Below are 72,089 nucleotides of genomic sequence, written 5' to 3'. Positions count from 1 at the left end.
AGTTGTGGGGGCTTCATACCAGTAAGAACAAATTCAGCCAATGCATCTACTCCATATTCGGATTGATCATACTGTTGTATCACATCGATTAGAAACTCAATCGGGTTCTCCCCTTTAGGAAGCTTCCGACCCATACGGGTCAGATGCAGCCCGACATCTTTCGGGGATCCTTGGTACATGAGCTGACCACGGGCCAATATAATGAGGTGGTCAAGTAGAAGTTGGATTCGGTGGGATGGTTGGTGGATGGTGAGAACCACAGTGCTTCCTGTTCGGGCAATATCGTGAACCTTTTCGATCACGCTCTGAGCACTAGTGGAGTCCAAACCTGAAGTGGGTTCATCTAGAAAAAGCAGTGATGGTCCATGGATGATATCTACACCTATTGATACTCTACGACGTTCCCCTCCTGAAACACCTCGAGTCCCTTCATCACCAATAAACGTATTCCTCGCTGTCTACAGTCAAAACAACTGAGCCTTAAGTCTCCATTTGTCTCTAATAAAAGTAGTGGTGTCAAAATGGGTGGTTAGGCGAGTCGTAACAAGCTAAATGGGCAACTTTTTGGTTGGTACGGGTGGTATCGCTTGTATTAACCAATAACTCTTTTTGTGCAGAAGTTTTTGTCGTATAAATAAAAAATTATCATGTCAGATATGGTTTCAGAATTAAATTACTTCAATAATAATCTTATTTTCTTTAAAAGGTGATTTAGAAGGAATCATGCATTGAAAACATATTTTGACACCACTGAAGTTGAAAATATGGACAGGATATAGTAAGTATAAATGTATAATCTTGAAAGGAAGTTTTGAAAAGTATATGCTTAGAATCTTACAGATAACCCGAGTTGCTCAATCATTGTCTCTACTCGTTGCCTCTTATCAGCCCTTGGGATAGACCCTAATCGAAAATCAGCAGCAAACATCAAAGTTTCATAAACTGTTAACATCGGGAAGAGTCTATCATCCTGCATAATGTAAGCTGAAGTTCTCTTGATCAAACTTGGGCTCATCTCAGTCCCATCCAAGGACACCTTCCCTTTGAGGCTGCCACTAGCGATCCGTCCTGCTAGCCCATCCAAGAGAGTAGATTTTCCAGCACCACTAGGACCCATAACTGCAGTGATACTCCCTTTTGGTGCATAACCTGTAATCCTGCTCAACAAATCCGCTTCGTGTTTAACCCATTTTCCTTCATCATTTTTCTTCTTTTTCATCACTGTATACGTTAGATCCGTAAACTCTAACCCACCCATAAAATTCATGGGCTTTCCTATGTCAATCACCATGTCAGGGCGGGTGGCCTTATTACTATGACCCATTATGACAGATTCAGCTTTAACCGCAATACAATTTCTTCAAAATTTTGATACAAATCTCTTTTAGACAGTTTTGTGAGGATGAAGTTGAAGAAGGAATTAAAAAGACCTTTTTCACAGTTGGTTTTTTGAATAGAATACATAGGAGACTACCAAGGTTGCTTTGTTCTCTCCGTTTCTATCTAAAATATTGGATCCATTGATTGTGATGAAAATGATTCTCTTGTTTCCTTCATCGTCTATTTTTGTTACTTTCTTAAAAATTACTATAGCCAATTACCCGTAGTATCCTAAACTGCTGTGACAGTGCATTATTGGTATTAAAACTAACATTATTTGACAAAATCTGTAGGCTGAAAGAATATTCTAGACAGCGTCATTTTAACCGATTCTATGTCTTTCTCGGTTAATTGGGATATCGTTTCTAGAAATACAAACAAAAGAAGGTGAACATGTCAATTTTTGATGTAGTTGTCAAGGAATATCATATATCTGCTCTATGATTACATTGAGGTATTTTTGTACTTAGTGAAATGGAAGCTAATAGGATGTTGTCTTCTAACTTGTTCTGTAACAGGTTTTTGGATAAATTTCTTGCATTTTGGAGGATGGATAAAACTAACTATAGGTAATAAGCGAAACTTTATTCAGATTTGCATGTTTAGTTCCTCAAACTCTAATAGAAATTAATTTATTACAGCATAATTAAGATACTTTTGTGTCTTTGATTTATATCTTTATATTTTAGACATGAATAGTTTGTCAATGCAGACTTATAGTCCACTATTTCAACAAGTAATGAAAGTTAATTACTTTGAATATTATCATAGTCTATAATCTATCATCTATATTCATTAAAAACAACTACGTCCAAAGTGGCCTAGTGGTTAACATACTGGACTTCTTACAAGTGGTCTCATGTTCGAATTCTGGTTGGCATACTAGTATCGACACAATCAAAAGCTAATCTCTATGTTCAATCTAATAGTTAAGTAGATGTTTTTTTACATCTGGTTTGTTAATTTTACATGTGCTTGTCTTAAAATGCAATAACTTATATCTATATCTATTATTGGTACATGATAAGATAACTTACAATAAAAAAAGTAAAAAAATATTTTAAAAAATGAAGAAGAAGGTAGAGGCAGGCTGAGGCAGTTGTGTATATGGTTGCAGTAAAAAATGGTTTGCTGTGGTAGACTGGTAGGTAACATGGTAAAACTAATACTCAGTTGGTTCATAATTTGTTTGCTCATCTGGTTTGGATATTAGCATCTGGCCCAAGTTTAAGTGGAGAGAAAAAAAGATTATCTTGTTCTAACTTTATGGACCATACATAAAGCATCTTTCCTCTTCCAGTATGTTTTCCTGTTCCCACTCTCCTCTTTCTTTTGTCCAATATTCAATTATATTTATGTAACATAATTTCTCTCTTTTTCACACAAACATATGATATGATGTAGGGGTTGGCTAACAATGAGATCCAGTGAAGAAGATATAAAAACAATGATCTCTTGTTTAAAAAGAGGTGGATTCATCAACATGGTAAAAATTCATATTTCAGCAGAGCCTCATTACAGAAAAGTATGGTAAGATTACATTCTTTTGCGGCAAATCTAATTTATTGATATTCCCTTTTGCTTGAGTTTATCTACTGCATATTGATTCATCTGTGTTAACTTTACCAAATTACCATGGATCTCTGTGATCTTGTATTCCTGTATGATTGTTTCTTCCTTTGTTGGGATTGGGTAACGGTTGGGGAGTGGTGGTTGTATGGTTTTGAACAGGTCAAAACTCAAAAGTAAAATTATCAATTGGAGGCATATGTTAGACCAGATCAATTCTGTGTATCAGATCATTTGATTCTGTATCAGATCATTTGGAGGCATACTGAAGGTTATCCGTTCAATTCTATTCTGTATCAGATCATTTGATTTGATTTCTGTTTGTACAACGTATAGGTTGAACAAAAATATATCCATATGAGATTCATGTATTAGGAACTTGATAATTTATGCTGAGATCAAACAAATTATAGTTTTCATTTGCATAGGATGGCCGTTTTATTGATTTTGACGACTGGATCTCTCTATGAATGGAAAAGGGGTGCTTCGGAATATTAAGTGATCAACATGTTATCTCTTTGTCGACCAATAATTTGCCCGTCGTGCTTGCCAATAGGGTTCTGTAACTGCATATAATCCTGATATCAAGTATAGATTCTAGAAAAAGGATACACCTAGACTTGGGAGGCTTGATAACACAATTGCTCTTACATTCATGCTCTTCGTATTACTAGAACGGACGTTGCCATTCTTGTATATTGGACACTTGATGTTACTATATGATTGTATGCTCTTGCTAGTTTAAGTTAACCAGGTAGAATTCAATTTACAGCCTTATGTATGATACTCATGATCGCTTAACACAAATCTTTCATAAGCAAAACCAGCAGGCTTTCACTTTCACTATATACATCACTGCTAAACTGCATTTGATTACATTCTTCTAACTCTGTCCGAATCGCCTACCTTTTTTAACCTTAACTTCCTTGTTGTCAAACTACCAAACTACCTTACCTTACTGATCAGAATGTCGTAAGTTCTAACATTAAACCTAAAATCTTGTTTCATCAACAGTCATTGTTGTTAATTCCTTTACAAATGTGCTTGCTACAACTGCAAAAACCCCCAAAAAAGTCTCTTCTTCCTTCACACCCTTAATTGTTCTGTGTCGAATTCGCCTCCTGTTCCTCGCCACCACTCCCTGAAGAACAATCCGAACTAGACCCTGCAAGCAACAATCAATTCATGAATAACAAAAAGACTAGTAGCATAATATATATGCATATATATGTACATATATATACCACTTGATGAAGAATCACTCTCAGAAGAACTTGAACTGCTACTATCTTTCTCTATCTCCACACTTTTATAATTGGTCAATTGTATTTCCTCCCCTATATCAACATCCTCTTCCATCACCTCATTTGGTTCACTAACTACACACTAATAACAATAATACATCAATCAAACAATCAAAACACATATATCACACATATATATATATACACACAACAAAATGCAAATACTTACATCATCAGCCTGCAGAATCTTCTTCTTAGCATCAACAAAACTACGCAATTTCCACAACGTATCGTCATCAATGACCCCGATATCGAGCTCAATCTCGTTCCCAAACCGTTTCAAACCCAAAGCCTTACCTTTCAAAATCTTCACCAACTCATCCATCCCATCATTCTCCAAATCCATACTCAACAAACTCTCCGCCAATTTCTCCTTCTCCTCACACGTCATCTCCCTCTTCTTCTTATTCATTTTCTCACCCACATTTCTAACGACCTCAACCGCCTTTTCGACTTTCACATTGACTTTCTCATTTGACTTTTTCTTCACATTTTCACCACTAAATAATCCTTCAAATAACAACAATAACCTCTCTGCCATTACATAAACTTCAGACCCTTTTCCATTATACAACATTGCATTGTTGAAAGTCAATCTGACGTCATTCGCAAACTCGAAAGAATCGTTGTTGTATTCGTTCTTTTCGATCTTTTTCTTGATCGTACCAAGATCCATTGGGTTTTTTATAATCTGATTATAATCAAATAATTTCATTCCAACTGTATCTACTGGTTTATTAAAAACCCACCCATTTTTTGACTTCATTAATTTCCCCAATATCTGCTTACAGTTTTTCATCGCCACGTCATCATTATATTTTTTACCCTTTTTACCGCTCTTTTTCCCCACATTCTTCTTCACAGTAACTTTCTGTTTCTTTGTTGTTTCTTTCGGTAACGGTAACGGTAACGGTAACGGACGTTTAGGAACCGTCAAGTCCTGCTCGACCCGCTGACGGAGGATCCGGACCCGGTGAAGATCGGAGACTAACCGTTTTTTTAAATCTTTGAGTTCTCTTTTAGAGAAAGAGGCAAGACGGAAAGTAATGTAACAACGGCCGTCAGACTTGGTGCCTCGTCGGAAAATGGGTTTTTCCGGCGGCGGCGGGTGGTGGGGTTGTTGGAAAATGTGGGTTGTTGGTTTTTCCGGCGGCGGGAAATGGTGGGGTGGGCGAGAAATGTGGTTGAAATGGGTGAAATTAGGGTTTTGAAAAGTGGTGAAATTAAAGTTACTGTGGGTAAAATTGGGTGTGAAATTAGGGTTTTGGTAACTTTTACTACTATTGTATAATATTGCTGATGCCATTAAAATTATTTTTAGGGTTTTTGCTGAAATTTGGGTTTTTGAAATTAGGGGTTTAAGAGTTCCGGCAACTAGTCTCCGGCAAAGAAATGGAGGGAAGACATGAAATGGGTGTTTTTGTTGCCGGAAAAAAGTGATCGGAAAATTGGGGGTTTTGATTTTTGGTGTGAGAAAATGGAAATGCTATCGTGTCAATTTTATAGAGTAGGAAAGGCTGACCGAGGTGTAGGACGGGCAGGCTGAAGCTGACCGCAACTGATTGTGGCAGGGGAATGTGTAATGGAGGAGTGAGATTGGTTAAGAGTGGACACGTGGACGGTAAGGATTGAGTTATACGAGAAGAGTTCGTGTGATGATTTTGATTTTTGAATTTCAATTTGACGGACTTACCAACCAGTAAATTTTATTTATATTTGTGACATGGAATTGATAACTTACGATATATAGGGGTATAAAAGTATTCATTCATTACTCTTTTAATCCGTGACAAACTTACAATCACTTATTTTTCAAAAAATTTGAATCAATTTATAATACGAGTAATCTTTAATTTTAAGCATTTATCTTTCAAACATTAACATTATGTGATCCTGTTGCATAATTCTCATATATTTTCGAGATTCATTTGAGTTGATTGCGCAAAAATCCGTTGCTTAGTCGGACGAGATGTAGGACTTTCATATTCATCATAGTTCCTGTTGCATAATTCTCATGTATTTTTAAGATTCATTTGAGTTGATTACTCAGTCGGACGAGATGAAGGACTTTCATATTCATCAAAGTTCTCGATATTAAGACATGCAATTTCTTAATTATGTTATACAATATGATGCATGTTATTTTCTTATTTTTTGAAGGTCCAAGCTCTGTGTGGAACTTTTAAAATCCCCCAACTATTGGAGGCATCCGAAATCTAAAATGCGTTTTGCATCAATAGGTTATTTTTAATAATGATTTAACTAATGCAGACTAGATATACCCTCATTTTTAGTTTTGTTAACCTCAAATGGAAAGACGAAGTGTCATTTATGACATCGTTAAACAGATGAGGTTGATCAAGAACATTGTGATCTTTATTAGCATCCGTGATACCATAAACAAGCATGCCAATGTAATACGACTTCAATATAACTATAGGAGCATTGCGATTAGGGATGGCAATCGGGTGGGTATGTTGGAACCACGTTAATGTGACCGTCACTGATCGTTTATCATTCGTGATATGATAATTGACGATAACTGAAATCCCTATGTCTAGACGATGGACATATTTACTCTTAAAGACATATTAGAGGGCTTTCCATTAGATGATTGGAACTACAGAGACTTATATTGCACATACTAAACACCACGGGCTAAAGTTGTAAATGTTCTCTCTATAAATAGAAAGCCATGTACAACATTTATAACCCTAATCTTCCACCCTTCTTGTGTGTGTTTTTTCTATCCTGAATTACATCTCATCTTTAATAAATCATCTTGTTTTAGGAACCCAACACAACTAGCAAGTATGCTTAATTATTTTACAGGTTCCTCTGAATCAACAGGTATACTTTTATCATATCTCATTATATTATTTAATACGAATCATAATTATTCCAACAGGGTTTTGTCAGGTATCTCAATCACCATCCCCGTACCTGGTTTTCACTTGTAATCTCATCCCCGCCCCCATCCCCGTCGGGGAATTAAATTATATCCCCATACTCGTCCTCATCGGATATCGGGGATATTTTTTTTTTTAAATAAACGTAAATATATCGTAAAAGAAAATAAAGAGGAGAATTTTGGTGTTTCGACATGTTTTTTTTATGTATAAACTAATATATATATATATATATATATATATATATATATATATATTATATATATGTTAAATAAATGATTAATAAAATATAACACATAAAAAGTATTAAACAAAAGCTCTAAACTTAAAAATGATTCTAATATATAGAAAAGAACTTAAAGTGATTTTTATAAATATATATAGTGTTTTTGGATATAGGGATCGGGGATTTACAGTTTTCCTCGTCTGCATCGGGGAATAGGTTTACATCCCCATATATATACTCGTCGGTCAACTCGGGGATTCCCTGGTCAAATCGGGTGCGGGTACCAGATTCTACATCTGGTACAGGTATTTTCCATCTCTAATTGCGATATGCTGTTGACCATGCCATGTAACGTGACAATTTTTCCACTCCCAATGTATACACTTAATGCAACCGATCATTATCGGGAGACTGTGAACTTCTTCATGTTTAGCATATATAGAGAGTGTATGTCTTGGAGGGTAGGTTTTTTTCAATATCTTGTTCTAATAAACTCTAGAGTATTTGGGCTAATAGTATTCTCGACCATCAATAAAGTAGTCACGCATTATTTGATCATTGGCTTTGCAACTATTTATACTATCTTATAAAGTATTTTGTCATTTTTTAAAATCTTAAAAGATGATTTGAACTACTTAAATTACTTCTTTCTTTATTTACTAATTTAAACTTCTTTGCCTGATATACCTATAATAACCTTAAATCTCAATCACTCATTTTTTTTCTCTCTCCTCAAATCTCTACCACTCATTTTTACTCTCTCCTCTGTAAATTATTTTATTCCTCTAATTCATTCAAAATCTTTTATATCAAAAACCGTATATCGATAAATTATAAAAATGGTATGGGTGTTCTTAAAATTTTATGCTCTTTCATTAGAGATGTCATTCGATATACTTTCGATGAATTTTTAAATCCGAGTACGGAGTCTGTACGCTAAAACATTTGGTTATCACATTTTATGAATTATCACCTCCTTAACTTATCACCCTCATTATCTCACCGTCGCATTGTGCGTGCACTATGCTGGTCTCTAATAATATGTCTTCTTCATTTTGGTGGCTTTGAGCTTTCCGCTACATTGCTGATTGATTGATGGACTAAATTAATAATTAATAAAGATTATAAAGATATTTGCGTCAATTTTGAATGAACTAAACGATAACATTTTTAGATAATGATTGATATACAGGTGAAAGCGTCTTTGAAAGCATGTAAAATGATACTGCAGAAGATTAAGGTAGGCGAAATGGTATTTAAAATTGTATAGGATACAATAATAGAAAATTAATAGAACTTGTATGGCTTAAAGATCGAAGAAAAATAAAAAAATATGCTAGAAAAAACATTTAATGCTACTGAATGTCTGAATGGCCATAAATTTTTGTTTTTTACCCTTCTAGTTACACATCATTCGTTTTTACTTCCCACCTATCACCATCCCCATTACCTCCGAGTCCAAAATGATCTAAGAAAATGAAAATAAGATATAAATACAAATGTCACTGTCAAGATCTTAGTGGAATTTGTATTTTCTAGCGTATTTAAGTTACTCATTAAAATATTCTCATTAAAAAAATCTTTGGATTCAACTCCCAAATGCTAAAAAGTGAAAACTAAGTAAATACAATTTATATACGAGTCTTTTAACATGTATAAATGCAACCACGTACGCAAGACGTGTGTTATATGTTTTTAAACGAAGCTAATATGTTTCAAAATGAGTAATGATATTAGTATCGTTATTTCTGATATATTTATCATATTATACTACGTTGAGTACATCTACTATATATAGAATGTCATTAATACGAATAAGAAAAACATAATTAAATTACGAGTACAAGCCTTTCAATTTCTTTCGTTCCTTGATGCGATGACCAGTTCCTTTGGTTCCTAAAGTTACATGGAATTGGCAATACCCTATACAAATTTTGTCAACAGTACTCAATTTGTTGCATCTCGATCATTATTCAAGAAATTGCAACCAAAGTTGATTATGTTACACCAAAAACACATTATAGCATCTCAAAACATGACATAGGTTATGCATGTACCGAATCTAGTTTTAAATTTAATTATAAAAAATATAATGTACTTATATAGATAAACTATACATCTTAGACAATAGACAAATGTAAGTCAAAGTATACCTATTAATGTTCGTAAATATACTACGTACTAATACAACTGGGCTGTTCTCTTGAGGAACGGAATGCATATACAAATTTTTTTTGGAACAATAAAAATATATTAATATGAATGAAGAACCACTAGCAAGACGCTAGAGGTCACAATACAAAATCTAGAATTACAACAAAGTACACATTCTAAATCCTACCCAGAACTTTAACTGCTAAGGTCGCAGAAAGGTTGAAAAAACTTATGCCAATACGGAAACTAAGACATAAGAAAAACCCCACCAACAAAATTTATTGAATTTTGTTGTTAACGATATTTGATCATTAAGAAACGAGTATATTGCAACGTTTGCATTGAGTATGTTTTTTTTAGGCTGTATTCTGGAGTTTTTATTCAAAGAAAAGAAAGGATTAGATTTGATAGAGAAAAAAAAGATGTGGAAAAATTTTTTTCCATTCAAATCAGGTTTTCTAATGCAAAAACCATCAATTTTTCTTTCTTACACTTTCTTGAAAAAACTCAAGAATGCAAGAAGATGAGCTTTCTTCCCTTTTCTTTTATTTTATTTTAAGAAAATAACTCAAGAATATAGTGTAAATGATAATCATAAAGCTTGGAATTACATTTACAATAAAACCAATAGAATTTTATATTCCTGTCTCCAATGTTAATTTACATGAATGCAAGGTACTATGTAGTACTGCATGGGGGCTTAGCCATAGGATGAAGTGAACGACCGACCGAGGTCTGATTTCTTAAAGGGCCCGACTTTTTTTTTATGTATTTATATAAAAATATATGTTATTAATTAAGCCTGTTACAAATTTTAATAATTATCTAAAAATTAAACAATAGTACTTAACAAGAAAAAAAAAACTCACGTACAAATTTGTTATAATATTTATCATCATTTTTATATCTTAGTTTACATAATTATAATTGTTGCACCTATCTTCCGGACCCCTTTTTCTTTTCTTGACCGAGTTCTATAATTTCTCAGAGACGACACTGTAGTACTGTATATAGTTAAGTTTTTATTTGAACCCAACATTTGGTCAAGCATCATAATTTTCCATAGTATAAACGTAAGTATATGAACCACACGATTTTGTTTATTGATAGACAAAGTTTGTAATAAAATATGTCTACAAAAATTAAAAGGATTAACCAAACAATAATTGAACCAAACTACACGATTTTCTTTATGAATAGACAAAGTTGAATATAGAAAGAATTTGTTAGGATAAGGAGTTAAATGTAAAGTTGATTATGTTACATGGAATTGGCAATACCCTATAATTAACAAAGGATAAGGAGTTAAATGTAAAGTTGATTTCGTCCCTTGATGCGATGACCAGTTCCTTTGGTTCCTAAAGTTACATGGAATTGGCAATACCCTATACAAATTTTGTCAACAGTACTTAATTTGTTGCATCTCGATCATTATTCAAGAAATTGCAACCAAAGTTGATTATGTTACACCAAAAACAGATTATAGCATATATCTCAAAACATGACATAGGTTATGCATGTACCGATTCTAGTTTTAAATTTAATTATAAAAAAAAAGAATGTACTTATATTGATAAACTACATCTTAGACAATAGACAAATGTAAGTCAAGTATACCTATTAAGTATTAATGTTCGTAAATATACTACTAGTACAACTGGGTTGTTCTCTAGAGGGACGGAATGCATCTACACATTATTTGATCATTAAGAAACGAGTATATTGCAACGTTTGCATTGAGTATGTTTTCTTTAAATGATAATCATATAAAGCTTGGAATTACATATACAATAAAACCAATAGAATTTTATAGTCGTGTCTCCAATGTTAATTTACATGAATGCAAGGTACCATATAGTACTGCATGGGGGCTTAGGCATAGGACAAAGTGGACGACCGGATGAGGTCTGATTTTTTAAGGGACTCGACTTTTTTTTTTTATGTATTTATATAAAAATATATGTTATTAGTTAAGCCCATTATAAATTTTAATAATTATCCAAAAATTAAATAATAGTACTTAACAAGAAAACAAAACTCACGTACCAATTTGTTATAATATTTATCATCGTTTTTATATCTTAGTTTATATAACTATAATTATTGCACCTATCTTCCGGACCTCTTTTTTTTTTCTTGGCCGACGTCTATAATTTCTCATAGACGGCACTGTAGTACTATATATAGTTTAAGTTTTTCTTTGAACCTAAACATTTGGTCAAGCATCATAATTTTCCATAGTATAAACGTAAGTATATGAACCACACGATTTTGTTTATTGATAGACAAAGTTTGGATTAAAATATGTCTACAAAAGTTAAAAGGATTAACCAAACAATAATTGAACCAAACTACACGATTTTCTTTATGAATAGACAAAGTTGAATATAGAAAGAATTACCAAAGGATAAGGAGTTAAATGTAAAGTTGGGCGATTTTTAACTTTTGAATTAAAATCAAAAGTTAAGATTGAACCTTGATCACTGAATCTTGATGCTTGATTTGAATCCAAAGATTAAAGGTGTTTCAACCGTAATAGCAAAATTGAACAACTTTAGAGAATAACTGAACCAAAGCATAAGGTCACGTTTTATACTTGTTTACTGCTTTCAATATAACCCATCAACAACTTAAAATCGGACCGGTTAGTTTTTGCTCTCCCTTTTATTGAACGGCAAAAGTAAGTCATTAGTTTTTGCTATCTAAGTTGGTGATAAAATGTCAATGACCAGATTCGAACCGAAAACCTACTACTTCTAGAGAGGCAAAACCTCTCATCCCTCTTTTTGACCACTAAACCGGCCAAGAGCTCAATGGCTAACCAGACCAGTTTGTTAGTCAGAATTATGATTTTGATTTAACCGGAAGAAAATGACGCATGATGTATAAAGACTAACCCAAATCCTATTTGGGATGTAGGAAAATCAATAATAAGAAAACAGAAACAGATAGTAGTGGAGTTGTTGGTTTCGAGTACATTAAGTGACATCAGAAATAAGATAATTAATAGTACATTGTTTTTATGAAATTCTAAGAACAATACAAATTCTACATATAGTAACTTGTAAGTAGTGACCGAAAAGCTGATATAGATCAGATGATATATATTTTAGTAAAAGATAATGGTTGGGTCACAGCAACACTCGTCCAGAAGACAGCAGCAACACAGAGCAGCCAGACTGCACCAAAATCAATTCATATATCATCATTTTATGCTAAAGTTTATATATATTTCTGCTTACCTATAAAAAGTTAATAGCTCTATAGTTTATATACGTTTAATGGTTATGATATCTATATCTTTAATATGTACATAAAAACCCATTTAATTAATTCTATAGCAGGTACTCTTTATATCAATTTATTTCATTTTTACAAATTAAGACATCCATAAATCTTATAATTTTAATATTGAGATAAACATATAATTAAATAAATTTTATCTTTATTATTGTAATATTTACCATCAAAAATAATAGAAGAGGAAAATAGTTGTCGTACCAGCCTTCTAGGAAACCGGGTTCTCTTCTGGGGGGTGGCGCGGCATATTGTGGAGGTGCCATCACTGGTGGCCCTTGATAATATCCGCCTGTTTATCAAATAATTAAAATCGTTATACTTTTGGAAAATTGGAAGTTAAGTGAATAACTCTACTAGAAAGATGTAACATGAAATATTAAGTTAGTTAATACCTTGAGCAGGGTAAGGGTAAGCATATTTAGGGTCACTCATGATGTTTAGAGAGTAGATGTGAGTGAAGCTAGAATGATTAAAATGAAGTGGTTGTGATGTTGAATAATAGCTTTGAATATATAGACGAAAAGGTAGATTCGAAGAAAATATGGGTCGCACCGATTTTATGATTGGTAAAGTTGTAAAGTAAAGTAGACACCTTAAAAGGTATTTCCCGATTATTCTTTCTCAATCTCTCTATTGGTTTATAATATGTTATCTATTGCTTTTATTAATTAAATTATTATATGGTGATGAGGTTATTCTTTCAACACACTTGCATGTCAAGCTACGTCTTTTTTAACACTTCGTTGTTAGATTTATGTCCAATAGTAAAGTCTAAGGATAATAAATGGTATTCGGACCACTAACAGAGAATGGAAAGCTCTAGACAGAACTTGATTAGAGAAAGAAGAAAAAAAACATGGAGTTAAGAAAAGAATACTGTGCTTCTAATTTTAGAATATATTCTAAACCAATGTGCATAACGAAGTACCAAAAAAACTAATATTCCCCGGCTAGATAAAAAGTTAGAGAACTACTTAAATAAAGAATTTTGATTCAAATTGTATTGTATTTTTTTTTGTAGTTTTCATAGTTGGCTTAATGAAATTTAGAATTCAGTTTTTTACTTTTTTTATAAGGGAAAAATTACTCCGGCTGACAAAATTTATATCAAACAATAATAAACAATACAATTATAAAATATAAAATACTCTAATAGTATGTTCTTGAGTCACATTTTAAATAAAAAAATTAATAATGAACTAGATGAGAATAGAAGAGATGTGATCTGTTCAAATTATCTCATTATTAATTATTTCATTTCTTTTTTATTATTAAAAAAAAAAAATTCAAAAAAACAACTTGTTTTAAAATTATTTGAATTCTTTTCTTTCTTATCTTAAAAAAATTCAAGAACACTGAGTAATCAAAACTAACTGTATACACATTACATAACATTGTTACGGTAATAATGTCTCAAGGACATATACCACATTTATTACCCTAAACTAATATATATTTAACTGTCATAGATAGATGTTTTGACATGTAAAATTCTTTTCCACATGGAAGGTTCTTCTTGAAGTGAGGTTTTCCCAAAACCCCAAATTATATAAGTAAAAAGAATAATAAAAGTACCAATAAGGGAGCTCCAAAATGTGTAGGGTCAAAGGATAGAGGGAGTGAAGGGGGCGTCCAAAATCGAACGGGGAGAAGTGTTTTTTTGTAAGGAACGCCCATGAGGGCGATATAACAAGGGTTTCTTAGAACGTTTGATGCAGTTTTTGGGCCTTTTTTAGTAAGAAGACATCTCACTCCGCATGGTCTTAAAAGATTAGGGAGGGTTTGTGCCCCTCCCAAAATTAAAAGTTCATAATGTAATATTTGTATTTTGATATTTTTATACTTGTGGTTCTCCTAAGATTATTTTTGACGCCTCTTTGTATAAGGGCGCGTTTGGTTCACAAAATGTCTTTGGAAGGAATGGAATCTTTCGAAGGAATTGGAATCTGAAGGAATGGAATTTGACGGAATGCTTTTGATTTTTTGAGAATTCAAGTAACGGAAGGAATGAAATTCCTTCCTCCATCCCCATGGAGATTCCATCAAATGATGAAATGTTTACAATTCTACAGAATGAGATTCCTCCTTCTTTGAACAACCAAATACACTAAGGAATGAAATTCAATTCCAATTCCATCAGATTCCATCAAATTCTGTGAAACAAACGCGACCTAAGAGTGTACGTTTCTACCTCTTACGCTAACACATCATAAATTTCAGTTTACCAAAACACCCACCTCACTAGAAATCTTTTACCTCTCCATGACTCGAAGTCGAACCATTGTTTAAGCTGAATGAACACAACTTCAAACAAAAAATCATTAGCTGCATATAATAGATATTCTTATATAGTTTAATACACTTTAAATGCCATAACCCTATATATAACGCATTAACGCCATTGGCCTCTGCACATATATCCCCCTATATATTTTTACTTACACGCTTTAATGAGAAAAAAAGAAAGTGCAATGAAAAACTCTGCACCTTACCGTTCCAGCTTAGCTTCTTTTAAAGACTCTCTAGATAATAAATTTACTTACTGTTGTGAAATTCTTTCAAACTCCAATTGTATATATAGTTATTTTGTTTATATATAGGAAAAAAAATAACAACACTACTTACGACTAGCTAATCAAACTTTGTTTTTTTCTTATTTGAAGCTACTATATGTATAGTTATAGAAAGTTAAAACTTAAAAGGTGATAAGTAAATCTGACTTGCCTTCCTTATATAACATGAATAGTAGATAAAACCTTATTTATATATGGAACTTGATAACTAGTTATGTTGCATGTAATGAAGTCAAATTTTTCCTAAATTATTAAAGATTACATTTAATGCTCATTAATTCAACTTGATAATTACCATTTTTATATGAATCATAAATATCTAATTAAATATTTAAAGAAAAATTTGGCTTCATTAAATGCACCATAACTAGTGCCCCAGGGGCATTAGTTAGCAAATCTCTTTATATATTAAGCAGCCCGTTTATAACCATATAACAAAAGTTTTATCTAAAAAGTTAGATCTCATTGAGGAAATATTTTCATATTATTTATTTCATTCATCATAAAATATTATTACGGTAGATATTATGACGTATATATAAAATTATAGTTTCGGAGGACTGGTAACTAGAGGAGTAGTTGGGCTTAAGGGTGTGTTTGGTAGAGGCTTTTTGAGGGATTTTTAGAGGCTGGAGCTTAAGGCTTTTAAAAAAAGTTTCTGTATATAAAATAAAACCCTGTTTGGACAAAAAAAAGTTGGAGATTTTATTTTGAAAAAAAAGCCCCTAATGGGCTTCTAAATGAAAGCTCCTTGAAGCAACGTTAGAAAAAAAAGCCTCATCCCCTATTTAGTAAATTACACCATTGCCCAACAAATCACGTTCACCTCTCCAACGGTTTTTTTGTATTTTTTTTTTTTATTTTCTATAATCAATAGCCTTATCCCTCTTCTTTTAAACATGTCTTTGTTGGCTTCTCCATTTACTCGGTATGTATTATTCGAATTGTTTTTATTCTCCTCCTAATTGATTGTTAACCTTAGTATATTACAGTATATGACATTAATTATCAATGACCTTTACCGTCATTGTTTGGTTCTGATTTCTGAACAATAGTATTAACATTATGCATAACAATTGGCTGATTAACAAAACACTGAATTGCACTAAAATAATTTTTTATACAATAAGAAAAGCATATTGAATCTAAGCAAAGATAAAAAGATATGCATTAGAACTGAAGTAACAATTCAGCCAAATTAACCAGCTTCAGTAGTTAAATTCCAAGTCGAGACAAAGTAATTTTACATGCTAAAGCTTTGTTGAATAATTAGTTTAATCTATGCATATACATATTCTTTACTCATTCTAATTAATATTGTCCTAGATAATCTAATCAATAGCAGTGTTTACCTTTTTTTATTATAAAGAAAAAAAAATTCTATGTCAATTATGTAATTATACAATTTTAGCTATAGCTTGCAGCTTGTTTGCCAAACAGTTTTATACAATTCAAAGCTACAGTTTTACAGCCCCAACTTCTAGCCCCAACTTTATGTTCCAGCCCCAACCCCAGCCCATAATTCCAACCCCAGCCTCTAGCTTCAGCTACTTTTGTCAAACATACCCTAAATGTGTCATCCCAGCAAAGTTATAACTTTTAATTTAATTGCAGAATTGTATATTATTATACGCAACCAAACCCAATTATGACACATGTTTATTGTTAAACATGTCAAATGTAAGTTGTCTAAAAATGGACCAAACCAATAAAGAAAATTGTCCAAAAACTATTTCTAATGCATAAAGATAATTTTATTTAATGAACTTTTGTTGTAACAATAAGCTTAGTGTTTTTAAGTCAAATCTTCATGTTTCAATATGTGTACCTAACTGTCCCCTCTTAAGCTAAGAACTGTGACTCTTTTGGTGACAACACCGAGCTATTGAAACAATGAGGGTATAACTGTATCCAAGCCTAAGTCAATAAATTAAAGGGTTGCACGTTCGGCTAACAAGACTAATACGACATTAATTTGATCTTGATGATTACACACAAAAGATGAAATTTGGAGCGTAGAGTCCATGCTATCACTAATTTAAGACCAAGGTTAAAGAGTTAAATCACGTTAATTGAATCATTTGGTTGAGATTCCTAATTTAATTTTTAGGGGCATTTGAATTTTTCTTTCTCTGTCATGTTAGATTTACATGGAAAATTTCATTCCAAAATAGTTTTTTAAAATTTTTGAATCAAACATGCCTTTAATTTTCAAGATTTCTCTAACAAATTAAGTAGATATTGTTGAAGGTCCCTTGCATTTTACAGGGGTTATGCTACTCTTGGCAAAGATACCCGTACCTAATGGGGAATCCAATACCCGCACTCGATTTAACCGGGTAATCCCTGAGTTGACCGGGATGGGGACAGGTTTGGGGATGTAAATCTAATCCCCGATGCGGATGGGGACAGGGATGGCAAACCGTAAATCCCCGATCCCCATACCCGAACCCGAAAACAATATATATATTTATTAGAATCACTTTAAGTTGTTATCTATATTTTAGAATCAATTTTAAGTTTAAAACTTTTATTTAATACTTTTTATGTGTTATACTTTATTAATCATTTACTTAACATATATATTAGTTTGTACATAGAAAGAAAATGTCGAAATACACATTCTTCTACATATCTTCTATCAAGATAAATTCATGTTTATTCAAAAAAGGTATCCCTGATACCTGACGGGGATCCCCGATATCCTATAGGGACGGGTATGGAGATGTAATTTAATTGCCCGACAGGGATGGAAATGGGGATGGAGATTACAAGTGAAAATCAGATACGGGGATGAGGATTAAGATCCCCGACAATCCCCACCCATTACCATCCCTAAGTCCACAAGGCATGATGGAGTCTATACAATAAGTCATAACTGGATCTGTTGATGGGCCAAATATGATTGAGTTGGGTTGACCTGTAATCTTTTTTGTTATACCATTTTTAACCATTTTTTCGTTTACATTTTTTCTTGCCATTTTATATTCACTTTCTCACTACATTCACCTTTTTTTTTTCCCTTCACCAAGCACTTTTAAATTTAATACTCACTATACCTCACAATACTCATACTATACCAATCAAAATAAAAATCACAAGACAAAACAAACAAAAAAAACTTACCCTTACCCTTTCACTTTAGGTGAATGGTTTCGTCTATCTCCCTTTCATCTATCTTGCACCTTGGTGTTTCACCTGCCTCTAATCTATTCATTTTTTCATCGACTCTTTTTACCAACTCATTTCATTATCCCTTAAGAATGGTTTTATAGTGTAAACATTTTATAATTAAATGAAAACTATGATTAAAAGAATAATAATAGTAATAATAGTCTGAAATTAAAAGTCATTTTAGGGGTTATACACCTAAAATACAGCCTGGACAAAGTTTTAACCAACGCAAACTATGTTGAGCCCTTTCGTAATTAAGTTACTTTTATTCTACCAGCACATTTGACCGGTTACAAGTAAAACATAAACCGCATTCACATATACACCTTTTTACCATTGAAGCTTGGAAACATTACAGGAAGGACATGTCTTCGACGAAAGGTCATGGTCGACGCCCCATGGCTAAAATGTTAGAATAAACATGATTCGATTCGAGTCATAAAACATCCCAGATCGTTCTGTGGAACCTGTAAGAACATAAAGCATAATTGCTATTGATTTCGGGTTCCCATAACAAGATGATTGACTAATAATGGGAAGATAAATTAACATGATACACGAATTAGAGAGGATAGACACACGAAAATTAGGGTATTATGCGTGTTATTAGATTAACCTTAACTTAGGGTTAATGACTCTCTGTATATAAAGAGAGTATTTACACTTTCAACCCCTTTGGTGTTTAATGTGTGCACCATTAATCCTCTTAGTTACAATCATATAATGGGAAACCATACTACGTCTTTAAGAGTAAATAAGCCTATTATATATTTATTAGACATAGAGATTTCAGTTAGTGTCAATTATCATATCAGGAATAATAAATGATCAGTGATGGTCATAGTAACGTGGTTCCAACATAAAAGTTTCCAACGAGAACAGACAAGGGCTTCAACGAAAACAGTTATGACTTTGGAAAGATAATAAGCTTTTCAATTAATTTTTTGGTGTATAATTATAAAGTTATAAATCATATATATAATTATGTATAGATATATGTATGTAGTCAAAAGATAAAATAAGAACCACTATTTTGTCGAGAACCGCGAGAACTAATAACTAATTAATTGATGTAAGGATAACAACGTAATTTTGTAAATACAATTAGATTACTTATTAAATGAAAGATAGAAAAACCTTTTGAATCACTCCTCTTAAATCGCAAAGCAAGTTCAAAAATTTAATCCCTTTTTTATTTCATGGAGTCGAACATTTAAATAATTATATATCAATATTTTAACAAACTTCCATAAATTCTTTAATTAATCACAGCCATAACCGTATTCTAATCATCATCATCATGAATCATAATTAATAATATGCCTTATTTTGTATCAATTTCACCTCACTCATCAATAGCTTAAGGATGTCATATATTTATATATAAACACGATTAAACTAAATGAATCACATAACTAATCTTTATAAATTATGTTTGACCTATCTTTTTATTCATTTTATGGTTAAATCAATTGTGTTTTTAAAAGTGTTTTCTTCATTATTTTAAAAATAAAAATTAACAGTGTTTTTTTCAGTATTTTTTTTAACATAGTAAATATATTTCTAAAGATTTAATTTTATTAGTAAAAACTATAAACACATGTGTACACCGAAATACATAAAACGATCATATCTCAATACAACATACAAAACAATAAACGCATTCACATCGTAATATATGTGTACACTGAAACACATATGTTTTTTATCTTAAAATATATATATTCATACTGTAACACATGTGCACACGAAAACACACACATACACCGAATAACATATGAGCTTTGTTAAAGATAATATATGTGTTCAGTTAATTTATAAAAAATTATATCTTTTTAATTTAATGTTATATTTTTAAAACAAGTTTTAAACATAAATAAAGTGTGTGCCACTCAAATTAAAATATGATTTTCATATTAAAATTTTAATTTAATGTTAATAAATTCTTAATATAAAGTATTAAACATAAATCATATTTTTTTACAATTTGTAAAAACAAAAAATATGACTCTCTTAAAATTTTAAATTGTCATAATATATCAATTATTAATTAATAATAATATCAAAAAGTCGACTACTACTCGTATAACAAAAATCCATGAATTTCGTGCACTATGCTCGTATCTTCTAGGTGGTCGTTTCACCTTTAATGCATGTTCGTATTATGCCTTTTTCCAGTGTTTATTAATTTGTAGATTAATTTTAAATCTCATTAATTACATTAATGTCATCAGAGATATTGACCATTGGTGTATCTAATCTAATGAATTCGATTGGTTCTTGCAGTTTTTGACAAATTTTTATTCCCAAAATAACTCAACTCTATGTATGTATAAATAAGTGTGCTATAAACATATAAAGCTACAATACAAGTAATTTACGGCAAGGACAAAATCTTCGCTATACATTAAATATATCTTTTTTTATTGTTTGAAAACGAGGTACGAAAATGCACGTTCATAAACATTTTCTACCACCATTTCTTTTACATTTTAGATAATTGTTGTCTTTTCTTTTTTTCTTTTCCGTATATAGTGGCCTAATATCACAGTTGTTAAGGTTATAACTTATATGATAGATGATAAATTATTTAAGGTTACCATCACTACAAAAAATATTTTATTTGTTCACACTTTTTAGTTAGTGTAAACAAATTAAAATATTGTCACGCTTTTATGTGTGTAAAAATATATAAAACTAAAAGTGTGTAGTAATTTCTTCACAGTAAAAAGTGTGTAAAATTAAAAGTTCACACTTTTTACTGTGAACTTTCATAATTATTTTATCACACCTCAATTGTCCACACTAACTAAAAAAGTTAGTGTGAACAAATGGGGTGTGACAAAATAATTATGAAAGTTCACACTAAAAAGTATGAACTTTTAATTCTACACACTTTTTAGTGTGAAAAAATTACTACACATTTTTAGTTCCATATATTTTTACACACATAAAAGCGTGACAAAATTTAATTTATTCACATTAATTAAAAAGTGTGAACAAATACAATATGCATGCATATATAATGCATCAAACATATCAAAAGATGATTCTTAGACATATGGTCATTGTCCGATTAACATGGCCTGGCCACTTTCTAAAGTTTATGCACATTAGCAAACATCTAGGCTATTACATGCTTTCTAGCCTAAATGTTGGCTAATCTTCTACTTATTAACTCTGCTTTCTAGGCTATTGGGGACACATTTAGGTATGGTGCTCGCACTTTGTTTAAAGATGTTTTAGCTGGTACGGATAATGCTCATTGCACTAAAAGGAATTCATAAATCACTATAAATAATGTTTCATTTATCCACACTTTTAGTTAGTGTGAATAAATTAAAAATTTTGTCACGCTTTTATGTTCGTAAAATTATATAGAATTAAAAGTGCGTAGAAATTTATTTACACTAAAAAGTGTGTAGAACTGAAACTTCACACTTTTTAGTGTGGATTTTCATAATTATTTTGTAACACCTCATTTGCCCACGCAAACTTTTTAGTTACCGTGGACAAATGAGGTGTTACAAAATAATTGTAAAAATCCACACTAAAAAGTGTGAACTTTTAATTCTACACACTTTTTAGTGTTAGAGAAATTTCTACACACTTTTATTTCTATATAATTTTACACACATAAAAACGTGATAAATTTTTTTAATTTGTTCATACTTTGGAGTGAATATTGTATATTTATTATTGTGATGGAAACCATTCTAACCTATGTTGGTTATTTTTTCTATTAAAGACAAAAGGCTCTATGGTATTACCTTTTCATATATATGTGTATGTATATACAATTTTAACTCAAAAGAAAACCAAATCATAAATAAGAAAACTTGTATCTTCAGGTTAGAGAGCATTTGGTTACACCATCCGAATATACACTCAAGAGTCGAGAACTCAAAGCCTCACCTCCTTCCAAATATTAATCCATCAATTATACTTTGTAAAGTATACTCCGTATAGCCTTTTTTGTATGCGCTACATAGAGTGATGTGTATTGAGTCACGAGGTAGTAGGGTACGACCAACCTGACAAAGTCTATGGACCCAGGTCCATCGTTTTCGGTGCATAAATACATAAACACCTGTGGGTCAAACAACCCAGGCCCCATCTCACAATAATATTTAGATTTCCTTTCAACACATATATTTCCAAGAAACCCGGCCCAATCTCATTATTAACCTTATAATTACATTCCTCACATTCAATTCCACTATAAAAACCAACAAAAAAAAATCTATGCATTTAAATCTATAAAACTAGCTAGATGGAGAATCACAATAGTCAAGGACAAGGTCTTCTTGAAGATCTTTTGACTCCAATCACAAATACTTGGACGACATTTTGTAATAATCAAGATTCTACTTTATTCCCTAGTGTTTTTGACAACAATTTTAATGAAGAAGAAGATTCATTTCTAGCTTCTAATTCTTCATTCTTACAACTCATTTCATCTTCTTTGCAACCCACTTTTCCAAATTATGACATTTCGAGTTATTCGTCATATGAACAACAAGTCTTTGATTATGAATATGATGATAAACCAATACCAATGGTTGGATTTCCAACAATGTTGGAACAAGAGGATGACAAGAATCATGAAAAACATGATCAAGTGGTTGTTTCTGATAATTATCAAGTCCAAGATGTTTTTAGTATTGGACAAAAGGAAAGTAAATCTAAGAAGGTTGATGGGCAGCCCTCGAAGAATTTAATGGCAGAAAGAAGGCGAAGGAAGCGGTTAAATGATCGCCTTTCGATGCTTAGATCAATTGTTCCAAGAATAAGCAAGGTATTATGATTTAATTTTGTTGTTATGATCGTAAGTTATACTGGTTTCGTCCCAAAATTATTGTCTACTAAACAAAGCATAATTTTATAAATTACTTGCTATGATTTTTATTAACTTTTTGCTATTTAAAATAAAAATAAAAAAGATGGATAGGACATCAATACTTGGGGATACAATAGAGTATATGAAAGAGCTACAAGAAAAGATCCGCAATCTAAAAGCACAAGATTTGGAGTTGGTTTCAAATAGCTTGAATTGGATGGTAAACAATAATAAAGACTTAAAAATGAATGAAGCACAAGCAAGAAATATAGCAAAGGTGTTATTTCTCGTCTAACTCTTTGAATCTATAAAAACACACTAATCTACATTATATAAATGGACACATTTAAATTTTATGAATCTCTTTGATCTAGTTTGAAGTGGAGAGGAGAAACGTCGATACTCGGATTCAGATAAGCTGCTCTACGAAACCCGGGTTGCTATTATCAACAATGAACACAATTGAAACACTAGGACTAGACATTCAACAATGTGTCATTAGTTCTTTTGGTGATTTTAACCTTCAAGCTTCTTGTTCTGAGGTACATATATTCTATTTTATATTTTTGTTCAAGTTTGTTCATTATTTGTATTGATGCGCATTATATAATTTTTCAATTTTAGGCATTGGAAAATCGAGTGATGATGAGTTCCGACGAGATTAAACAAATCTTATTCAGAAATGCAGGTTATGGAGGAAAAGGCCTCTAAATAATATCTAAATTATTAGGTAAGTTGTTTAGGAGAATTTGCTAATTAATTTTCAATCTTTCTTTGAACGCTCAATGTTAGTCATTTATGGTTAGTTTTTTTGCGTTAGTAATTAAACGTTAATATTCTGATTTAAACTTGAGGGAATTTGATAATTAGTTTGAATTGTTTTGCATAATCCAAGTGGTTTATTATGTTACGGAATATTTGATTATGCGAACTACCTAGCTAGTCTAGATTCTTAAATTTCTTAATAGAATAAGACAATTGTTCCACTTTTTAATGAAAAAAAGGGAAGGTACAAAAGATGCAAATTTCAACACAAAGAATTGAACTTGTAATTTACAAGGCACTCAAGAATGTTTTGTGGGCCCTACCCATGAAAAAAAGAATGTTGTCAGATTGTTTATTAATTTTTTATATTTTGATGTGCTGGATATATGGCAGAAATTACTCAACATATGTATCAACTCGTACATATATGACAAGAAATTGTATAGGCTATATCAAAATGACTCCTCTGTCCAAGATATAGTGTCATAATAATATATTAGTCGACAGGCAACAGATTTTTATAAGGCTACATCAAATTCAATACAATGAACATGTTAATTAGAACTTCAAGTCATATTGATCATTTTATGTTGCTTTAAATAAACATATGGAGTAATACACACACAAAGTTTGTATAAATTCACGTATATAAGTCTTAGACTATTTTGTGTGGTTTTTTCTCACATATATTAATGACTTATTATTGAGTTACTGTTCTAAATAAATTTTCACCCCGCACTTTTGTTCTGGTTATTTTGCATTGAACTGCTTAGAAATATATGCAAAAAAGCTTTATTCAGCCATTATAAAAAAAAAGGACTCTAGACCGTTAGATGACACCTTCCAACGACGGAACACATTTTCTTCTCATAAGAGAAAAGATTAGATGACTTAACATCAACAAACTAAAGCCCATAAGATATGGGCTAATGAAAACAATCGTGTAAAGCTAAGGCCCATTGCTATATTGTTATGATTTATGGGTCAATTATTTTTAGTCAACGTGTCACAAGTCATAACTCCTTTCACATACGAAGAATGAGTTTCTCGCTTATATAATGCAGCGTCGAACAAACACATCAAATTATCCACTTTGGCTATACCCTTATTATGCCTCATCTTCTTGCTTAGAAACTTAAATACATTAGTTTAGCGTGATTCATTAAATCTATGTGAAATGTTCATTTGAAAACTAAGGGGCGTTTGGTACGATGGAATCATAGAGAATAGAAATGTAATAGAGAATAAAAATAATGGGAAAGAGAATGAGTATATGGAAAGAGAATATATTCAGTTGTTTGGTAGTAACAGAGAATGAACATAAAGGAAATACAAAAAAAATAAACAAAATTAATTAAAAAAATATCAAAAAAATTTAAAAAACTTAATAATTTTATACTTTAAGAAATATATATAAATAAGACATAAACTCCATCAACAATAAAAATAAAAAAATAAAACCATTTTCATTCTCACCATTCTCTCAAATTTATAGAAAATTGAGAGAATATAAACCATTCTCACTTCTCTCTTTCCCTTTCCATTCTCTAGTGCAACCAAACTAGAGAAGTGATTTTCATTCCCTTTCTCCCCCTTCCATTCTACTCTACTAAACACCCCCTAAATTTCTGTGTAAACTTGAAAACTGATTAAAACACATTGTGATCCGAATCTAACACAATGTGGTTTAATTGTGTTTTCTAAAAACACTATTGTATTTTTATTGTGTAATCTAAAAACACATTGTGTTAATTAAGTTTTAAATCACAGTGTATTTTTGATAGCGTGTGAAAATCATAAAATTGTTCAAATACACTATGATATAAACTTAACACAATGTTTTTTCTAAAAAAAATTATAATTTAAAAACACATTTTGTTAAATTCAGATCACAGTATGTTTTGACCAATTTTTTAGTTTTCATACAAATTTGATTTTTTAAATGATCATAACCTATCATCTATTCTATAATTTCGTGCACCAAGTGTTTGTTTTATAGCATGTAGAAAAAAAAAACACACATATATATATATAGGTTTTAGGTAAAATAAAACAAGTATTAATGTAAAACAAATAAAACAATAGGTTTTTCTATAGTGATAATCACCGTGCATCAAATAAATCATAGTACATCAATTGTTTCGTGAAACTTCGTGCATCAATTTAACCATGATCTAAGGGTTAAGATCTTATCCTATTTGTTTTACTTTAATACTTGTTTTACAATACCCAACCCCTATATATATATATATCTTAAAATAAAACGCTAAGAGTATAAAATAACAAATTAAATACATTCACCTTTTTACGTGGGCAACAAAGTGACCAAGTAAGCTTTGGAATATATACAATAAAATGAAATATGAGGTCGTTAGTTTAGTGGGTTTAGTAGACTAATTAAATATAACCACATATATATCCTAACTAACTTTCAAACATCGACCATACATTTTTAATGTGGGTGCTCAAAGATATAAAGTGTACCATTTTTTCTTCCTAAAAACACAAATAACGTAATACATAAGAAGGAATTAAGAATACAATCAATTCCATTGACGTTGATAATATAGTGTAAAATCAACCTTAAAATGTTTTGATTAGTTTATTTACACAATCCTTTTTCGTGGATTTGTTTCGATTCATTACCATGATTGACCATTTGATTCCAAAAGTCGTTGATCCCGGTCTTAAGCATTTGTGATTCAAGTTGTCGAGTATATGCATGTTATGGTATATATATTAGCTATGCGCAGTGTTTGAAAAGATGAGGATGAAGATGAAGTCTAAGGAAAAAAAAAGGCAACAAAACAAACTAAAGTAAACATGCAAAGACTTCCATTATATGATTATATCATTATATCCGTAAAGACGGATCCACCATGGGGGCAGCGGGGTCAGCTGCCCCAATTTTTTAAAATTTAAATGGTATATGTGTAATTTTTTTTCTATAAAACATAAAAAATAATAGGAAATACATACAAATATCTTCATTGCCGTAAGTTTGTTCTTGGAAGTCATTGGTCATCAAAACATTAATTTTGATATAGATTTTTCCATCGATAGAATAAAAAACTTGAGTTGTTTTAATTTTTAATAATCATAATAGTAGGTAGAAAATATATATGTGTATATATATATACAAGCTAATTACTTCATAAAAAATTATATTTTTCGGTTTCTCGCATTATGATTGAAGAAGTTTTAATTTAATAACACCTTGTCTGGCACGCATAATCTTTATTTATTAAATATAACTTGTAGTTTTTAAATATGAGTATTACACCCGGTGTGAGGAAAGAAATTCTTTTAAGGGTCCATTTTCTATTCCGAGCTAGGGTCTAATTCTTTTACATTTTTAGATAAATCCTATTAAGTATGACAAACAACTTTTAAAATTGTCCCCTCGCGAAAAAAGTTCTGGTTCTGTCTCTGATTTATATGCGTGATTGAAAACTACAATCAAGTTACATGCCAAGACTCCAGAATTATACCCATGGAATGAATACGTACAAGTTACATAATATATACACCCCTTATGTTCTAATCTATTTACACTACAAAATGTGACTCTTAACATATTTTATACCATTAGCTTGAAGTACGTAGTTGCAACTAATGCTTACCATTTCGGGTATGAAAAGAATACTTCTGGTTTCTTCTAATTGTAACTTTGTCATTAAAGGATAAAAAAACAGTTAGTAACTAACACCATTTGAGCTTTGTTTTCCTGTTAAATGAATTTTTCCCGTCTTGACATACAAATAGATAAAAATAAACAATTTTCTGTGAGTAACTGGACTTGTTAATGGTTCGTTAATGACTTAAATCAATGACCAAATCTTTATCAGCAAATCCATTTCTCAACATAGATTACTAACCCATACATCGTAATTATATCGTATATTAGGTTGTATATTAAACTAATTAATATACAACCTGATATAAGATATGATTAATTAAAGAAAGTAAACTTCTTTCGTAGCAAGACTCCACTTAGCAAAGTCATGGCTCATAAACCACATAATTCATTAAAAAATTGAAAACATACATTTCCAATCATTCATACCTAATTTTCTTTTAATCCTTCAAGGATTCCAACTAACTGTATGACGACATTTTTTAATAAGTAGAGTAGAATTAGGATTCAGGTTTTAACAAGAAATTACTCTTGAATTCAGGTTGTAACAAGAAAATACTTCTTTGGAATATTGGCTTTTAACAAGGAAAACTTTTTTTCTTTTCAAATATCAACTTCCATGTGACATTATATAAAAGAATTAAGATAAAATATTTTGGCATATTCTTTTCTTTCTCTTACTTTAAAATTAACTTGAATCACTAATGGACTGCTAGAATACCATCATACCGCTAGTGATATCATCGATCATATTCTAACACCAAGTCACGAATTGATCAATAGGAGATTCTATTTAGAAAAGATAAGGTTTCATGTGACATTATCGAACGTAAGATAAGAATTCTTACAAAAACTGTACTCGAAAAATAATATCACATGATAGATTATTATTATTATTCCTTATAAAAGGATAAAGATCTTGTGCTTTGAAAATATAACGTCTATTATCCACAAATATTATGAAAGTACAAAAAAAAAATTGAAAACTGGCCGATCAAGATTGACCTTACATGGTACACAAAATCAACTAACAAGCAATTATTTAAGGGAATGGAATTTCGTCAAGTTGTTTTCAACTTGATTGATAAAGTAGAAAATATCTTCATCATTGGCTTGAATCAAGATTCAATATTAAAAAATCATCTTTCTTCAATCTTAATCTTGATTTCAATCTAAGGGTCAAGATTTCATGTTAGTCAATTGAGGGAATCCCTCCCATTATCTCCTATGTTCTTTTATGATATGACATACATTTTGTTATCAAACAATTGATCGAGATTATATTTTCTGAGAGATAATTTTTTTTTAATCTAATCAATTTATATAAACTGTTTGGCAGATAATGACATATAAAATTTCATTACACAGAGTCCAGAACTTAAAAATATTTTATCGAACACACATTGGTTATTTAACGACAGACGAGTGGGACAATTGGACAATAATTAAGATCAGGTTTGCGGTTTACCCATTTTAATTTTGCAATCATAAAGTTGTGAATTAGTATGTTACCTATTTTGTTACAAACAGACCAAAAATTGCGAGCTAAAGTTGAGGTTTAGTTGGTTAACTAGCATGTTACAATTTTAGTATATTTTTTTAAAAAAAAGTTATCTGATTTCCACTTAGACTAGACGGAATGGACCAAAAAGGGCCCGACTCTCGCCCTCTCTCGCCCGACCTCGCCCCCCACACCACCCCCGTCCATCGACCTCTCTCTCGCCCGTCTTCTCCCTCTCGCCCTCTCTTCGTTTGACCGGCGCGTTGACCGAGGTGCATTAATGCCTACCGGCTAGTTTTTGACCAACATTAAAAAAAAAAAAAAATTTCCCCCTTTTTTTTTAAAACAAATCCTTTCCTTCCATTTCCCTTTTACATTTCACACACACAAATACCTTTTTTCTTCCTTTTTTTACTTTCATCTTCTTCATCTTAAACCAAAAATGTTTCCAAACAACAACTTCAACAACAACCCTTTTACCCCGAGTAATCGTAGTCAACGTCCGAATAACCCAAATCAACAACCCGATATGTTAAACGACTTTAATTTACTCAATAACCCACAACTTTTCCAATTGATTCAACATATGTCTACTAATCAACAAATGGGTATGGGTACGGGTATGGGTTCGCTTATGGGTAGTGGTCCGGGTATGGGTATGGGTATGGGTCCGGATATGGGTATGGGTGGTTCGAGCCAACATGAAACTTTTGGTGGGTTTTCTAGCCAACAAAACACTCCCGGTTCATTTTTTGATCGTCAAAGGCTAGTTGAGACTCCACCACTAGATTCTCAAGATGATGATGTTGTTCAAAAGACACAACCACCCCCTCAACCATCAAAACCAAGGCGGCATAGGAAAAAAGTGGCCGGCGAAGACGAACCACGACCAAGAAATGTCATACAAACGTGGTTACCGTCGGAAGAAATGAATCTAGCTACGGCTTGGCTATCGGTGACCGAAGACCCGGAATGTAGTATTTTTCTTTTTACGCATACTATTTTTTTTATATATATAAATATGCCCATTTTTTAAAAAAAAAAAAATTGTTTCGGTTTTTTTTTTTTAAATTTGTTTCGTTTTTTTTTTTAATCTGTTTCATTTTTTTTTATAAAATAAAAAACTGTTTTAGTTTTATTTTTAAATGTATTTCGGAATTTTTTAAAAAGAAAAACAGTTTTTATTTTTTATTTTTTTAAAAAACAGCCGACTTTTTTTTAAAAAAACAAACAGATTTTTATTATTTTTTTTTTTAAAAAAAGCCGAGTTTTTTTATTATATAAAACAGTTTTTTATTTTTAAAAAAACAGTTTTTAAAAAAAAAAACATACGAGTATTTTAATTAAAAAAACAGTTTTTTATTTTTAAAAAAACAGTTTTTTTTATTTGAAATATTATTTGTGTTTTGTTTTTTGTTGTAGCAAATTATAAAAAAAAGGGGTATTTTGGTCACGAATAACCGAAGCTTTGGCGACATTAGAAGAAAAGCCGATAGATTACCGTGACCCCGAAGTTGTGAGTACAAAATGGAGGAAGATACGTCCAATTATTCAAAACTTCAACCAAATCTATACTTGAATCGGTCATGCAAGTGGGGAAAACGATTTAGATCGTGTTAGAAAGGCCAACGAAGAGTATGAAGGAACTTATCGCAAGGCTTTTCCGTATTCATCAATTTGGGGCAAAATTCGGTAAATATATGTATATATATATGTACATTTCATTTTATTATGTTTTATTATGTCTAATATATATATGTACATTTCATTTTATTATGTTTAATTATGTCTAATCTATATATATACATATATTACTTTTTATTATGTGTAATTATGTCTAATCTATATATGTACATATATTACTTTTTATTATGTGTAATTATGTCTAATCTATATATGTACATATATTACTTTTTATTATGTTTAATTATGTGTTATATATATTTATATAGGTACAGTTCGAAGTTTTATCTCGTGGACAAAAACGCTGTGAGGACCAATCTCGGTGAACCCACGGCCAAAAGGTCGAAGAATTCATCATCCACCGACCCAGTGGCTAGTCAAGGGTCGGATGCTAGGGTCAACTTTGACCTTAACTCGTTTGAAGAGTTGGGTGATAATGATAATGAGCCGGGGCTTCAAGAACGGCCCATTGGTAGGGACGCATCAAAGAAAGCGTCGAGAGGGGAAGCCGGGTCGAGCTCGGGAGGCAAGGGGAAAGGAAAGGGTAAGTATATGAAGACGTTTGAAGGAATTGCGAAAAAGTTGGATAAGTTGTTTGATATGAGCTCGAAGAAAATTGAGTTGAAGGAAAAGAAAGTTAAGATCATGGAAGAAGACCGCGATTGAAAGTTGTTGGGTACCGACTATTCCCACCTTGAAGAGCCAGACCGAAGCATCATGGAACGCAAAAAACAAGCGCTTCGTGAAAAATATTTGTCTTGATTAGTTTTTATATTTAATAACTTTGTTATTTTTATGAACTTTTTTATTTTTCGAACTTTGTTATTTTTCGAACTTTGTTATTTTAAGAACTTTGTTATTTTTATAATTAACTAGTAGTAATTTTAATTATGTTTAATAAATTTGTTTATGTTTAAAATATATATGTATTTCCTTTTTATTATAACAAAGTTTACAAAAAAATCAAAAATAAAATTAAATCAATCATTACCACATGTCACATGGCACAAGTCGCCCACCTCTTAAAAACCTACCAATTTTCACCTTTTTTGAGGGGCAACTCTTTTTATCCCACATGCCACATGGCACAAGTCGTCCCCTCCTTCCCCCGACACCACTCCTCTTAGTCTTAATAGATACCAACATTATTTATAGATTCAGTTATTTAATATACTCAACTTAATGACTTAAGAAAAAGGCCCTCAAACTTCATTTTCTTAACAAACAGACGCGCCTAAGCTACAAGGGTTGCACAAAACATCAAAAGACGAATAAGTTTTCACTTTTGTGTATTTCGGAACAATTTATGTACAATTGAGAACGGAGATGAGAAGAACTTTAATGTATCAATTTATATACATGGGAACAACTATATATGGCGGTTTCAATGATGGCTTCTCAACTTGTTCTATGGTGATCTTGTGTTCTCGTGGCGGTTCACAAGGACACGGCATTGCTATGAATTTTGCAACACGATCTCCCGGCATTATAACTGTCAAGCTTTGTTTCTCTATTTGCTTCTTTTCCTGTTCATTAAAAAATGTCGTCCGTATCAAAAACATGTTACATCTTATTCGGAATAAAAGTTTTATCTATTTGAGCCAAATTTGAAATCATATAATAAGTAAGTTAAATTAAATACCGGGGATTTTGGATTTGGTTTGGAAAGTAAGTCATCTGAATTAGGATGAGACGAGGATCCGCGAAGATGTCTAAGCTTGTCCCAATGATAACAACAAGAGAAAAAACCGCTGAGGCTGAATATGATGATCAAGAGTAAGGCGGTACCGAGAGGAAATCCTAAAGTGGGCCGAGACGAATCAGAATGATGTTGCGATGGTGGTTCGTAGTAGGGAGGACTCTCTACAAACCTCAATACAACTTCCATAATGTTATACTAAAATGAGAAAAATGGTAACAAGAAAAGTGGTAATAATTAAATAATTTTGTAACTAGCTAGCGTATAGCTTAGTACCATATATATATGTGTATGTATGTTGTTAACTTGTTACATATGTTTGTTGTGATTGAAAACAAAATAAGATTGATCGATGTGGATATAGTGGGAATTGAAGGGAATTGGGGGCGAATTTATAAAAGAATGGAAAGGAATGGATGGTGTTAGTGGGGGCATGCGTGTAAAGGGGGGCCGCAGTTTGTCTTGTTGAGGGGAATGGTACGTACGGAGTGAGGAAGGGTTAATGGTAGTGGAGGTAGGTTTATCTTATTTTATTTTATATTGATGGACTATCATATTTTTTAATGGAAAATGATTTATCTATCTTTAACAAATTAGCATAATAATCCTTTTAATAGTTTTACATAGTGACATATAAATATTATTAATTTTCTTTCCTAAACTCACTCCCTAATTTTTCCACATGTGTTCATCTAAAAATTATGAGGATTTTTAAACTATTATATTATGAAGATTAATCACTTCTCTTCTTTAATAGAGATTTTCTAAAATTTGTATACTTTACTACTAATGTTAAATACTTTTTACTAAATTTTGACATTTGATTTTAATTAAAAAGTCGAAATATTCAACTTTTACTAATAAAATTGTCTTGAACTTTAAATGATCTCAATATTAAAAATCATATTCTTACACTTAAGCAAAATTAAGAAAATTACACAAATTAAAGCATCGTGTAACAAACATATCTAATATTCATACTCCTATATGTAACTTTTATATTCATAATGTCGTATATGTATCAAAAATGTTATTTATATGTGATATTAGACCTCTCTTAATACTTTCATGACTTTCATTAGTTTATGTTTGTATAGCCAATCCGGTAACCTAAAACGGGGAAATGGGGTGAATGTGGTTGTTATTTGGCGGTTCCCTTCCGGTAAGACAAAGCCTCTTGTACGCCGAATATATGTGTGTGTGATTGTTTTTTGATTTGGCCATCCTTCTCCCTATTTATAGGGGGTTCGTGACTTTCCCTCCAAGTAGGGTTTTTGGTGTAGATCATATAACTTCCGAAAATAAGGGATTTGATATTATCTTCTTTCCTAAAATATAGGATTCTTGATAAGCATATATCGTTTCCTCGTTTACCGAAAATGAAGCTTATCTTTTGGACGTACCCTACGTGCCAACGTCTGGGTGGGTACGTCATCAAGCCCCCAGTTTAATGGGTGACTCTGCGAAGATCATTGTATTAGACTCCTAGCCTGCTTTCTTCTTCGTGCCTTTTTAGTTAACCGGCGCAAAGTGTAGGGGCTGTTTTGAAAATTGCCTTGGTAGGTTTGAAGTATTAATTCCTTTAAGTTAGTGGGCGCGTATCTCTATGCTTTAAATTTGATCGACGGGTTTCCCTTCGAGTTTCCATATAAATATCTTCTATCTAGTTGGTATTGATCATAATTGGTATTCCATTTTTTCTTTTGATCAAAATTTCCACCGCTTTAGAGGGAGAGTCTTTTTCTTCTTCTTAAAGGTACGATCTCTACTTCTCTTTCCTTTGTTTTAGATAAACCCTAGGTTTAATGGCGAAACGTGGCATTGGTAATACTAGATCTATCGTTGATGCCGATACTCGTAAGGTTTTTGTTGATCAATTTTTTCCTGGCCGTCATTCGTCTTTTCGTCTTCCCACTCGTAAACAGAGTGCTTTTAACCCTCTTAATGGATTTGTCAGTATTTACATTAAAACCTTCACCATGGGAATCTGAGGTACCCGTTCCCTAAGTTTTTTATCAAAGTTTTGAAATACTATAAATGCCATATCTCTATGATGCATCCATTAGGCTGTGCTAGAATAGTGGCTTTTGAAATTGTTTGTCGTGCTTACGGAGTTGAGCCAACTGTTACGTTGTTTAGGAAGTTGTTGAATGTTTCCGCCGCTGGTGATTGGGTCACCATTGCCAATAGACCTAAGATTGAATGTGTCCTTAAGGGTGGGATGGATCTTCGTGATTGGAAAGATGAATTTGTGTTTATGCATCATAGTTTGTTTCCTCAACACTGTGAGTGTTTGTATGAGAGAAGTAGGCTAAAAGTTCAGAAAAAAGGTTTCTTTGGTGATCCAATACCTGAGGACGATTGCGGTGATATATATGATATTTTGGAGGAGGTGGGTTTTGTTGTTTATCAATATCTGGATGGGATTTTGTTTAAGGTTGGTTTTATTCATGCTCTTGCTAAGGGGGGGGGGGGGGGAGTTTGATGGTATGCTCCTGTTGTATAGATTCTACTGTTTTTTGCATTCCTTTTTGTCATTGTTTTGTGCTTGAATTGCAGATATGTCATACTGGAAATATGTCAATAAGGGTACCAAGGAGGTATCTCAAATGCCCAACCCAAATGCTTCTGCTGGTGGTTTCAGTGTTGGTGAGCTTACTGGTGAGACTGCTAAAGTTGTTACTCGTCCCCATCCACAGGTTGATGCAATCGATGTTGATGCTATCCCCGATGCTGGGAAGAAGAGAGTCAATATGCTTCCACCTGGTGGTTCCATTGCTGCTCGTTTAAAGAGGGCTAAGACTGCTGCTAGTACTGTCAGTGAGGATGTGGAAGAAGGTAATAAGAAGTCCAAGGCTACAAGTAGAAAAGCTCGCAGGTCAGTGTCTGCCAAGGATTCTCCCAAGAAAGGTAGGTTCTTGTTTATATGTTCTTTGATTTTCATGCTTTTTCATTTCCTTATTGCTCCTTACTTTTTCCCCATTTTTTCTTTGCAGAGTTTTATGAATCAGAATGGTTGTTCAGATCCCAAGTTTCCAAGCATACTGCTGATGAGATAAGGTCAATGGACCCCTCCAAGTTTTTATCCTTCTTTGATGAGGATTATGATGCTCATAGCACCACTCTTACTGAAATGCATTTTCGGTATAATGCTCTTGTGAAGGCAGTGGGTGAGGGTAGGCAAAGGGAGTTGCTTTTGAACGACACCGTTTCTGATTTAGAAAAGAAATTATATGAATATGGTGATCAAAGTGTACCTGCATCATTGAGGGAGAAACTAAAAGACATGGAGGACTTATTCAAATCTCAAGAGTCGACCCTGTTTGCCAGAAATGATGAATTTTCCAAACTAAAGACAGAGCTGCAGTCAAGATCGAATGAAAGTGCTAAGATATTGTCACAGTCTCAAGCTGACAAGTTGATGATCGAAGATCTTTCTAAGCAACTCCAGTTGATGAAGATTGACCGTGGCAGGTTGGTTTCTGAGTATGTCCTTTTTGTTTGCAGGTCTTTGTTGGCAAACCCTGATGTGTTGAAATCTGTTGGTAATGGTATTTCTGCAAATCGCTTGGAGAAAAGGTCTAGGGTGTTGGAGGAGTTTAGCCAGGAGGGTCATGTTGACCTTTCTTCCTGCCTTGATTATGATGCCAATGCTTCTTTGAAAGTGGAGGTTGTTGCAAAGGAGTGGGAAGAGGCTGAATTCCCAGTGATTGCGAAGTTTGCTGCATACCCTGACATGTCTGTTGATCAATTGCTTTCCCTCTCATTCTGAACAATATTTAGTATTTGGGCTGTTAAGCCATGGTTTGTAAGACAATATATCCTACCCCAGTGTGACTGGGTTATTTTTTGGGCCGGTGGGTCGTGTGGATGTTTAAGAACAATTTCTATCGTACTTATGTTTATATCACTTTCCTTTTAGGATGGCTTTATGTTTTCACCTTTTATAGGCCTTTTTTTCTAAAAATCAAAGATATATGATCTACGATGCACATTCCTTCTTTAGGATATTGGTGTATCTCTTTTTTTTTTGTAGAAATCATAGGAGTATGATTTGCGATGCACTTGCCTTTTTTAGGCATATATTTTGTTTCATAGAAATCATAGGAGTATGATTTGCGATGCACTTGCCTTTTTTAGGCATATATTTTGTTTCATAGAAATCATAGGAGTATGATTTGCGATGCACTTGCCTTTTTAGGCATATTTTGTTTCATAGAAATCATAGGAGTATGATTTGCGATGCACTTGCCTTTTTTAGGCATATATTTTGTTTCATAGAAATCATAGAAGTATGATTTGCGATGCACTTGCCTTTTTTAGGCATTAGGCATATATTTGGAAATTATGTGCGTGAGGTTGCGACCCTTCTTCACCATGAATCATAATTTTATTGAATAATAAATTTATTTAAACAAAAAAAGTTTCGAATACATATGATAAGTAAACTTATTATGTTTTAGGGATGTCGTCTTTGAGTTCCAGGTTTTCTTGCTTTTGTATTTCCATTGTGGTAAAGATGTCTGCAAGTTCCCCCTCTTCTCTTCCTAGCTTCCTCTTCCTCATTGGCATAACCATGCGTGTTCGTCCATGGACGCTCGGTGGCTCGTAGCTTCCTCGAATGCTTGCTATTCCATCCTCCGTGTGGAACTTGACCATATTGTGTATTACAGAGGGTATCATTCCGAATTTTTGTATCACTGGCCTTCCCAGAATAGCTTTGTAAGGTGGGGATCCTTTGATTATCATGAAGGTCAGCTCATCCGTTCTCCTGCGTGGCCCGGCTACGATTGTGACTGCAAGTACTATCTTACCTGTAGGCTGGGTTTTGTTCCCAGAGAAACTTATTAGCCATGTGCCTGGAGGTGATGATAGGATACGCACGGGTGAGTTGTCGCCTGGGAATGCGTGCTCATAGAGTATATTGTAATCGCTTCCATCGTTGATATGAATCTTATCCACCCATTTTTCTTGCAATTTTGCTTTGATTGTTATCGGATCCTCGGAGACGTGTGTTCCAAGTATTGGGGGAAATGAAATAGGCCCTACACTCTGGATGAGTGTGTCGATTTCCTTTCTTTTCTCAGCTTGTCTTTCCTTTCTTATTGTATAGATTGTTGCCTGGGTATTGCCACTTTTTTGCTCCCCAGACTCTTCTACTTTTTGTTTCGGCTGTTGCCAGATTCCTTTCACCAGATCTGCCAATTTGCTAGTTTTAATGGCTTCATCAATTGGTTTCCTTAGCTGTATACATGAATTTGTATCATGCCATGTATCATTGTGAAAGTCACAATATTTATATTTGTCCCTTCTTCCCCTTTCACTTAATTTGGCTGGGATAGGGAATGTTTTCCATACTGCCTCCGTTAGCAATATTTCTTTTAGGCTCTTGGTCAATTCTGGAAGTGGAACTATGTTGTAATCTTTTCTTTTTTCCTCTCTCTTGTATGGGCTGTATCTTGCCTGTTGGTCTTTGCTTGGTTGCCATTTTTCCTTTTTGTACCTCGAATCATCCACATTACTTGCTCCGATTTCTTTTGTGTCCAGAAATTTGTGGGCTTTTTTCTTTGCTTCATCGAATGTTTCGGCTAGGTCTGTGTTCAAGCATTCAACCAATTCTCTATTTTGACAGCCGTGTATGAGCCCTGAAACCCTTTGTGATTCTGGTAATCCTGTGATTTCTTGTGATTCTAGAGTAAATATTTCTATGAAATCCCTTGAGATTCATGTTCTTTCTGCTTTATGTTGTGGGCTAACACGTGTGTCTTCTTATGCTTCTTCTGTTGGCAGAAGTGTGATAGAAACTTTGTTCTGAGCTCATCGAAGTTGTTTATTAATCCTTCTGTGAGACTACCTAACCATTCTCTTGCATCATTCATTAATCCCATTTTAAATGCCTTGCATGCCACTGGCTCAACCCAGTTTTGCATTTCTGTTGTTCCTTCAAATCTTTGCAGGAAGTCGTTTGGGTCATCTTTGCCATTGTAAGTTCCTAGGTGGGTTGGGTATTTCATGTTTGCTGGCAATGTGTGGTTCCTTATCCATTCTGCGAATGGTGACTTTGGTGGTATTCTGCTAAGGCTAAATGGTCTAGGTGTGTTTGGTTGGTACACCGGTGGGGTTTGGTAGATATTTGGTCCCCAAGCATTTGTCCATAGCTGTTTAAGTTTGGTCCCCCAGCGTGATAGTATTACTCATACCCTTCATTATAAATGCCTTAATTATTTAAATAATGTTGGTTATAACCCTGACCTGCTTGAGACCCTGTGTTTTAGTAGTGTGGTCCTGGAACTTGGCCCGACATTTGGAATCCTTGCTGAAATTGACCCTGGGGGAAACCTGCCTGCACTTGTGGCGTGGCCTGGTTTGTTTGTGGTCCGTAGGTTTGATTATTGCTTTGCGTGTTTGGACCCTGGGTATGACTTTGCACTCCTGGCATGTTAGATGCCTGGTTGTTGACTGGGAAACCTTGCCCCTGGGAGTTTTGTTGGTATCTTGCCGTACTTGGCCTTTGACCCTCGTTCTGGAAAGTTTTGAGTAAATGCTCTGTGGTTGTAATATCCCGGGGTATTCATCATCTGTGTTGCCTTGTGGCACTGAATTTGTTGTATACTGGGGAATATTGGTATGCTGCGTGTAGTGAACATACGCAGGTATATTAGATTGCTGTCCTGGAGTACTGTAACTAGGTGGTGGGCGAATGTTATTTGCCAACCCAGGATTTTGCATTCCTTGAGGAATGTTTTGTACATTCTGGCCACCATGGTTCTGTGAGTTTGACCCTGGGTTGCTATGTTACTGGGTGTTCGACCCTGGGTTGCTTTGTTCCTAGGTGTTTGACCCTGGGTTAATTTGTTCCTAGGTGTCACCTTGTGACCCTGCAACATTGTTTTGTTGATTGTTGGTTCTTTGCACTCTTGATCGGGGATCTATTGGTTGCCTACGCCTTCCATTTGGTGGTGGTCGCCATCATATTCGTCGTATGCTTCATCGAAATTGATTGTTCTTCCTCTTAATACCCCTGCATCCTGGAGACGTCGTAGAGTGTTCAGGATGCTTTCATGGTTCTGTTGTATATATGCTTCATCGATCTGAGGCTGAGCCGATGTAGAGGTGTGTGTTGCCCCTGCTGAGGAAGGTGTTATTGGCGTACCCCCCGATTCCGGTTCAGATCTATGCTTTCTTCGGCGAAACCAGGTGGCGGCCTATTTTCGTCATTCATCTTCTAGGTTTAGGATTTGGGAAAACAAAAATTTTGTGGGTTTTGCTGTTTGGAGAGTGTCCCGCGGGTGGCGCCAATTGTTTGTACAGCCAATCCGGTAACCTAGAACGGGGAAATGGGGGTGAATGTGGTTGTTATTTGGCGGTTCCCTTCCAGTAAAGCAAAGCCTCTTGTACGCCGAATATATGTGTGTGTGATTGTTTTTTGATTTGACCATCCTTCCCCCTATTTATAGGGGGTTCGTGACTTTCCCTCCAAGTAGGATTTTTGGTGTAGATCATATCACTTCCGAAAATAAGGGATTTGATATTATCTTCTTTCCTAAAATATAGGATTCTTGATAAGCATATATCGTTTCCTCGTTACCGAAGGTGAGGCTCATCTTTTGGACGTATCCTGCGTGCCAACATCTGGGTGGGTACGTCATCAGTTTACTTCATTACTTCCCTAATCTTTTAATTAATCTTTCAGGTAGTATGATAACCTATATTAGAAAAGTGAATATGTTACTGTTAAATACTTAAGTTTGGATATAAAACTTCTCACATGTTAAATTTTTAATATTTACTGTATAATGGATAAACGATTGAGCCCTCGTATATTTTATGAATCAAAATATCAAGATGTGGGGAAATCTATGCCCAAACTTAAGTATCTAACAGTCAAGTAAATAATCGCAACTCTCATCCTATATTATTGTACTCGAGTGTTGATAAAAATATCTGAAATTGGAAAGGCTGCTGCCCGGTGGAATTGGTGGTTCTGGCAAGTGGGAGAAAGCCACTACAGCCAAGGAGAGAATTGGAGAGAAAAGAGTAGTGGAGAAAAGCTGTTGGTATGTAGGATGATGGATTTGCATAGCTAGTCTGCCAAGTGGGTTAAAAAGCTACTCGTCAATATTGCTTCTATTGTATGTTACGCAATTGTTGTGTCCTTATATGTGCACATATATTATTGTATTTGTATATCTATGTGTGTCATTGGTTTGAGATTTCGATAGTTCATTCTCCACATCTCTAAATTGGCTGTCACCATAGATGTAGCCTCAGGATGAAACTACAATTATTACGGGTTAGAAAGAAAAGAATGGTTAAAAGAAAAGAATGGCGAATCTTGGTGTATATGTCCAACTTCTAAAATTTGTATATAGTTGCACATACCTTCATCTTTCTTTAATTAATATATATGCCCTACAACTTCTAAAATTTGTACATAGTTGCAAACTAATTGTTTTTATTGGTGTACTGTACTTGGTCATACATGGTCAACCATTATTTTATGGAGAATGATATATTTATAATAATTATTAGCTATCCATCATAATATATGTTTTACGCAGTTGTACACTGTGCAGTAAAATATGTATATTTGTTATAAATGGCTAGCAATTGTTGTACATTTATCACTTCCTTTAATTTATTAGTTAACTATGTATGAACTATGTACAAATATTGGTCAACCAGCTATGAACAAAAACATCAACATTAGAAGTTGTATACCACATATGTACACATGTAGTTGTTGTATGAACTATGTACGAATATTAGAAGTTTATGGGATATATATATATATATATATGAGAAAAATGAGTATAAAGCTTAGATAGGAAACCTCTCACATAAAAATATTTTATTATTTGTTTGAATTTAAAAAAATACATGGCCCCTCATGATTTTCATGATTATAAAAATCAAATGTGAGGAGTTCCCCATCTAAGCTTAGATGGGGGACAACCCCATACTCACTCCCCCTATATATATATACGGGGATGGGAATATAAGGCTGTCGGGTATCTAAGCTTAAGTGTGGAACACTCACATATTGTTTTTTTAATCCACAAAAATCATGGGGCCCCATGCATTTATTCATTAAACAAGAAATAATAAAATATTAGTATGTGAGGGGTTCCACACCTAAGCTTAGGTGTCGGACAGCCTTATATTCCCTTTTCCCATATATATATATAGGGTGACAATCAAATAAGAACAGTATTAAAATAAGAACAATGAGAACACTTAAAAAACATCATTTTGATGCATTAAAAGTCCATAAAACTAACATAGTGCATAACTAATTATCATTATTTAAGTGTATATCAACACATTGGCTTGTCAAAATCAAGAAAATCGTGTTTTTTTTTGTGCTATCCATCTTGGATGCATATTTTTCAAAATGATGCATCCACCAAAAAACGTGATTTTTTCGATTTTGACGGATCAATGTGTTGTTAAACACTTAAATGATGATAATTAGTTCTGCACTATGTTAGTTTTATGGACTTGTAATGCATTAAAATGATGTTTTTTAAGTGTTCTCACCGTTCTTATTTTAAGATTGTTCTCACCGGAGTGTTACCCTATATATATATATGAATAAAAAAAGTTTAATGTGCAATCATATGCTAATGAAAAAAGTTTGTTGAGTATATACAACGATAAAAAAGTTTAACATGCAACCATATAATAAAAAAATTATTTTGGTAATCCACTGATTAAACCTTTATGTTAAATAAAATAATGCATATGAAAATTAACTTATATAATTAGTGGCCAAAATGACATGGCCATATGGATAAGGTTGGACGTGTAGCAAATCCCTTAAGTTCTGAATTGACTAAACAAGAAGCTAATACTTGTTAAGGCTTTTGATAAAGCGTTTAGTAGTTAATAGCAAAATGTTCTACTTTCAAAACAATGTGTCATCTTGCAAGTTGTAGCCTTGATGTTATCTTAACTTTGAAATCAACCATTATCACTTTATCAGTGATTCTTTTCTAAGAAAATGAAACTTACCTAATCAGTAGCAAATTATACACACCTTAATTTTTGAACTTGTCAAGTACAACGAACATGCTCGAAAGGTATGAAGGAAAAGGAGCGGCAAAAGATTCTACCGTCTTGATCATAAGATCATGACCATAATGTGATGTATTTCATCTGGGTTATAATCTGTACATCACCACTTTTTAACTGTATACTACCGAACATGCATTATATGATTATACCATACAACACTTTAAAACATATTTGGTGGTGTATGGTAAAAAATTGGTGGTATATTACAAAATACAAATCATCATCCATTTCATTTGTATTTGTTACGGAATATTATCTTTTTATACACTATGAAATTCATTTATTTTATAAATTGGGTGAACAGATATTAAAGATATATTCATGATTATTTTTTAACTTCTTCTTTCATATTATTATATAATAAAAAGTTAAAATATTTGACATTTATATTCATACGATAACTCACGAAGATAGAAGTCGTACATAATACCAAGCACTTTATACGACCGAATCTTGCTTTATCACTAACCTTTTTAAAAAATAATAATACTGCTTCGATATTGACTAAAGATTTGTTTGAATGGAAAAATAAAAGCGCATGGCCATTTTGGATCAAAAAGCCCAATGTTTGTCGTGGGTTGTGTAAAGCAAGATAAAGGCCCAAACCGATGCTAATTGGATTTAACGCATTAATTGATATACATTACAAACTTGTGGAGTTAAGATAAGTTCCATTAAAAAAAAATCCGTAGAATGGAAAAATGTTAATTGAAATAATAATATGGAAAATGATTAATCAATCTAACTCCTAAAGATCAATCTTAGACCTTAAGAATTTGACATGTGATTTCACTAATTTTCTTTCCAAATTTTATTACTTAAGTCTTACACATGACAACGTTTTATAATTAGGTTGATTTTTAGACATACCAATTAGGTTGATCTATCATTATCTTAATAATATTAGGATCTACAAAATATTATTTTAAAATTGGATAAAATTTTTTATTTTTTTTTTCTAACTTTGATTTAGCTTTGTTCATCAAGAAATAAAGAAGAATATGCAAATGCCAAATGGTTTATAAAGTCTGGAACTCTCACCTCAAGTTTGCACTATGTAACATTTTTTCCACCTTTCATGCTGAACCACAATATGAAATGGCTAAAGGACCCAGATGAAAGCCAACACGAACGCGCAAAGTGATTGTTTTAGCCATAAGGATGGCGCGTTACGAAGCAATTTTTTGAAAAAATAAAAATAAAAATTGAATTACTATAAATTCTTAGTAATCAATTAACCTTTTAGAACAACTCATTGCTTTATTTTTCTTAACGGTCAAAAAAAAGTTATATTATTATTAACAAGAAGCTATGATATTATTAGAGATTAAGAAAACAGTTTATTCATGAATATACAACAAGCACCATGATGTAGAATAATGCAACCCAATACTTTATTGTTTTACCAAACGACCAAAACTGCCAAAAGGATAATCACATGTATATCGTTCTCCATTTTGTTGATCCAGCGAGGAAGATTGGTAATTGTATCAGATCTTAAAATCCAAACAAAATGGGTTCGAAAATCTGCACCAACTCATTGAATTATTAGTATCAAGATTAAGAAGATTATAAGAAAGTCAAAGGTGGGAAACAAACAAAACAAACACACCATGTGTGTTGTGTAGGGAGGAAAATACGTACACACGTGAGTCATGTCGACCTTGCTTTACGACACTTTCCTTTCCCCACACCACGTACGGCAACCTTTCCTTTATCAGTTAACGTGTCAATTTCTTATTGGATCGTTATAAAATTTTGCTTTTAACTTTCACCAAAACAATGCCTATTTTATTTCTCTTTCGTTTCTCGAATTATAACAAGTTTTTATTTCTCTCTCCAAATAAAATCAAATCAACTAGCCGATATAGATACACTTTGAGTTTTACTCACAAGTTATACATTCGAACTTTAAGGTTAACATGTTTTTGCGATTTTTCCTAAATGGAGCAACTCTGCTTTAATGGAGATTCGGTCAGGACAATATGGTCTATTCTGAATGACAATCACCCCTATAAGGTGAATTTGAGATAATTCGAAACACGTACATCATTCTAAAAAAAAAAAAATTCACTCAATTATGAATGAAATCCGGAGAACAAATAGTTTGTGGCAATGTCACGTTTGTTAAGTGAAACATGTTTTTCACATAAAAAGTTGCCATTTCAAATCTTTTGTTCGTATTAAAATTATCCCGTTTATAAACAGTAAACAAATATGTTTTTTGATATGACAATCAATATAAAAATAGTTATTATTCGTACCTAAAACCTTATTTACTTTAATCATCTTCCTGTAATGTAGCATACTAGCATGTTGTCTTTTAACTATAGGACTAATAAAAAAAAGTGATACATTAACTGTTTAAGACCATATCATTTCTTCCTCTCGAAATCTACATAGAACATAGTCACATACCCTTATCATTCACTATTCTCCTCAAATTCTCACAATCCATACATACTACACGCATACAAAGTTACAAACAAACTCGCCTGGACCCACTCCCTCACGTCTCGATCATCTAGGGGGCGAGTTGTTCTTAAATACGCAGCGAGAATATGTGCGGCGCCATTGAAGACTACGAGTACGTGTTGAGAACAGCCGAAAACAGCCCCCATTAGCGCTCGCCTAAGATATCTTTTATAAAAATCATACGAGTAATTAATAAGTCAATTTATTGTTGCTAAACATATCTATTGTTTCATCAAGGACTCAAGGTAGTTTAATTAAAGGTTCATAAGAATTGGAATGATTAGTTATTATTTAGTTTCACAACAGACATACTTGCCCGTTAAATAAAATTGTTCGTTAGACTCTCATTGCTATTCTTTATTGGATTATAGTATAACATTTTAGCTATTGAAAAGTTTTTGTTTCTCATTGTTGTTTTATCTATACCAGATCATCCAAAATGTTATCATAAATGTTTTCAACTCATATTCAATCTAGATAACTAGATATTATTTAAACATCGTTCAAACAAGTCCCTCTTTAAGTACGTCCGTCAAAATACACACAAAGATTTCCAAGTTTGAAGTCTTCGATAAGAATGATTTAACTTCTGTTAGCCTTATTGTTACCTACTATTTCTTTCTTCCCATGCATATTAAATATGGGGAAAACTTAAGTAAATTACCTATCGTAGGTAAAACATGTGTATTTTAAAGGGAGATTATATAAAATTCAAAAGTAGTTATATATGTTTATCAAATTCAAATATTTAATTTATAATTTTTTTAACATCGCAGTACCTAAGATAAGGAAAGGCTTATCATTTTCCCATTAGTTATTCACCTTATTATTATATTTGTTCAAAAATCATTTTTCTATATTTACCAAAAAACATGTCTTTAGCTAAGTAATATTATATTTTTAATTAATTACTATCATTACAACGTTCTTAATCAATTTCACTTATGAATAGAAGTTAGAACCTACACCATGAATGAGTAAATCAATTAAACAATTTACACCACTTGACATTGTCACCACCACCAATAGTCGTCGTCATCAACATCCTTCGCTCTCACCATCAAATCGTCATTACCATCATTGTTACCGCGTTGCGCGAGTTCTGTGCTAGTAGTAGATCATATATTTGGCACATATATCATCACTATTAATTGATAAATGTTTCACATAATAACTACGTATGAATGAGTAGTCTCTCTAGTTGGAGTCATATAACTACACTAATTTACAAGTTGAGTCAGCGTATTTTTGGTGTGCCTGTATTTTCCCTTCCCTTAATTGGCACTGATCCTGTTTGGCTTTGGATAATTATATGCATTTCCCAACAAATAAAATTAAACAATTAAAATTCAATGAGTATGGCGAGGTGAGGTTAGGCTGAGGTAAGCAATGACATTGGTGTAGGAGACATGATTAGAAACTGAAAACGGTTAAAGGAAAATATGCAGATTGGTTGGGGGCAAGGCGTGCAAGGGCAAATGACAGTTAATGATGCTCAAAGTTTAAACAAACAACTTCTTACAAGTTCAGGCAGGGGGGGAAAGAGACAACTTATCGATCACTACCCGGCAACCACATTCATTTTTAAAATGCTTCATTTTTGTAACTTTTCCATCCATTAGATTAAATTTTGTCACATCTTATTCATAGGTTTTAGATTTTTTGCTTGGTGTGAATTACTTGTGAATGACGATAAGGTATAGTGTATGTTGTATTAATTAAGTAATCGTGGTTAGAGATGTCTCTCGCAGAATAGATCACCAACTCAAACCTCCTAATGAGAAACTTTTAGAGAAAACTCACCTGGTACCATTTATTGGTGGAAATTAAATACCCGATGTCAACAAATCGAGTCAAGTATAACAAGTTTTAAGCTTGAGTGGTTTACTTGGTTCGACTCGAATAATTTTTTAAAAGTGTATTCGAGCTAGAACATGAAAATTTAGTTTTTAGAATGTATATTGAAGTAATTTAACTATATTCAAAATGCCTTTAAACTCATCTATTTGAACTCGAGCTCAAATAACATCATTCATATATTATTATGAATAAACTAATCTTATAGTTCAAAAATAATCATAAAGGTCATTTTAACTATGCCCTGTTGGCCTCATGCGACTCATGAAGCTCAAATAACTTCTTATATGTAGTTAAAAAAATTCATAAATGTCATTTTAACTATGCCCTGTTGTCCTCATGCGATTCATGAAGCTCAAATAACTGCTCCAGGCGACCCGGTTGTAACACACTCACAGGAACAACATCCAGGACTAAAGGAAGAAATGGATGCAGCTAAGAGTGTCGGTACAATTCTTTGCATGAATCTTGAGGGCTTTGAGTCGCAGATTGAAGAACTTATTCTCTCCGGAGGGTGAAGCATATTAATATAACTACTTGGGATTACCTTAGAGATGTTTATTGAATCTTTTAAGAAGTGTCATATTAGGAGATTAATTATCGTGCCATGGATGGTTATTTCTTTTAAGAATTGCTATATATGTTGTACTTTGATAATTCTAGCTATTTGTTAGTTAAGTAATAAAATAATTTGTCGGCCGTTAAAAAAAATAACCCCAATTTAATCAAGATTAAAAAGTTACATTTGAATAGCATATGTCATCCCTCAATTATTTGGAAAACAAAACTTCGTCCATTTCTCTATTTTAAGAATCAAAGTCTTTTGAGTCTTTCCTTATATTGAAATTTTATTGTAATTGTTCAAATCTATAGGTGAACAGAATTTTTGATTAAAAATCTATTCTGTAAAACGAACTAATGTAGACCTGGTTAAAATAATATATGTTATATTTTTTGTCATTTAAAATAATCACCTATTAAGTTTTATTTTGATCATTTAAAAACAAAATATCTATCATTTCCAATTCCATTAGCTATAAACTATTTTATTAAAAATTAATATAAATATAGAAATCCATATATCCATCATAAATTGAAGGAACATGTGAAACATTTTTGTTTCACAATTGAGAGACTCAAAAGTTTAGAGGGCACACGCATCAACCCTCTCTTTTGTTTGCTTTCTTTCCACCAGTACTTTACTACTCCTGATTATTAATCCCCTGAGTTGAGCGACCTTCCCCTATTTTTATATACTCCAAAATACACAAATAAATAAATAAATAAATAAATATTCCGGTTTCTTCATCCTTTCCACCAAGCTCACTGATTCCTTTTACTCATTCATTTTCAGGTCAGCTGATTTTATATTTATATATTTTTCTTTCTTAATTATCAACTTTACTCCAAATTTTTTTTATAATTTTTAATATTTTGTTGTTTCTAAAAGTTGAGATCTGAGATTATGCTTTGCACTCATTCCTTTTAATCCTTTGTGTTTTGTTTCATTAATATTAGTTAACACACACACACACACACACACACGCACTGTTTATGTTAATTTGCCCTTTATCAGTTTTTACAATTATAATTAATAATTTTATATCATTATTTTACATTTAACACCACATTTCTACTTATTTATCTGCAATTTTCATATGTTTTTTTGTGTATAGATTTATGAAAATAGATCTAAATCCTTCCTTCCTTCCTGTATGTATGTAGAATGAGTGACATTTTCCATGTGAGAATTTTGACTCAGATTTACACGTGGCCATTTTACTGGCCACCCCGGAGATTTTACCTGGTGAGGTTTGAACCCGAGACCTCTTGTGAGGAAATCAGGTCGCCCGACCACTAGGCCACCTTAGATATGGTTCTTGACTTCTTTCGCATAATTATGTATGTCTGTTGGGTATATTTTATATGTGTATGTGTGTGTGTGTATATATATATATATTACACAATTCATTAAAAAAAAGGGCATCTTGACCTCCCCGTAAGGTTTTTGATGCCGGTGAAATACCTTCGCTTAATACCCACATGATTTGGGCATTCCTAAGGATCGAACCCATGTCTCTTTAACTTCAGATGTGGGTCCAAGTTGCATTGGTAATGGGTATTAATCTATCTATGGATGAATTGGTTCCATAATTCACTAAAATGGGTTTTTTTTTTTGTATTTTTTGTTATTGTTGACTTCATATGTTTTTGTATGCATATATATATTGCAAGTGTATTAATTAATTGTTTGTATATTCAAGCAGATTGACTTGAAGAAATAAGGATAGATATTTCAAATTAAGGACTTGAGTAACTGATGATGTCTTCGACCTTGTTAGGCGTCGAAGCGGGCGGGAAAGGGAATGTGTCTAGTTTACAAAAGATTACGATGATGGCTGAAAGAAATTACTTAGGGTTGTCGGATTGTTCGTCTGTGGATAGTTCGAATGTGTCTAATATATCGGAAGTGAACAAGAATAGTCTAAACCTTAAGGAGACTGAACTAAGGCTTGGTCTTCCGGGGTCTCAATCACCCGAGAGGGATCCAGAAAGTAGCTTAACGAGCTCTGATAAACTAGATGAGAAACGCTTGTTTCCTTTGCTTCCTTACGTTGTTTCTGGGCATAAAAGGGCGTTTACTGATGCTATGGATAGTTGCTCGGAAGTTAAGGGGGTAACTGAAGGGAATTGGAGGTTTGATGCTTCTGGGGTTGAATCTGATGCTTCAAAGTTAATAGGTCAAGGGAAGTTTTCTAGTAATTTGAATGTAAATGGAAATGGGAAGATATTGTCGGAGGCTCAGCCTGCCGTGATGAAAGTGGCGCTCTCAAAAATGGCGCAGGAAAGACCTTGTAGTGGAAGTAATCTTAACAAAGTAAATAGCTCCAATCCTCCGTCTGCAAAGTAAGTTATTTACTATAAAAGTTTATTTCTATCGTGTGCGAATAAGCAAAATGCTGTGTAAGACATTTGATACGGTTTGGGTGGTTTGTTTCTAACCTCTGCGTTGAAATTTATAGAGCACAGGTGGTTGGTTGGCCTCCGGTTAGATCATTTAGGAAGAACATGCTGGCTACAAGCTCAAAGAACAATGATGAAGTAGATGGGAAGCCTGGTCCTGGTGCATTATTTGTGAAGGTTAGCATGGATGGTGCTCCATATTTGAGGAAGGTTGATTTGAGAGGTTACTCTACTTATCGAGAACTTTCTTCTGCTCTCGAGAAGATGTTTACATGTTTCACTATCGGTTAGTTGCTTTTCTCAAGTTACTAATTCGTTGTTAGTATAGCCAAAGTATAACTGTTTATGAAGTGAAATCTTTGCATGAAGGACTCACTCCAACTTTTTGAAATTGTAGGTCAGTGTGGATCTCAGGGAGCTCCGGGGAGGGAAAGTCTTAGTGAGAGCAAACTGAGAGATCTTTTGCATGGGTCAGAGTATGTTCTTACGTATGAAGATAAGGATGGTGACTGGATGCTTGTGGGAGATGTTCCATGGGAGTAAGTATATATGAATATGTTCTGCTTTCATACATTTGTAATTGCTATTTGAAACCTCTGTTGGAAGTGGCATACTAGCATCAAGTTTATGTAATTAAAAAAAAAATTGCACACTTTATTAAAATTCAATACATAACAAAAAGAGAAGAATTTTATGTACTTTTGCCATGTTTTTTTCTTTCTCACTTGAAGTATAATATGCTAGCATGATGAATACACTACTAAAATGCTGGCCATCAGTATCTATTCATGGGTTATAAAGAGTGTAATTATGTTTATTTGGAGTGTGGTTATGATAAAAGCTATTTTTTCTTCTGATTATGAAATGTTTTAATTTTTGTGAATCTGATTCAAATCCAGTTGACGCTTCTCGGTCCCTCAAATATAATCTCCCCTTTGACGCCTATACACACTCCAATCATTTGGTTTGAATGTTTGATGTGGAATCTCACATTTTTGGGCTTGCTAATGTAGGTGATACAGTGTAGCACCGCATTAAGCCTCTCGTTTCCGATTGAAATCCAACATGGGGTTACTAGTAAAAGGAATCCCTTAATGTGTAGGCATATAATCAAACCGTAAATTCAAACAAATGTGGTGACACCTGGTCGTGCCAGTAACCCTGATTTGACACACTAGTGAGCAGAGGTGGCAGTTTTTATACTTGAAAGAAAAAAAATCTAAATTGTTAGATGAAGTCATATGGAGTTAAGTAGATTCACCAAATCAGTTATACTTAGCCCCTCAAGAGTAGACTGGATATAACTTCATTTGTAGTTTGTCCCATCGATTAACTTTGGACAGTTAATTCAGGTTTATGTGGGTTCGTTCATGTGCTATCGAGGCTCTTCCATGTGATAGCAAAGACTAGTCATATCTGTTCTTTGTGTCATATATATATATATAAGTAGATTCACCCAATCAGTTATACTTAGCCCCTCAAGAGTAGACTGGATATAACTTCATTTGTAGTTTGTCCCATCGATTAACTTTGGACAGTTAATTCAGGTTTATGTGGGTTCGTTCATGTGCTATCAAGGCCCTTCCATGTGATAGCAAAGACTAGTCATATCTGTTCTTTGTGTCATATGCATATATATATATATCCACTCTTGATAACGAGTGATGTATATATATATATATATCCACTCTTGATAACGAGTGATGTAACTTGATCTTAGAAATCTTGCTATGGTTTGGCTTAATATGTATTGCCTGGTAGTTTCATTACTCTTACACATTCCTGTTTTCACAGTATGTTTATTGGTTCATGCAAGAGGCTGAAGATCATGAAGGGCTCTGATGCTATTGGTTTAGGTATGTCCCAAATATGATTTTGTTTAGTATGCAGTCATTGAGTTTTATGTTTGGCAATCTAAGCGGCTTATTTACACAGGTAGGTCCTACATGAATATATCTTGCAACTTTGTGAGGTCTTGTCTAATTCTTTATTACTAAAACATTTCCCCGGTCTTCCAAAAGAGGAGACGAGGAGTAATTGGTACTAAAAAACATTTAGCCATAAAAGAACCTTCAGTTTTACATATCTGTTCATAGTTGTTCACCGGGCTATATACTACTTATACATGTTGTGTACATATCACCTCCCTTTCCAAATCGATATAATCATGTTGACCTTATAAATACTGGGAGCCATTAAGTTCTGTCATTTAACAGGGAGCAATTGCTTATTCACGGGTTTTTATTTCTGTCCTATATTTGTTATCATATTGGAAAGAAGTTTTTTAGTTATATCAAGTTGGTAATGTTTTACCTAATTGGATTGCCTCACAGCTCCCAGGGCCACCGAAAAATCAAAGAACAGAACTTAATTTTTGAAGACTGCTCGGTCCTGCTCATGGTTGGAACGCAAATGAGTAGTTTTGGTTCGGAAGCTGTGGAGGAAACGGGCTCGGGCTCGGGCTGGACTGGTTATTTTCTTGGCTATTGTGGTGGTTGCATCTCCATGGGAAAGTTGATTTTGCCAGGTCTCTATCAACATTCATGGCAAGAGCGTCATTAGTTCCTTGTTACGTAGGATTAAAATGCTTGTTTATCTCTAATTATATTTCTATGGTATGAATCTTTAGTAGTTATCATGTTCGATTGATGCTTGTGCTTGTGATTTCATAACTTGATGAAAACCATTGCTTCTCAATCTCTTTGTAGTTAATTGTGTCACATGATTCTGATATTATATCGATTGTTCCACACTTCCACCCTTTTGAGTTATTCATCGTGCTCGCGTGTTGAATTTGATCTAATCTGAAGTTCTTGGGTGGTCTTTTTTAAACTACACTTAATTGATGAATCTGCAGATTTGAATGGGATGAAAATGCAAAGAATGGAGATTCTGGTTACCTTTAATTCCAGAAGTCCAAACTAAAAATGCAAAATGAGTTTAGTCAAGATCATTCTAACCTGATACCTGAATGGACGTTCAAAAACAATGGGCAAAAGAAGTCACTATAGTTGGGTATGTTTAAGTCAAATCAATATTAATGTGAAATTGGGTTGGCATCTAATTGAATTGGAAAATGATTAACCAGATAGGAGTTTGTCTTAATACACATCATCAAGTTGCATAATGGTCATACATGCTCTCAGATGTCATGTTTGAACATCTTTAGGTATATATATGAGTCAGTGGAAAGTTTCATAAACGAATACAATCATAAACATACTATGGTTAGTTCGTGTCCGGATAACTTAATCCAAAAATTTCCTCCATTTGTCATTAAAGAAAAAGTAGACTTTCGGGTTTTTTAATGTGTGTCAGGTCTCGTTCTTTTTTTTTTTTTTTGCTTAATAGACTTAATAATTAAGAATTTAATGTATTTAGTCAAATTTCATGTTTTTTTTTAACTTAATAAACAAAAATAACCGTCAATTACGTACTTTTTACTTATTATACATTCAAACATTATTTATACATTCATCACTTTTTAATTGAAAAAAAGAACGGGCCCTTACTGTCATTAGACCAATAATAAAAGCAATAAATAAGGTCGTTTATTGTTTGCCATTTTGCTGCATGCTATTTGCCAACATTGCTGAATGCTGACTAATGTCTAATAATAGTTGTTATCGCACATTGTGGTCCAGTAAGACTAGTGGATAGGCTTCATTCCATGTAGCCCACATTAGCTAAGAGGCTACCTTATGCGTAGACTCATCTCCGGAAGACCAGTCTTAGTCAACAAAAAATCATCCAAGAACTAATCCCCCTAAATCCAACCTTATACCCAGAACTAACCTGCCTTTTATTTAATTATACACTCACAAAATTTATTAAAAAAAAAGAAGAAGAAGCTAAAATCCCTCGTCCATGGGGGACGAATGGGGAGGGATGAGTCCAAGGATGAATCCAACCCCGTGGTGTACAAGGGAGGACGGGTCCAAGGACTAACCTTGGACGGGTACATAAGGCACATCCTAATTGTTTTTTCTGTCTTTAGCATTAGCTTAATAGTTGAAAAGTCATCTTCTTATTCAAGAGGTTTTTTGTTCAAGCCATGGGAAGGATATAAGAAGTCCATTTATGATCCAAGTTCAAGTATGAGGGGGACAGGGTTTACCCCTATTAATCGTTGTCTCTTCGGCCGAATTAGTAGGGGGTTTTTTCTCTCATCGGGTATTTGAAATAGACATTTCTACTTTAATAGAGCTCTCTAGCGCAGATCTTGTTAAGACGACGTATGTTAGACCTCCAGTTGTACGTCGAATCAAGACATGAAGTTTTCATCGAAATTCATCTTTTGGGGGAAAAAAAGATCATTGTTTTTTTAAAAAAATTTTCCATTTTTTTTAAGAGGCAGTAAACTTATAAACAATTACTATCATCCAAAAATTTAGTTAAGACGCTTTCTGGCATAACACATGTTTATGTTCACTACTTTTAAAGTAGTTACTATGTTATAATCATCTTTCAACATACCGTTTTGGTCACACTCTTAGTTAGTGAGTCACCTGATTAATCACTAAAGCAAGGTGTTTGACGAAAATGTGAAATCTAATCAAAGTCATTGTTATCGTGAAGTTTCAACATCCTAACATCGATCTGGGATATTCAAATGGCGATTTTACATGGAATTTTGTTGGTTTCTATAAAGGGTAAGAGGACATGGAGTGGAGAAAATAAATTTATCAACTCTCTCAAATTCATCCAACTTTTTAACCCTCTCAACTAACCTTCCTAACCATTTTGACTGACGCTCAAGCACTTGTTCTCACACCTTCTTCCTTCTTTCTCCATTTATGATCGACGGGTATTAAACCGTCTACCCAATCTTCTAAGCCATAAATTCACTACCGGCGGCGGTGTTACCACCGACATTACCCATAAATTCACCCAAACTGCTCACCACTCCGCGTGCCCTAAATTCATGTGTATGGTGCGCTTGTCTTTACTGTCTTCCTACTATTACAACCTCCTTCATCCTGGAATTCCTCTTAACTTCATCTGGTGCATTTTCCTAGGGAGAGGTCGAGGTTCCCTTGTGTTGTTAGTTCACTATTGTGGAGACGATTTTTGTCCTTTCTTTAAAAACTTTACTCGAGGAACAAAAGATATTGAAAAGAGATTTTTCTCGGGTCTATAGTCGTGCGACTGGCTCTCCATGCTTCATTGCCTCGACTCATTATGCCGAAAGGATCAACGAAGTCTTATGTAGAGAAAGTCACCCTCTTGATCCAAAATAGTTGCAGGCATCTGAATTTAAACAACCCATGTGAATATGGCACTTGTTTATCTGTTTTATTACTTTGTAATAGATTGGTTGCTTTTGTGCTATTATCTCTACTAACTTATATATTGACCTTTACTCTGTGAAGCTTTTGAGTTCAAATCCGGAAATCTTGGGAGGAATAACTAAGTAGTAACGACTAACATTTACAGCTAAAGAAAAAAATAATCTAGCTAATCAAATGTTTTGGTCACACCAAATCTATATATTGACCAACTCACAATATAAAGTGAGGAACAAATTACGTATATATTATGCGACAAAACAGCTCACACTAATCATTCCATGAGATAGGAATATAGGATCATAGCATTTTTTTTTTCTTTTTTGAACATTAGGATCATAGCATTTAGTTTCTCGGTTCCACCTTTGCAAAACCCCAATGTTATATCACACTCTACGCATTAAAGACATTAACAATATTTCTATGTACTTTCGCTATCGAATGATGTTAACAACGCTTTGAATGTACCTCAAACTGCCACATTGCTTTATTCGATGCCACATTGTATCGAATAGTTGTGTGCCAAGCTGGTTTGACTTTAATGTTCAATACTCAACCAGTGAGGAATTTAACATTTCGACTTGGCCATTTCATTATTAGCTTCTTCAATAGAGTATCGTTCTCAAAAACCTCTATCACTTATACCCCACACACCTATATAATGATCTGACCATTTATAGCCTATTATTACAACAAAGGAAAAAACCACAATCATCTGACGTAGTGGTAAGATATTGATCAAGGTTCGATCCTCACTCACACCAATATATCATTTGTGATACTGCGCAATGAAGACAGATTTGGGTTCGACTACTTGAAGTTACAAGTCTGTAAGGGTTTTTCTTATATTCCTTGTTTGGGTGTTGTATGCAGACCACACCCAAGAAATTAACGTTCCAAAAAAATATACATATAAATTCAGAGAGGTTGAATAAGAAAAAAATGTGATTATCATTAAAATTTAAAAGAAAATAAAATAGCTAGTAATAAATCTATAATAACTTTTATTTACCCACAACAAACATACATCATCTATCTATAATAACTAAATTAAAAAGGGGTTGGGGGTACACTTGACATCCTTAATTCCCCTCTTTTAACCTGATACTATCTCCTTATTAATCCTCTATTTTTTTAATATTTATTTAATAAAATATGGTCGCCTGTTAATAAAAAATCTTTTAAAAAAATCTTTATTACTATTATTATCTATATAGAAAAAACCTTCACATATTTTTCAAATTATATACTCTACACTTTTTGTTTCTCTTTTTATTTTTCTAAAGTTGAAAAGAAAAAGGTAAACTGAAATCAATATTTATATGGAGTTAATTTTCATATGTTTTTTCTTTAGCTTTCGTATTCATTAAGTTGGGATATGGGTTATACACTTTTTGTTTCTCTTTTTATTTAACTAAAGTTGAAAACAAAAGGGTAAAATGGAATCAATATTTATATGGAGTTGATTTTCATATGTTTCTTCTTTAGCTTTCGTATTCATTAAGTTGTGATATTGGTCATACACTTTTTGTTTCTCTTTTTATTTAACTAAAGTTGAAAAAAAAAAAGAATAAAGTGGAATCAATATTTATATGGAGTTAATTTTCATATGTTTCTTCTATAGCTTTCGTATTCATTAAGTTGTGATATTGGTCATACACTTTTTGTTTCACAATTATTATAAGATTTATATATCTTGAGAGTACTCGTCTAATGGACGGGTCTGAGCACTAATATAGATTATAAAACATGCTTTGTTATTGTTATGCGTGGTTAAAATTTGTTATAAATTTATCAAACCCGTAGGCCTTAGCTATATTAACATCATAACATGTGTTTTGGGGTGGGCCTTAAGTTGATGTGGGCTTTAAGATTGATTGTTAAGTCCTTGTAAGTGATGATGATTATTAAAAATAAGCCCTTGACCACCCATTGGGCAATGAAACAGCTGCGCTTATGGAGCCCGACTAAGATTGCTCAATGCTCATTATGACAATGTGGCCCAATGAAGACTTTTCTTCATTTTATTATTTACCATTAAACTATATAAAATGGGGACATCTGATGTATATACTTCTTAATGTTCTCTCTATCCATATATTTGATTGAACTATAACTAAGAAAATTAAAAGACAATAAAGTTCAACGGATAGAATCATTCTTTTACAAAAAGGAGCTGCATTCTGTCATTTTTCACGGGTTTTGGTCAATACTTCGAAGGTGTATGAGAGAACTTAAGGCAGAGAGACTGCTTCCATATTCAACCTAGCTAAATGGTAAAAACGTACCTCCAACCTTTGCATGAGATGAGGATCGAACCTTTGACCTCTGTCTTTAGAGGCATGGTGTTTACCACTGACCCAAATCACGTTGGTTTTACTCACAAGATGAAGGTTCAAATTTCAGCTGGGTCTTCGTTAGGTTTATAGTTTATACTAAGGCTCGGTAAAGACACTCGCGTCTATCTTGTTGCGGCTCTCACTCTTGTATGGTGGGGTGAAGCTTGGTGTGGTGAAGTTGTTTTACGAAATACGCCTTTCAGAAGAAAAAAAATCAAAAAAATTAATGCTTAAACACGTTACAGAAAAATGTTATAAAACAAAGACCTAATAACAAAGTATAACAACAACAGAATGAACAATGGAGAGAATAAATGATCATTTCATTGATATGATACTTCAACATACATGAGCCATTATATATAGGCTTCACATTAATAATACAATTAATACATACATAATGATGAACATAAATATATGGGGAGTTTTAGAATGTGGATAGCCACATTAATTAATTCATAACACTCCCCCTTGGCTATCCACTAATTTAAAGAGCCCCCTTGGATATTCACACTTTATTATACGCAAAGATGGTGTTTGTTGCCTCATTAAAAACCTTACAAAGAAAAACCCAGTGGAAAAAAAAAACTCGGTGAAGGGAAAAAAAGTGCAGCGCGTATAATACTCCCCCTCATTTGAATATCCATATTCGAGATGTCGAATGTTGATCTTGTTTATAAATGACTCAATAATATGCCCAGTTATTGCTTGATCAGGTATGCTAAAGACTAATTGTGTCACCATCTTGTTGATCATATGTCGAGATTGACTCTATCATAGTTTGAGCTTGATCTATATACACTACATTATCTTCAAATGATACCATTGAGCTAGTCTTGTGAACACATCCTTCTTGGACGTCTTCTTTATTGATCTTTGATCATGACCATCTTCATAGCTTGATGATGTAGTTGTTGATGATTGCTAAACCTCCATAAAATTTGTAGTGTCACAATTTGTGAAAAACCAAATTCTCCATGATAATGCTTTGGACGGATGAGACAAATATCTAGAATAAACATATATCATGTATCGAAGTATGTCTTCAGTTTCATCAAACGATAGCTTGTTGACTCGGAGCCATTTATTGCTGACACATCTATAAAATGATGTAATATCGTAATGAGTAAGAATTGCCAATATTGAAGCTCTTTGACCTTTTGTCAATATATTTTCATAAATGGACAAAAATCCCATTTAATAAATGTTCGATTTTCGAGATAATACAACCCTAATTTGTAGTATATCAATCTCTTCATGAGATTCAGTTATATGTATTTTGACATCCATTCATTAATTATTTATAACTCTCCATCTTGGATTTCCATTGATTAATGACATTATGCCCTCGCTAAAACCTTACTAGAGAAAACCCAATGGGACAAAAATCTAGTGAAAGGAAAAGAGTACATAATTCTTTTGATACGCTTGGGGATATTGCCTCATTAAAAACCTTGACAGGAAAACCCAGTGGGACAAAGTCTTGCTCGAGGGAAAAAGAGTGCAATGCGTATCTTCTCCCCCTCATGATCTATCGCTAAAACCTTACTAGAGAAAACCCAATGGGACAAAAATCTAGTGAAAGGAAAAGAGTACATAATTCTTTTGATACGCTTGGGGATATTGCCTCATTAAAAACCTTGACAGGAAAACCCAGTGGGACAAAGTCTTGCTCGAGGGAAAAAGAGTGCAATGCGTATCTTCTCCCCCTCATGATCACATCACTTAAACAATATCACTGACCAAAGTCTCAGGTTATTGTAATAAGTGTCTCGATAATACAATTTGGTTTTCTCATGAACCAACTTGCTATGTGTTGATTTCTCTATATATGACTTACATATCCAATTTAAAATTTCAACATGCATCAAATGATAACACAATGAATTGAAAATATTTGTATTGTATTGATTTTGTGATAAAAAACGATTACAATTTATAAGGGAAAAAACAAACTAATTATGGAAAACAAATCAATTTCAATCTCTTGCTGATTTGTATCTTGGAGTGTTGTCCAAGATGGTTGCTATTGATGGAAATGATGACAACGTTTTGATCCTGAAATCTTTTTTCTAACACTCCCCCTCAAGTTGAATAGTGAGATTACCAAAATTCAACTTGCTAAGACATTTGTTGAACATATTTGTTCCTACCGCTTTAGTCAAGATATCTGCAAGTTGATCTTCAGACTTCACGAACGGTAACTTAATGATCCCACCTTCAAGTTTTTCTTTAATGAAATGTCGGTCAACCTCCACATGTTTAGTTCTGTCATGTTGCACAGGATTTTCTGAGATCTGAATTGCTGCTTCATTGTCGCTTAAAATTTGGATGCTTTCTTTTGGAGCAAATCCTAATTCAGTCACAAGTTTTTTCAGCCACAAAGCTTCTGCTACGCCTTTGGCTATACCTCGGAATTCAGCTTTTGCACTTGACAGAGAAACAACTTTTTGCTTTTTACTTCTCCATGTGACAAGATTACCTCCTACTAGAGAGAAATATCCTGAGGTTGATCTTTTGTTCCCTTTATCTCCAGCCCAGTCAGCGTCTGTGTATATTTGAATATCAAGATGACCATTTGCTTTAAACAAAACTCCGTGACCAGTAGTTCCTTTGAGATATCTGATAATTCGTAAAACTGCATCCATGTGTTCTTCTTGAGGCTGGTGCATAAACTAACTTACTACTCCAACTGCATATGCTATATCTGGACGAGTGTGAGCTAGATAAATCAACTTTCCTACCATTCGTTGGTATCTATTTTTATCTGCAGATTTGGCATCTGATTTCATGAACAACTTCTGATTCATAACCATTGGTGTGTCTGCTGGCTTACAATCAATCATTTCTGTTTATGCTAAAAAATCCAAGATATATTTCTTTTGATGAATAAAGATCCCTTGTTGTGATCTTAATACTTCAATTCCAAGGAAATACTTTAGATTTCCTAACTTTTTCATTTCAAATTCTGCACGCGAATTCTGTCTTAATTTCTTTATCTCAATTTCATCATTCCCGGTGATAATCATGTCATCAACATAAATTATCAGACATGTTATTCTATCTCCTTTTTGACTTAGGAACAAAGTGTGATCAGAATTACTTTGTTTGTATCCATATTTCTTCATTGCTAGTGTGAACCTTCCAAACCATGCTCTTGGTGACTGCTTTAGTCCATACAATGACTTCTTTAGCTTACAGACTTCTCCAGGCTTGAAATCATCCGAGAAACCGGGCGGAGGATCCATATATACCTCCTCTTCTAATTCTCCGTGTAAGAAGGCATTCTTAACATCGAACTGATAAATGGGCCAACCTTGATTTGCTGCTACAGAGAACAAAACCCTTATTGTATCTAGCTTTGTAACTGGAGAGAATGTCTCAGAATAGTCAATACCATACGTCTGGGTGTATCCTTTTGCAACTAACCGAGCTTTATATCGTTCAACTACACCATCTGGCTTGAATTTGATTGTATAGATCCACCTGCATCCTACTGGTTCCTTCCCTTGTGGTAAAGTACACTTGTCCGATGTTTCATTTTTTTTAGTGCCTCCATTTCAACTTCCATAGCATCCTTCCATTTTGTCATCTTCAAGGCTTGCTCTACATTTAATGGAGTCTCTTCTGAATATAACTTTGATGTGAATGCCTTTGCTTCTTCAGACAGATTTCCTCTTACAAAGTTAGCCATTGGATATTTAGAACCTCTTGAAAACTTCTCTGGAGAAAAATGCTTTGCAGGAATTCCTCTAGTGGATCTTGCAGGGAGTACATATTGTTGTTCTGGAGCCTCAGTACTTACTTGTTCTTCACTAACTTCAGTACTTACTTGTTCTTCACTTTCCTGCACACTTTCATTCGAGGAATCTGGTATGGTAAGTGAAGGATTTGGAAAATTACTTACCTCGGATATCAGGTTCGGACTTGTATTTTTGGTGACATTTTCTGGCTGAGGAGACTTCTGGAGCCCAAGGAATGTTCTTCTGTTCTTTGTGCTGAAGCAACAGGTGTATAAGAGCCTTCTCCCAAGGAATATTCCAGCCAACTCAGTGTGTCATTCTCTTCCTCCCCCTGACCACTATGTGGCGAGGAGTAAAAGTACTTGGTTCATAGTGGTGAACATATGACGAGTTTTAGGATTATAACACCTATACCCTTTTTGAGTTACCCCATATCCAACGAAAACACACTTTTCAGCACATGGATCAAGTTTATCACGATATGATTTTGGAACATGAACGAAAACAGTACATCCAAACACTTTAGGTGGGAGTGTGAGCACTGGTGGTAAGGTATGATACTCAGTGAGAGTTTTAAGGGGAGTTTTCATTTTAAGAATTTTTGTTGGTAGTCGGTTAATTAGGTAAGTGGCGGTGGATATAGCTTCTGGCCAAAAGGATTTTGGAACACATGACTCAATTCTTAGGGCTCTAGCCATTTCTAACAGAAGTCTATTTTTTCTTTCGGCTACACCATTTTGTTCTGGCGTATGAGGGCATGTGGTTTGATGGACGATCCCTTTGGACTGAAAAAACAGATTCATTTGTGAGTTCACATATTCTCCCCCATTGTCTGACCTTACAATTTTGATAGAGTGTTGAAACTGGGTTTGGATCATGGCATAAAAAACAGTAAACCTATCATAAACCTCACCTTTATTTTTTAAGAAATAGATCCAAGTCATCCGGGTACAATCATCAACAAATATCACATAATATCGAAAATTTTGACCTCCAAAAACTGGGGCAAGGCCCCATACATCTGAATGAATTAAGGAGAAGGGGACTATAACCCTGGTATTTCTGGGTTTATAGGTTTGTTTATGACTTTTAGCTAAAATGCAGGTTTCACAAGAAATTGGTTTATTTAACGGAAAAAGTTTAGGAAACAAAGTATGCAAATAACTAACTGATGGGTGCCCCAATCTTCTATGCCATAACCAAGCTTCTCTTTCACTGGTTCCATGACCTAGCATAACACTCCCGCTTGAATTTACTTCATCAACATAGTACAGTCCCCCTCTTTCAGTGCCACGCCCAATAATCCGTCCCGTCCTGATATCCTGTTAAAGACAAAAAGTTGGAAGCATGAGAACGGAGCAATTGAGTTCTTTTGTCACATGACTTATGGATAATAGTTTCTATGACAAAGAGGGAACATAAAGACAATTAGACAGTTTGAAATCTGGTGAGATTTTAATTATTCCTCCAGTTTTTACATCCATTTTCTCTTTATTAGCTGCTTCAATATGAGTTTTCCTGGGTTTGGAAAATTCTGAAATATCAGATAACTCATACGTCATTGTATCCGTTGCTCCACAATCAAAAATCCATTCTCCATTGGACTTGCTAGACTCATTTTGGGCCATGAGGGCTGCTCCATGGGCTATACCAGCCGATCTATCCACTGTTGGGCCCACTGTTGGATCCTTTTTATATGGAAAATCATATGATAACCTGGAAAATATCTTTTTATAAGGAAAGATGCATAAGTTTTGGAAATTAGAAATATCCTTTCCTTTCCTTTTACCTGTTACCATTGAAAAGTTCTCCTCCTTGTTTCCTTCTTCGGCCGCCGCTACTACCCCACCGAAACCGGTTGATCGCCGGTCACCACCACCATCTTTATAGGGTTTTGTAGCGGTGGTAGGGGTGATATCTTTCTCGGGTTTTTTTGATCTGCTGCTTTTCTTCGGACCGATCCACCAATCGGGATACCCTACGATCTCAAAACACTGATCTTTTGTGTGTCTTGACATGCCACACTCATCGCACTGTAGATGTGATTTATCATCCTGGGTCACCTTTTTCTTGCCGTCATTCCGGCGAAATCCCTTTGATACAAAACCACCGCCACCGCTGCTATTGCCGGAAAGTTCTCCGGCGATTAAGCCAGATGCTATTCCTTGTGTGTCGTTTGTTGTTGCTCCCATAATAAGTTGGTGAGCGGCTTCCTTACGAATCGTGGCATAAGCAGATTCAACGGTAGGGAGCGGGTCGACCCAAAGGATTTCACGTTTCAGCTGTTCATATTTCCGATCTAATCCATTTAAAAAACTGGAACACTTTCTGTTTAGATCTTAGTTTGGAATATATTTTGATATCCTCAGGGCATTTCATTGGATTTGGATCCAAACGGTAGATCTCACCCCATACGCCTTGGAGTGAGATCCAAAAATCTTCAAGCGATTTATCATTCTGTTTGAGTTCATTCGCCTTGACGTGCAAATTGAAAGTTTGCAATTTGTCCTTTTCGCTGCTATATGTGGTTGTCAGGGCATCCCACAGCTCCTTTGATGTGGAAAATTTGGTAAGGTTTCCGGCCAAAGTCGGTTCAATGTTCTGAATTAGCCAAGAAAACACGATCAGGTCTTCTTGTTCCCATCTTTCATATTTTTCAGTTGTTGCTTTTGTTGGTGGTTCTTCGGTTAAATGATTTAGTAATGATTTGGATTTTCCGCCTATGGCGACTCGGATCATTCGAGCCCATAGGGCATAATTTTGGTTGTTTAATTTGAGGTTAATCTGTAGGTTGTCGGATAATTTGGGATTTTGTGGTTGGTTATTTTGCAAGAGTTCGGCTAGTTAAATTGCTAATTCAGAACCCACGCCTGAGCCGCCGGCTTCTGTTGCCATGGTGGCTTAGGTTATGTGATGGATTCGAATTTTGATGTTACTATGTAGATGATGAGTCCATGCAGTATGCCGGCTCTGATACCATGATAACACAATGAATTGAAAATATTTGTATTGTATTGATTCTGTGATAAAAAACGATTACAATTTATAAGGGAAAAAATAAACTAATTATGGAAAACAAATCAATTTTAATCTTCTGCTGATTTGTATCTTGGAGTGTTGTCCAAGTTGGTTGCTATTGATGGAAATGATGACAACGTTCTGATCCTGAAATTTTCTTTCTAACATCAAACATCTCATTTAAGTATATACACGCACTTCATAAGTTAAACTTTATAAACAACTTTAATTTAAATGATGCATAATGAGCAATCGATAACTATTAATGCTTTAGCGATACTTTTGAACCAACATTGTGACCATCGTCTTTTAAATTCGAGGGGGTTTTTTCAACATCACGTGACCTCAAAGCCATGAGCGTCACTTGTCTACAGAAGTATAGCTTTCTCTTTTTAGCTATTATGATGCTCAATGAAATTATCCTCAACATAGTCAATTCGTAATCAAGACGGTCTTTGTCTTTTATCTCACATTCATTCTCTAATAATTCAATATGTATTGGACACTCTCTCGGAGTTCCATTAAAACTCATATCATATTTAATCCAAATTTCTTTATGGAGTTTAATGAGCAAACATAGTAATTTCTATGGCACATTTCAATAAATACGCGCTAAGGCGTTCTACCACATTCCAATTTCACATAGGTTTTTAAGCTTTTCAAATAATGAAATATGCTTCATATATTTTATATCTCTCGTGAAATATTAATACCAAATGAGCTCTGTTCATTTTCTTTAGACGCAAATCAAATATCATATTTTGCCAGATTTTCAATAGATCAATAGTTGCTTCCACCATATGACATTTCTTGTCCATAATCAATAAAAGATCTGATCAACAATCTATGTGCCATATTTTCAATTTTCTCATTTAATATCCGAACACATATCATCATCATATAATTTACGTACTTGCTAGTGCTTGGACTTCATGCCCTAAAATACAAGCGTCTTTTCATCTTTGGCCAACCATTCATACCTTATCACTAATGCATGCATGCTTTCAAGATCCTCACCATTAGGCATACACTTAGCGCTATCATATTCAATCGAACTCAACGTCGTTTTTATTTATTTTCGATTCCACAAGTCTCTAGACATGTCATAATTTATTGAGATCTCATTTGTTCCATGTACTCGGGGTTTATTTAAAACCTTCATGTCTAGTTACTCATCAATAATTATAATGGGTTTTTTTATACCTCGAATCTGACCATCTCAATTTCTTGCTCCTTTTTTTCGAGGATTTTTATTTGGAATCAAATTCTCTACCATAGTTCAAATATGTGTAGACTCATTATCAATTGGAGCATTAGCAGCTGTTATCTCTTTCTGGTTAGTTAACATGCTGGCAAATACTATATACTGTGAATGAATTATCACAAACTTTAATTTAATATTTATCGGTGTGAGAAACTTTGATAATTCATTTTTATTCATTTCAGCTGCTTTCCATTTTTCCCTAATGTTGTAAACATCTCCCCCTAATGTTGGGAAAACTAAATTACATCAATGTGAAACATAAGCCATAAACGAATCTTCCAATATGCTTTATTGATTACATACATATCTTTCATAATTCAACTCATACCCAAAACAGTCATACTAGTGTCTAGTTAATCAGACATTTTCGAACTGAATCAAAGCATGACACTACACACTTCCAATGCATGTCTATTTTTCCAACATTATTTCCAAATTAATTTATTTTTATTTATTTATTAATTTTTTTTTGGAGATACAATAAGATATTGGCATGATGCGAATTCGTATTATCACATGTTGTATAACATGGCCCCAAACAATTAATAATTCATTTTGCTCCCATATGATCATTGGCATTAGAATCAATAAACATTCCAACAAAAGCAAAGAACCAATGATCATTAAAAACTTAAGGAAGTAGTTTTTGTCATTTTCGTCATTGCAATATGGAACATACTCGCCATCTTATTATACGAGCAATCAATCATGCAAACTTCGGGTTACATATTTAATGACCATTTAGACGATGCATCGATTTATTATCCTAAATGGTTCATAAGATGGCGTATAGGCCTATAGATTTCCACTTTTTATTTGTTCCATGATTTATTCCTTATCTCAGGTGGCAAAAACTAGAAAATTTCATTTTCGAGCAATCAATAAAATTATTATATAGATAAAACATCAGGTACTTCAACTAATTTTTATTTCGCATCATCACTAACCCGGGATGGTCTAGCCGAGCATGCCAATTAATCAAATAGTTCTGATTCATAAACTTCTAGTCTATGACAACATGTGCTTCGATTGCACTTGACATGTTTAAAATCATATTGGATAAATTAGTACATTGGTACTTTGAAACTCTAATTTCTCCTTTATATTTATTTTGACTCTTTTGAGCTTTTGCACAATTCAATATAATATTTATATTAGCATTTAGCAATATCAAACAAGAAAAATAGATTTATCATCAAGATTTGCTAATTAAACATGTATATGTCATTAATCATTCTATAAAATGTATTAGAAACATACAATTCAATTAAGTTGCATATATTTATCATTAACCAATGAGCAAAATAGATGGGCATATAAACAAATTGCCCGGTAGCATACATTTACTTTATCAATTATCAAATACATTTCCAAGAATTATGCCGTAGAAATACAATAATCACACTTAAAATATTTTATGAGGATGATAATAGGCATTTCTAAAACTTTAATTTATTTGTCCTATATCGATTTTAGCATGTAAAACTATCAATCATTCCTTATATTAAGATAATATATGTCAAGCATCATACATTCCATAAATTTATATATCATGCACGTACAGATCAACAAATTACCAAGTTTCAGAATTGAAATATATCCTCAATAGCATTTATAATTTCATAATATACGACTATCAAGTAGGGTCATAGTAAGTTTAATTTTGATAGCATATTAACTCTAGCAGATATAGGTTACACACTAATCCTCAAATACTATTTTATAAAACTTAAAAAAAATCTTATATAAATAGATTAAGTGATCAAAATAATAATCATGCAAAGATGACAATAATATGAAATACAAAAGTTGAAAAAAATACCAACCAGACTAAAGACCTCAATTGATAGTCCACTTCCATTAACCGACTTATATCATCTTTACTATATTATGTTGGTCAAAAACTGTAGTCTCTCGCCAAGTTAAATCATCTAAATTAACATGTATAGTGAACCAAACAAAAACTTGTTGTAATTAAATTCTTTATTTTGAAAAAATCACACACGTACCCCAAATATCATAATGTACAAAATCAAAGTCATTAATCCAGCCAATAAATTGATTTATAAACAGACTAGATTACATATATAGCCAAATAAATCTAGAGCAGAATGAAATCATGATGCAAAAAGACGTTATATCGCCAATCTCCATAAATTAATGATTCATAGCATTGCAAATTACAATACTAGAAATTTAATATATAGTCAGTCTCCATGAATTCATGATTCGTAGCAATGTGAATGGTGGTTAGTAATTACATAGCAGAAAAGAGTCTAATTATAAAATCAATAAAACCTCAATATAAGTAATGATTAATCGATCAACTATCTAGCCTTTAGAAATATGCTATAATTCCGCCAAATATACACGAATCGAAGATAGAATTTCAAGATAAAACATGCTATTATAACATCCATCATGAATACGTTTTATTATCAAACAAAGAAATTAGTTTTATACCAATTTAATTTTATAAATTGTTGGTGGAAAAGAAAACATACCTTTTTCTATATAATATTATTGTAACTACCGCAAGGATCGATGATAGAAAAATTACCATACGAAACGTAAAAAGGCGTAAGGATCCGATCAGGCGGCAAACCATCCTCTCTTTTTTATATTTGCTTAACTATAGATCTACCTTATTGATTTATAAAAATATTAAAGTATGTGTGTAGGCAACGAACAATTATGCACCGCCTAAATTAAAATCTTTAAAGATTTATTCTCCTAAATTAAAATATATACATCAGGATATTCAAAAGATCTCATAAATTGAAAGACAAAGGGACAATATGACAATCCATTTTTTTTGAGTAAAATCTATTTGCTCAACACTTCTTTTCTTAGGTTTTAATAAAAAAAAAAATTATGCCAATCGTATAATGCATCAAAATAAATTATCAATATTACTAAACATATTTCCATAATTTTTCTTGTGATTTTAATTATACATGATAGATACAAGTTAGCCTTTAAATCATATAAACACTTTTATATAATTTAACTGATTTGAGTATGAATCCATATCAAATAATTAAGATCAATAAGAAAAGATTACCTTCTGAGCAATGAATTTTGACTGTGTCGAGTGATACGTATTTTTGCTCAATTCTTGCTACTACACCCATAAGACAAATCCATATTTTACCAATAATAATAGAGTCTCGTGCTGATAACGTGTTATAAAACAAAGACCTAATAACAAAGTATAACAACAACAGAATGAACAATGGAGAGAATAGATGATCATTTCATTGATATGATACTTCAACATACATGAGCCATTATATATAGGCTTCACATTAATAATACAACATAAATATATGGGGAGTTTTAGAACGTGGATAGTCACATTAATTAATTCATAACAAAAAACATATTTTAAAAGGTTTGAATTTTCTGGCATTAGAACTCTATATATTTTGTTAAATTTTTACAAGAGTTGAAATTAAGTATTGCAATTTATCAAACATTTAGAAAGTATCATGTTTCGTTTATTTGTGCATTATGATAACTTAGATACAATGTATATATATTCAAAAAGTGTTATAAGATTATTGAGAAGAGAAATATATTGAGGAAGAAAATTATCTCTTTCATTGAGAATGGGAAGGGATATATATACACAAGTTTTGGAGTGGGCTCCAAGATAAATGAGATAAACTAGGAAATGCAATCTCTCTAAAACATACATGATACACACAATCATTTACAATACTCCCCCTTGTATGTTTTGTTATACAATACGTTTAGGGTTGTTGCCTCGTTAAAAACATACAGCCAATTGTGTCATATACATATCTTGTGTGGCCATATAATGACATAGTAATCTCAAAATCAATATTGTTCATAAAAACCATTCATGTATATGTTGATCATTAAAAAAATATTATACATGCTCCATGCATTGTATATCAATGTGAAACTTTAAGCCATTTGCGGGCTCTAATGATAGCAAGGAGATATAACTATCTATTTGTATATCACGATATTCAAATCTTCCGATAATATTATCAACCATGGGAGAAATATATCTAGATCTTTGCTAAAAAAGTACCAGAGCATCAATTGCGCCATATATAGACATCCATCTAATATTTATTCATAATACTCCCCCTTGGATGTCCATTGATTAAAGACATTATGCCTCGTTAAAACCTTACTAGAGAAAACCCAATGGGACAAAAATCTAGTGAAGGGAAAAGAGTACATAATTCTTTTGGTACGCTTGGGGATATTGCCTCGTTAAAAACCTTGACAAGAAAACCCAGTGAGACAAAGCCTTACTCAAGGGAAAAAGAGTGCAATGCGTATCTTCTCCCCCTCATGATCACATCACTTAAATTCATTGATTAACACAAATCAATATCATTGACCAAAGTCTCAGGTTATCGTAATAAGTGTCTCGATTAATCAATTTGATTTTCACATGAACTAACTTGCTATATGTTGAGTTCCCCACATATAGCTCACATATCCAATTTAAAATTTCAACATGCATCAAACAATTCATTTAAGTATATACCCGTACTTCATAAGTTAAGCTCTATAAACAACTTCAATTTAAATGATGCATAATGAGCAATTGATAACTATTAATGCTTTAGTGACACTTTTGAACCAACATTGTGGCCATCATCTTTGAAATTCGAGGGGTTCTTTCAACATCACGTGACCTCATAGCCATGAGCGTCACTTGTTCACAAAAAGTATAGCTTCGTCTTTTAGCAATTATGATGCTCAATGATATTGTCCTTAACATAATCAATTTGTAAATCAAGACAACCTTGGTCTTTTATCTCATATTCATGTTCTAATAATTCAATTTGTATGGGACACTCTCTCAGAGTTCCATTGAAAACTCATATCCAGATTACTTTATGGAGTTTCATGAGCAAGCATAGTAATTCTATGACACATTTCAATAAATACGCACTAAGGCTATTCTATCACATTCCAATTTCACGTAGATTTTTAAGTTTTTCAAATCACGAAACATGTTTTATTTCCATATAAATCTCTCATGAAATCTTAATACCAAATGAGGTCTGTTCGTATTCTTTAGACGCGGATCAAATATCTTATTTTGCCAGACTTTCAATAGATTCATAGTTGCTTCCACCATATGACATTTCTTGTCTATAATCAGTACAAGATCTGTTTAACAATCTATGTGCCATATTTTCAATTTTCTCATTTAATATTCGAACACAGATCAACATCATATAATTCTGCACTCGGAAGTGCTTGGACTTCATGTCCTAAATTACTAATGTCTTTTCATCTTTGGCCAATCATTCATATCTTATAACTTATGCATCCATGCTTTCAAAATCCTCACCATTATACATATTCTCACCATTCTCATAATAAATATATGCTATCTTTCATAGAGTCTTTATATAGAATGATATATTTACATATAGCATTTAAAAGAGCTAAAAATAATAATTTCTCTAATTGCAGCAAAGTTATACATGTTCTATGAATGATCTATTGACAGTGTCTCAACATTAATCACATAGAAAATACAACATCATAATATAATACACATTTAATTTGATTGACTAGCTCAGAATATCCTTAAAAAAATTTCATACGGTCTTTAAGATATGTAATCTACGTCTAGCCACAAAATATTAATTATCGAGTAATATTACGTATAATTTATCATCTACATGTCTTAATGAAAAAGATAATTTAGTAATCACTTTCACAAACTTCTGCTTCCAACATGATATACCCCAAAAGTAAAATAAGAAAAACCATTATTCACACTAACATGATATACTAGTCAAAGTCTTGAAATATACGACTATATCAAAATATATCTGAAGCTAATTAGTAGTAAATAAACTTGTTTGTTAGCCAAAACTCATATAGAAATTTACCCTCACTGTGAAATATATAATCAAGTCAAATGATTTAATATATGATCTTCATGAACAAAACTGGTAAACCAACTTGATTATAAAGAAATTTCACATATATACGATTAGTAAGATCTTCAAGATTCACATACAAAGAGTCGATTGCAATTTGCAAAAATCATGGTTATAACATTCTTTTATGACAGCAAGGAACAAAAAGTGTATATATATATATATACGTCTCTCTATATTTTATTTCGTATTGATTTAGAACATTGAGGTGTAACAAATGCTGAAATCATGGTTTATAGTGGACAGTCAAACCATTTGATTAATTACCCTTTGATCCTTTGATTGCCAACGATGATATAGTTTAAGCTTTCCGTCGACAATGCATATATAGTAAATTAATTTAATGGGATATCAACGATTAAGCAATTCAAGAAGAGCTATAGTACATTCGAGGTTGTCAAT

At 33.1% G+C, this 72,089-nt stretch overlaps 5 protein-coding genes and 2 long non-coding RNA genes across 7 annotated transcripts in view; 3 read left to right on the top strand and 4 right to left on the bottom strand.

Annotated features, from left to right (window-relative positions):
* The window catches only part of LOC122610142 (ABC transporter G family member STR2-like), a 3,016-nt gene extending 1,692 nt beyond the window's left edge, over positions 1-1,324 (bottom strand). Inside the window, exons 1-2 of the mRNA XM_043783135.1 lie at positions 839-1,324; positions 1-458 (exon numbers count right to left, since the gene is read on the bottom strand). The exon at positions 1-458 is cut by the window's left edge and continues 255 nt beyond it. Of these exons, the coding sequence (XP_043639070.1) occupies positions 1-458; positions 839-1,324 (944 nt within the window). The remainder of the gene's footprint in view (positions 459-838) is intronic.
* A 1,361-nt stretch (positions 1,325-2,685) lies between these two features.
* Positions 2,686-3,718, top strand: LOC122578367. Its single transcript, XR_006320504.1, has 2 exons — positions 2,686-2,910; positions 3,378-3,718. It is a non-coding gene; the product is annotated as an uncharacterized LOC122578367 (long non-coding RNA).
* Positions 3,690-5,707, bottom strand: LOC122578366 (transcription factor GTE7-like). Its single transcript, XM_043750315.1, has 3 exons — positions 4,423-5,707; positions 4,194-4,335; positions 3,690-4,114 (listed from the first exon to the last, which is right to left on the bottom strand). The coding sequence occupies exons 1-3, from the start codon at positions 5,557-5,559 to the stop codon at positions 4,044-4,046; spliced, it is 1,350 nt and encodes a 449-aa protein (XP_043606250.1). The 5' UTR covers positions 5,560-5,707; the 3' UTR covers positions 3,690-4,043.
* A 6,784-nt stretch (positions 5,708-12,491) lies between these two features.
* LOC122580123 lies at positions 12,492-13,342 on the bottom strand. The gene is made up of 3 exons (XR_006320746.1): positions 13,235-13,342; positions 13,044-13,131; positions 12,492-12,721 (listed from the first exon to the last, which is right to left on the bottom strand). It is a non-coding gene; the product is annotated as an uncharacterized LOC122580123 (long non-coding RNA).
* A 9,137-nt stretch (positions 13,343-22,479) lies between these two features.
* Positions 22,480-24,318, top strand: LOC122579795 (transcription factor bHLH93-like). Its single transcript, XM_043752030.1, has 4 exons — positions 22,480-23,387; positions 23,533-23,706; positions 23,804-23,971; positions 24,054-24,318. The coding sequence occupies exons 1-4, from the start codon at positions 22,863-22,865 to the stop codon at positions 24,138-24,140; spliced, it is 954 nt and encodes a 317-aa protein (XP_043607965.1). The 5' UTR covers positions 22,480-22,862; the 3' UTR covers positions 24,141-24,318.
* A 7,901-nt stretch (positions 24,319-32,219) lies between these two features.
* Positions 32,220-33,053, bottom strand: LOC122580488 (uncharacterized protein At5g65660-like). Its single transcript, XM_043752763.1, has 2 exons — positions 32,658-33,053; positions 32,220-32,541 (listed from the first exon to the last, which is right to left on the bottom strand). The coding sequence occupies exons 1-2, from the start codon at positions 32,901-32,903 to the stop codon at positions 32,362-32,364; spliced, it is 426 nt and encodes a 141-aa protein (XP_043608698.1). The 5' UTR covers positions 32,904-33,053; the 3' UTR covers positions 32,220-32,361.
* A 15,175-nt stretch (positions 33,054-48,228) lies between these two features.
* On the top strand, positions 48,229-52,549 carry LOC122610036 (auxin-responsive protein IAA8-like). The gene is made up of 6 exons (XM_043783011.1): positions 48,229-48,477; positions 49,391-50,030; positions 50,147-50,373; positions 50,485-50,626; positions 51,882-51,943; positions 52,421-52,549. Exons 2-6 carry the CDS (start codon positions 49,444-49,446, stop codon positions 52,456-52,458), a joined length of 1,056 nt encoding a protein of 351 aa, XP_043638946.1. The 5' UTR covers positions 48,229-48,477; positions 49,391-49,443; the 3' UTR covers positions 52,459-52,549.
* Positions 52,550-72,089: the final 19,540 nt, after the last annotated feature.

The sequence above is a fragment of the Erigeron canadensis genome, chromosome 8, assembly GCF_010389155.1.
Source record: "Erigeron canadensis isolate Cc75 chromosome 8, C_canadensis_v1, whole genome shotgun sequence".
Taxonomy (NCBI): domain Eukaryota; kingdom Viridiplantae; phylum Streptophyta; class Magnoliopsida; order Asterales; family Asteraceae; genus Erigeron; species Erigeron canadensis.
Note: the sequence above shows the minus strand (reverse complement) of the source record. Positions and strands in the feature narration are given on the sequence as shown.

What these genes read in the sequence shown, in the direction of transcription:
- LOC122610036 (XM_043783011.1), top strand. Translation starts at nt 49,444, where the DNA reads ATGATGTCTTCGACCTTGTTAGGCGTCGAAGCGGGCGGGAAAGGGAAT. An exon ending in GTTTACATGTTTCACTATCG is followed by an intron (nt 50,374 to 50,484) that starts GTTAGTTGCTTT and finishes TTGAAATTGTAG; the next exon opens with GTCAGTGTGGATCTCAGGGA. An exon ending in CTCTGATGCTATTGGTTTAG is followed by an intron (nt 51,944 to 52,420) that starts GTATGTCCCAAA and finishes ATTGCCTCACAG; the next exon opens with CTCCCAGGGCCACCGAAAAA.
- LOC122578366 (XM_043750315.1), bottom strand. Translation starts at nt 5,559, where the DNA reads ATGGCATCAGCAATATTATACAATAGTAGTAAAAGTTACCAAAACCCT. An exon ending in AGATTCTGCAGGCTGATGAT is followed by an intron (nt 4,336 to 4,422) that starts GTAAGTATTTGC and finishes TATTGTTATTAG; the next exon opens with TGTGTAGTTAGTGAACCAAA. An exon ending in GAGTGATTCTTCATCAAGTG is followed by an intron (nt 4,115 to 4,193) that starts GTATATATATGT and finishes TGTTGCTTGCAG; the next exon opens with GGTCTAGTTCGGATTGTTCT.
- LOC122580488 (XM_043752763.1), bottom strand. Translation starts at nt 32,903, where the DNA reads ATGGAAGTTGTATTGAGGTTTGTAGAGAGTCCTCCCTACTACGAACCA. An exon ending in AACCAAATCCAAAATCCCCG is followed by an intron (nt 32,542 to 32,657) that starts GTATTTAATTTA and finishes TTTAATGAACAG; the next exon opens with GAAAAGAAGCAAATAGAGAA.
- LOC122579795 (XM_043752030.1), top strand. Translation starts at nt 22,863, where the DNA reads ATGGAGAATCACAATAGTCAAGGACAAGGTCTTCTTGAAGATCTTTTG. An exon ending in TTGTTCCAAGAATAAGCAAG is followed by an intron (nt 23,388 to 23,532) that starts GTATTATGATTT and finishes AAAATAAAAAAG; the next exon opens with ATGGATAGGACATCAATACT. An exon ending in TTCAAGCTTCTTGTTCTGAG is followed by an intron (nt 23,972 to 24,053) that starts GTACATATATTC and finishes TTTCAATTTTAG; the next exon opens with GCATTGGAAAATCGAGTGAT.